Raw genomic sequence first — 72,089 nt, 5'->3', positions numbered from 1 at the left:
TAGAGCTCTCAGATTCTAATGGGAGATCAAACGTATACGTGTGGAAATGAAAGTATTGGAGTCAGATCTTAAATACAGAGCTAGAGAGGGAAGAAGCATATCAGTCATGTCAATTGTATAAGGAAAGGGCTACAAGGAGGCTATCTGGAGCGAGACTATAACTGTGAGCTTGTCCTTGCTATGGATAGAGTCAAAATATGACATATGACAAATAACAGTGTAGAAAGCTCTGGATACTGTTGTGTATCACTTTTTTTTAGGGAGTTGGGAGTAAAAGTAGAAGTGACACTATCCCTAGATTTAGTGACATTGTAAGAGCTTAATAACCAGTAAATCGAAAAAGCTATAGTTACAAACAGATACATTCAGAAATATTATTGAGATCTCTTCTCTGCTTGTAGCACTAATAGCTCTATCTCCAATTGAGAATCATGGAGATTTATATCTATACTTGATAAATGGTGTTCACTGAGTTACTTTCATCTGCCAGAATTAAGATGGAAAAATTACTCTGTAATATTATAGACCATGAGTCTGGATTTTTGTCAAAAGTTTTCTTTTGGCTACTGTGTCAGAGAAAACTGAGTACTGTGGAAAATGAAAAAGTCTTCAATTAATGAAAAGAAGGGTATTTTAGCTGCTGAAACTATGTGCACTAATGAAGGGAGCTATGAGAATATACTCATATCATTAATTTTGTATAAAAATTTGAATTTTTAATAAGCCACGCTTATGTTACAATTTCCATATTTATGTAGCAGTATATTTCTCATATATGTGTGTACTTATATATGCATATGTGTGTATGTGTATATATCTATATATATTAAAGCAACTAAGAAGAAATAATCTTTTAAACTGAAAAGTTTTTAATTCTAAAATTGAGAAAAATCCTACACACATCATTAACAAACAAAAACTGATTCAAACCCTGCCTCAGGATGAGTCTACGTCATTGATATAGTCACAAAAAGAAACGCTCATTTCCTCTTAAACTAACAATTTGGAGAACTAATAATGAATATGTCACCACGTTTAACATGACATATTCAACTCCTTTGTTTGATTGGGATTTTGATCTAATATATGTGTCTAGAAGTAAAGTTAGTAATCATATTTCATATATCTAGATTCTCCCTAAGAAGCTATACAAAACAAGGATGCTACTAGAAAATCTGCCATCTCATTCACTCAATCCTAAATTTCATCCAAAACATATGCTAAACACATAAATGAGCCAGATTTTAGTCTAGGACTCTAGGTAGTCAAAAACTCAAAATTAATAATGCAATGGCTGTGTCCTCAAGAAATCAACTGTATATTAAAGGAAATGGCTATATTCAAATTAATTATTATGCAAATATAGTTGCTACAAATATTTTGAGGGTGAAATTATTAATTTCCTGTGAGAAAATGGGAAATTCTTTACAAAGTGATATTTACTGAGTGTCATGAAGGTTTGGTGAGACATCAAAAGTCAGGAAAAAAGGAAAAAGTTTTTTAATTCTACTCATTAACTTGACCATAGATTGAAAGCTGTGGGTAGTCATGGCATATGTAGAAAATGGCAAAATTCTGATGTTTCCAGAGGGAATGATGTGTTAAACAAAGTAATGGGAGATGAGGAGGAGAAATCCAATTTATGTTGAAAATGGATGAATGGGTTTGGGGATAAAAATCCTATGAATAAGCAACTATATAAAATGCTGTTTCAATGGCTGAAGCAAGACATCATGAGGACCTACTTTACTGAAAGGGCTTCAACAGAGCATGGAGGAGAGAAATTGGAGACAATGAGTGTAAATATAGTTTCTTGAGGAGTATTGCTGTAAAGTAAAAGAGATAAACAGTTATAGCTGGAGGGTAAATGGGTTCAAAATAATTTTTTTTGCCATTTGATTGTTGTGAGAAATAAGAATATGTTTGTGGCTGATGGGGATGATGCAATAAAGAGGGAAATATTGATGATGTCCTTGAGTATGTGATAAAGAATCAGGAGCATAGGGAGTAAGTATATCCTCAGTAACAGGACACAAATCACAGTACATGAGCCCCAGCGGATATTGTTAGGTAGATTATAGTAGGAAGAGCTAGTGGAAGTGAAAATTCTCTAACATACCAATTTTCTTTGTGAAATAAAATGAAATAGTATCGGCTCATACTGAGGATGGGAAAGGAGATTGCAGCTTTTAGTGGTGAAAAGAAAATATGAAATCCTATTTCATATTTCACAGAAAAGACAATGGGCTAAGCATCAAAATTCTCTTTTGGTGATTAGTTATTAATTTAAATTGAGACTAGTAACATAATTGCACATTCTTTGGGGAAGAAGTTGAAATGGAACAAATCATTAGATTTAACTAGATTGCATGGCATGAACAAATACTGTGAAAGGATAGAGAAGCAGGAGAGCTAAGGCTGTGTGCAGGAAAGAGCTTAAAATGATTGACAATTAAATAAAGTTGGCTGAAAAGGGAATAAAGTTCACGGGGGATGGGGATGAGAGGTGGATAAAAGGCATCCCCCCCCCACCAGGAGATAACAATGAAAGGAGATAAAAGACTTTTGTGTCAATGGGTTTAAATTTCCATTTAAAGAGTTGCTGTCAATATAGTAATAGAGAATTTGATTTGGAAAATATTAATATGATAATAGAGTAACTGAGTTAGTATGTGGAGGGCAAGATCATTGAAGGAATTTAGTTCATGTAACTGAAATTTTAAGGTGAAGGACAATTTACATGGATATTAAAATCACCAAGAGTTGTAACAGGAGCATTATTAGAGACAGGTATAGTTATCCAGGTGCATAAAATATTCAAGAATGGAGGAGAAGATAGATGGGTTATAGATGGCTACAACAAGAAGAGGATAGTTACTGGATAGTAGAAAGCTTATGACATGAGACTGGAACTGGAGCAAGAAGGTGAAGAAAACAATAGCATTCAAAGAAGAGTTTACAGATTAAGGAGGTATTTATTATTGACCTTGAGTTTAACATAACACAATGGAACTTCAGGAAATGGAAAGAAGTGGCAGATGTGGGCAGCAAGGGTTTATATAGCATCAAATGGGTATTACAATCAAGGGAATAAAATATGATCTATGATCCTGGGCTTCCTGTTGCATTTAGAAGAAAGAAGAATGAATAAATCCTGAGGTCTCACAGCTGTAGACTTTGAGGGAAGGCAGGGTTTCTGGGGCTCTTATCTAATATTGTTGGATTGAGTTTCAGATTCCAATATAGAGATATTCTTATAATAAAGAAAATATCTAATTTAAATTTTTTAGAACTTCTCTGAAAAATAATACAGTAGATAGAATATTATTTTAAATTATTTCCCTCATCATAATTTAGAACCATTAATCAATTTTTAAAAATATTTGTTCTCACAAAAATAATAGTAATAAATATTTTTGTTCAATTTTTCTACTGACTATGTAAAAATTCAAAAACATAGGAATTCCTAAAATAATTTTTTGGCAAAAACAACCAAAAAAAAAAAAAAAGAAAGGGAAAAAATTTCAACCACCCACTATACAATTAATTGAACTTTTCCCGTATGGAGAATGCACACACACACACACACACACAAGTACACAAAGTGCATTTGTACAATTTTCTCTTTTTATCATATTTATGTGGAAATTTTTTTCTTTAACTAGATTTTTGAGATAATTAATTATAAAATAGACTTTTTCTTTATGAAATAAAAGAATATAAATATAAAAAGTATTTATCAACATGTATGCTGATAAACCTTAATTATAAATATTTGACTGTATTTTATGACATTTGAGAAAAATAAGCTATAAAACTAAAAAATCAAATTTCATTATAATTTAAGAAATTGTTTATGAAAAGCCATGTTGTGACTGAAAAAGTTTACATTCTTTCCAGTCTGAAGCAAGCTTAACTTCATTTAGTAGTAGTATATGATGTTCTTTTTACCTATGTTCTGTGTTGAATATTTCTAACAAACCATTTGGCTATGTTGTTTCTTAGTGCCCATTGTGAAGAATAGTTTATCCTTTTAATTGAATTTATTCATCATTCCAATCAAACAGTATGTCGATTCACTAAAGAGATAAGTCAATACAGGACTCATGTAGAAGAGTATTGGCAAGGGACCGAAAATCATTACTCAGTCCTTTAAAGAGGGAGTCTCAAGGACTTACAGAATGTGAATGTTAACTGATTGGGTTAACTGATGAGTTCACTAAATATTATTGAACTACATGTTTATCTAAAATTAGTGTTGAACTTCTGTTAGAATAGTCAAAATTGAAATTTTGAGTTTAATTTTGTCAAAGAATTTTTATGTAATGAAAGAGATTTATTAGGTATATTATATCTGATTCATTTTATTCCAGGAGTTCTAACAAAGAAATAAATGTGTTTATGATGTAGATTGTAAAATTCTAGAAAAATATATTTATATCCTTTTATATTTCATTGAAAACAATATATGTCCAATATCTATTATTAAATTATCTTTTTACATACAAATATGTTCTCTGGTATTTGGAAAATTAGTAAAAATCTACTTTTTTTTAACTAGGCTGAACTCAATTCTATTTTCATAGAAAATAAATCATGTTCCTTTCCTAAGAGCTTTAATTTTCTCTACCTATGTTGTTGCCCTCATATCTCTGTTTCTCATTTTTTAGTTCTTCTTGGAACTAGATACAGCTAAATAAAGATCTAATGATGTTTTCATTACAATTAAAATAAGAATTAAAACTCATATAAATTGAGTTTAACTTCATTAAACTCAGCGATTAATGAAGATTAGGATCATAAATGATTGGGAATTTACTGTCACTCGTTTCTTCTATTGGTCAATTCCTCAGTGCCTTACATGGTCATCCTCTAGTGGTTCAGAGTCCCTGATCTTGCAAATTAACACAATATTGAATGAGGATAAATTGATGACCTCACTTGATTTCACAGTTGGACTGATACACAAAAGGAAATCAAGCTGCATCCCCATAGTTGAGTTATTAACCTTGCTCAGTTGTTTTGTCTACCAGGAGGCAGCTGTCTTGATGACTGATAATAAGACAGATGCTGGTTCATAAAACTAGGTGCTCATGTTCACAATTCACTTCTTTGGTAAACCAGATAGCCAAGAGAATTATCAATGTATACAAGTTGGAGGAGAAAGTCAATTAATAAATGGAACAGCTCAGATGTTAGAGGAGTCAATATAACTCTTTGCAGCAATTTACATGTCATTTATATGCTATTAATCATGTACCACATGACTATTTATATCTTAGCAAGGGACTGACTTTTTCCAAATTCGTGATATTACAAATACAGTCGTGCATTGCTTAACAATGCAGATACATCCTGAGAAATGCATTGTTAGGAGATTTCAACATTGTGCAAACATCATGGAGTTACTTACAGAAATGTAGGTGATACAGCCTATTACACACCTAGGCCATATGCTATAGCGTATTACTTCTAGGCTACAAACCTGCACAGCATGTTACTGTGCTGAATACTGTAGGCAATTATAACACAATGGAAAGTATTTATGTATCTAAATATATCTAAACATAGAAAAGGTACAGTAAAATATAGTAGTATAATCTTACAGGACCACCATAGTAAATGCAGTGTATTGCATTATGCAGTTCATGACTACACTTAAATTTGCAAAATGAAAATTGGTACAGAATACCACTCAATCTGTTTGCAAAATGAGAAAATATCAATGTAATAATAAGAAGAGTGCCTGGCAATAACTCATACTTTAGCTTACCTTAACTTGACTGAATACAAAGAATAATAAAAATGTCAATTGCAGTAATTAAAACAATACAGCAACAGCAGCAGCAAAAATAACAACAACAACAACAAAATGCCCTGAATCTAAAGTTAAAGGTGTTGATAAATGATTTAAAATAGCTTGTAAAACTTGAAAATATTTTGAGAGATGATGTGTGAAATGTACAATGTTATTCTTATTCCCTTTTAGAAACCTGAATGATTTCATATCTTCAGGGCTGGACTAACTCTATAATTCAGGCCAAGTGGATTTCACTAATGCCAAGTCAGTAAACAGTGTTTCCAAGGGCAACACACTACTCTTTCTGTCCAAAGGGCATAAAATATGGATTAACTTGGATGTTACCAAATACTGTGTTTCCCCCAAAATAAGACAGGATCTTATACTTGTTTTTCCTTAAGAGGACACCCTAGGGCTTATTTTCAGGGTATGTGTTATTTTCCTCTCAAAGCCTCAGCTTGCAGCACGCACAGGATGGCCAGGACCTGACGGGGGAGCTGACCTTGTTGATGGGGCTGCCTGCACCTTTCCAGTCCCCTCCGGGATAGCAGCTGTCATGATGGGGCAGATGAGAAGGGCTGCTCATCTTCTTTACTGCTTCACCAGGAAATGCATGGGTTGTGCAGATAAGTTGCGTAGCCACGCCCATCACTACGTCTTATTTTCGAGGTAGGGCTTATATTGCGCACATGCTTAGAAACCCTTTTAGGGCTTATTTTATGGGTAGGTCTTATTTTCAGGGAAACACGGTAATATCTAATGGTCCTCCTAGTAGAATATTGAAAACATCCTCCAAATGTAAAAATTACTGTTTTCATGAATTACATTTTCTAAAAATTTATATTATTTCTTTATTCCTCCTGAGGTTAATACCCACATAAAAGCTGTATTAAGATCCAAAGAACAGTGTAATGGGCCAAAAGAGTTATAGATACCATTCAAAGTTTTGTTCCAACCATAGATATCAAACCAGTGAACAGAATTAATTATAGAGAAGTATTTAGAAGGGACCTCAAAATATGTTCATGATAATCACTTTACTAAGAAGTTAGTTGTAAATATATTCATGTTTTTTTTTCATTTTTAACTCTAATAAAGCACTGATAATTTTAAGATAGTACAGCTTATAAAAAATATATAAGTAAAAAAGGACAAGAAAATTTACCTAAACATGCTATAAGATTGACTAGTTTTACTCTCAAGTTTGTGGGAAGAGACATATTTGTATATTAGACAGTAAGTTAAGTGAACCCCATTCTATTTAAAGACCTGTTAAATAAAAGCCATATATATATTCATAATAAAAATATACAGTCTAATATTTGTGAGTGCATTAGAAAGAATTGAGAACAGGGAGAACACACTTGTTGCAAGCTCTGTTCCTAAACTTGCAGTGATGAGAGCCCAAGGAAGTTTTTGTTTCTTAAGTATTCTGTTGCTTGAAACCAGTAACATTCTAAGTGACTTGTAATAATTATGAATAGAATTCTTTATAAAATTTGATAACTAATAACACTTAATCTACTCTTACAATGGCTCTAATAGTACAGTTAATTTCTATAAAATAACCTGCTTTTTGGTTAAAATACTTGACAGAAAGTTGTAGTTGGAATGATTGTCATAATACTAGAAGAGTATAGAAATGCACTTTAAAAGAGATCACTTCATGTATGTGTGGAAACAAGGTTACAAGAACAGATGTGTGTCTGTTGCACATATTAAAAATTAGTTTCTTGAACTGTTAAAAATTAAAATGAAAAAATTTTAAAAAGTACTGCTGGGGATAGGTAGATCATATCATGTATATGTTTCAAATGGAAACCCTACACATTGACATAAGACCAACCTTTTCCCAAACTCCATATATTGATCAGAACACTCTTTGGGCAAACAGTAAGACTACTGATTCACTCAGGACAATTATACTGCACTAATACAATTCCAAAACCTCAGAGACTTAACAACAACGATTAATATCTTACCAATACTACATGCCCATCATGGGTAGCTGTCACTCAGCTTAATATCATCTTTTTTTAGGGAACAAGCTGATTGAGCAGACTACCAGGGAAATAGCTATATTGTAGCAAAAGCAAAATGACCCAGTAAGCCAAGGGTGACTCAAAGATTATGTTAAGAAGTGATAGACATTATTTCTGTTCACCTTTCATTTGCCAAAGAAAGACACATGATCACTCCTGAGCTATGCCAGTGGGAATGTCAAATCTTTCTGTAAGGAGTGTGTATTTGTGTGCATGTGGGTGAAGTGACATAAGTCACATGGCCAAGCCTAACATCAAAGTCACAGGTCCACTTGCAAGTGTATGATTCTCTTGCAAGAAGCAGAATTGAATAAATATGATCAAATACAGTCTACCACAACCACACCCCTCTTACCCCACTTTTCATGCTCAGCCTTACCACCTACATCAGCCCTAAGGACATTAGCACTAGTCGTTTTATGCCCACTATCTCCATTTGGCCCAGATACCCCAAATCACCCATCCTCCTGTGAACTCTAACTTCCACATGGCTCTATGAGTTCTAAGAGTTCCCTTTTTCAGTCCTGTTTATCAACTCCTGACACTTCCTCTGATCCCTCTAGAACTTGCAAGCTTTCAAAATATATTTTCTTCTTCAAACTATTCTCTGATTGTTTCATTCTCTTTCTAGTTCTCCTTGGGACCTGACTCTCTTTTAAGGACACTGTTTCCCTGCTGCGCTTCCAATTAGTCGATTTTTCCTCTCCCACATCCATTTTACCATTAGACATTCAGATACAGTATGTTTCCTCCTTGTTCTTTATTGCTATAGTCAGGTAAGTTTATCCACTTTTATAAACACCTTCCCACCCCCAGCTTTAAAGCGAATACCATCAGCTTATGTGTTCTACTATTTTTCCAGGTTTCAGCCCCTTCCTGCTTCTAAATTTTAGTTCTTTCTTCACTCTCAGTGTCTTCTGAAATTACTCTGTTAATTTTGTTTTAAATTTTAATATTCAATTTTATTCTTTTCCATACTCTGTTCCCTCAGTTCCCTAGCCTCCTGTCTTCTACTTATCTTGTCCTTCACCCTACTTTGCCTTTGTATTTCCATGGGCATGGCTGAGGCTTTGCCATTACAAATAACTGCAACTTGCTCATTATTTCAGTTTCAGAAATCTCTCAACATTTTATCTTTCCAACTCATTCATTCTGTTACTTAAACTGTTAGGTCATTGGTCTCATCAATGTTTACCAAGTATTGATCCTATAATCTTTATCAGTGCCTTACCCTTCTCACATCCTTACTTCCCTACAGAACCAGCTCAAATCAATCATTGTAGCCACTGCTATGCACACATTCTCAACTCACAAACAGCACTCTGGCTTCATCATATTTACTTGCCTAAACTCAAAACTGGTTAAATTTAACTAAGTCTCCTTCTGTTCCTGACTAGGAAGGTGAATACAACTGGAGAACAAAAATAATCATCTTGACTAGATTCACTTTAAATTCATAATTATTAGCTTCCAGAGACTCCAAATGTGGCCCAGCATTAATACTGCATTTCCCTCATCCAATCACGTTTTCACTTTCCTAGTCACTTCTTCATGACTTTTTACCTTTCCTGAGCTTTCCTTGCCTTTCCTTTCATCCTGTCTTTCACTTGATGACCTTGCTTTGTATTTCACAAACACAATAAAGTAATCAAAGAGAAATTTCGCCAGTGCCCACCATCTTTTTACCCACCTCTCCATAGGTCCACTTTCTCCACTATAACTTTGTCTAAACTGCCTATTCTTTTAGCGAAAGTCCAACTTTCCACTTCTTTCCATCTAGTTTTTATGAGAAAATAGAGCTCATCTATTTTCATCACTTTGACAACATACTCTGAAAATATTCCTCCCATTCTCTTCTCTGTATCATCATTCTCAATAGTATAAAAATACAATGTAATTTCTCCCATCTTAAAAATTAAAACTAAAAATTAGAAATCTCTTGTACTCCACTTTCCTATCTAGCTACCAACCTGCTTATTTTCTTCACAGTGCTAATACCATGCACCAAAATTGTGCATATCAAGTACAGCATTTCCTCTGCAATGAAAAACCCAATGGTTAATTCTTACGCTTCGTTTTTCTTGATACAAGAGCATTTGACAAAGTTAATAATCCTCTTGTTCTTTCTTTGCTTGGTTGCCAGAATACAACATAACTTCTGTCTTTGTTCTACCTTTCTGACCGCTTATTGTCAATCTATTCTACTAGATCTTCCTCATTTTATTAAGCCTTTAATTTTGTAACATCAAAGGGCTCAGTCCTTTGGCTGCCAAAACATCTACTTGCCACCTCTGGATGAGTTAAGATTTCGGTAGGCATGCTCAGTGTCCATTGAAGAGAATTTAAAGAAGGGACCATTTAGAGGCAGGGTTAAGGTAATTACTTCCGTGTTTCTCCAAAAACAAAACCTACCCATAAAATAAGCCCTAGGAGCATTTCTAAGCATTTGTGTAATATAAGCCCTACCCTGAAAATAAGACCTAGTGATGGACGTGGCTATGCAGCAAATCTGCACAACCAATGCATTTCCTCACGGAGTGGTAAAGAAGATGAGCAGCCCTTCTCATCTGCCCCATGAGAGCTCTATTGCTGGACATGAGAGATTGGGGCCAGTGGTTCTAAAGGAAATAGAGTCACAAGAAATTCAGGATGGAATTTGGGGTTTGGAGAGTTATGATAATGTTCCAGAAGATGACTTAACTATATTTGAATAAATGTAGATTCTTGTACTGTACTTAAAAAAAATAACACATCCCCTGAAAATAAGCCCTATGGCGCCTTCTTAAGGAAAAATAAATATAAGACCCTGTCTTATTTTCAGGGAAACACAGTAACAGATGATAGAGCATGCAGGTATTAGCACTAGGAGGCTGGCCTTCCAGGTCTGAAGGGGCGTGGCATGAATTTGTGTTAAAAGATTCCATAAATTGCTGGAGCTATGGAAATGGTCAGTTATGTACTTAAGCTAGGTCATATGGCTGACAAGAGCTAATGGTTAAAATTCCAGAAATTTTGCAAGCTTGCAGCTAAACACAGCATTATTAAAAGCTAAATTATATAAACTTTCAGTCAAAGGAATTATGGCAAAAACAAAGAAAGAAATATTAGTACTTCAGAATTATTTTATGACAATTTACTATTATCTGTGTTGTGATGGTAATTTCTGTCTGTATGTGTGAAATAATAAAATCAAATATTGTCCTACTCTTCCTGCCTTCGCAACTTGGCCAGGGTGGTAATATTTGTACCAGAGAAAGTAGAAAAGGCTATGAAGTTGGCTTTTTTTTTCTTATAGCCCCTTGTTCATCATTTTTCAGCATGCCACTCACCTATGGTCACATGACAGGAACAGTGGCACAGAAAAACACAGCCATAATCAGAGCCACAGTGAGGTAGGCTAGATGGTAAGAGGATTAGCCCCCTAAACTTTTTCTCCTCAGGTGTCTTTTGTCCTGCCAATTCTTCTTAATGGACAAATTCAGTTGAAAGCCCCAACTCTGGTCCATAGACTTTGGAGCACAAAGCATAGGGGAGAAGGATATGTAATGTATCTGAAGGGACAGAGTCCATAGTGGGCGAGATCATCTTCTCTAGCTTCAAATACTATCTACTTTAGAGAATCTCAAATTTATTTTTTGGGTATACCAGTCACCTGAACTTCAGACACTTAGATGTCTAATAGATGTCATGAACTTATCATATTCACAACTGAGCTCTTGAATGTCCAGCCCCAGCCTACTCCTCCACAGCCCTCTCCCCCACCCACTCCCAGTTAATGACATGTTTTGCTCATGCCCCAAATCCTTGGTGTCTTCATTAACAATTGCCTTTCTCTTACACTAGAGATCTGACCAAACAAATCTTTTTATCCTTTCTATTTTCAAAAATATATTAAGAATCTGACATTTGTAACCAAATAAATTGTTCCACCTTGTTCTAAACTACCACCGTCCTTCTCCTAGACGATTGCAATAGCTTCTTCTTTCTTCTCTCTGTTTCTTCACTATCCCTCTTTCAGAGTAGTCTTAATTTGGCAGTCAGAGTTAAAATGTAAGTGAAATAATGTCACTCTAACTTTGGTAGGCAGAATTTTAAGATGGCCCTCAACATTCCTAGCTCTTAGTGTACACAGCTCTTCTCCTAGGTATTCAATCAAATACTAATCTAGGTGATTTTTAAAGGGATTTTGAAGATGTGATTAAGATTCCCAGTCAGTCAAAATTAAATGATTATCATGGGTGGACCTAAATTAATTAGGTCAGTGCTTAAAGGGCCTGGGTTCTTCTAATTAAAAGAAATTTGAAGAACGAGAAATATTTGATGTGAAGGATAGCGTACATTTCCTGCTTAAAAAATGAGGGAGGCCACATGGCAAGGAATGCAGATAGCCCATATGAGCTGAGAGCGGAGCTCAACTGAAAACCAACAAGAATACTGAACCTCACTCCTATAATCACAGGGACTAAAGTTTGCCAATACCCTGCATGAGTTTATGGGTAAATTCATCCCTAGAACCTGACCAATGCCATAATATCTGTCTGGTGAAATCCTGAGCAGAGACCCAGATATACTATGCTTGAACTTCTGACCTACAGACCTGTGAATCAATAAATGGATGTTTCAAACTATTAAGTCTGTGGTCATTTGTTAAGTAGCAATGGAATACTAAAATACTAACCATTTAACGTCTTCTCATAAGTAAATGGGTAAAACACAGTCTTCCTAAAAGCCTACAAGTTCCTTCACATCATGTCCCCTATCCTTAAAGCTCTTATAGCTCGTCACCTCACCACTATCTCCCTACCCCAAGTGCTTCCAGCCAAAATTGACTTCTTGTTATTCATTGAAGTTTTAGGGACATGCAAGCATGTTCTAAACTCAGACCTTTTAATTTGCTGTCCTCACATCCCAGAATGTTCTTCCTAAAGAACTTACATGATTTATTTCTTTACCAACAGTGGGCTTTTTCTCAAATGTAACCTTTCCATGGGGCTTTCAGTAGCCTTTCATAGGAAATTACAGCTTCTTTCCCACCTGTACTCTGTATTTCCCTTCATTGCTCTGTTTTTCATAACAGTTATTAGCTACATTATGGTGATCATTCATTTACGTAGTTATTGTTTGTCTTTATGTACTGGAAAAATATTTTCCTACTTCATCAGTGAAGGGATATTTTTCCCATATGAAATGATTTATCTCTAATTCCTAGAAAAGTATGTAGCAGATAGAAGACATTCAGTGCATATTTGTAATAAAAATGAAGACATATCTTCTTTCATTCTTTTGGAAATCTTAATAATCTTGGAGAGAGTAGAAAGTTAAAGAAATGTGGCGGCCGGGCGCTGTGGCTCACGCCTGTAATCCTAGCTCTTGGGAGGCCGAGGTGGGCGGATTGCTCAAGGTCAGGAGTTCAAAACCAGCCTGAGCAAGAGCGAGACCCCGTCTCTACTATAAATAGAAAGAAATTAATTGGCCAACTGATATATATATAAAAAAAAATTAGCCGGGCATGGTGGCGCATGCCTGTAGTCCCAGCTACTCGGGAGGCTGAGGCAGAAGGATCACTCAAGCCCAGGAGTTTGAGGTTGCTGTGAGCTAGGCTGACGCCACGGCACTCACTCTAGCCTGGACAACAAAGTGAGACTCTGTCGCAAAAAAAAAAAAAAAAGAGAGAAAAAAAAAAAAAAGAAATGTGGCAGTGATAGCTGGATTTAGAGATCTACTTTTTAGAATTTCAAATTTCAGTGTCAAATTACAGATCCCATTCTATTGTTTGAGGATCTTCAGAGAATCTTTAAAAATAAAGCTTGTAAATTATAATTATTGCTAATAAATACTAACATTGATAAATATGTAGATAAACAAGTTTCAGAATTAAGGAGATTAAATTGTTTCTGTGAATACCACTATGAGTTTTCCCCTATACTTAAAATATGTTAGCTCTAAGCAAAGAGCAACTGAAGTTTAACAGTTTCAAAACACCGAGATTCAAACGTAATATGAAGGCCAGGTGCAGTGGCTCACGCCTGTAATCCTAGCACTCTGGGAGGCTGAGGCAGGCGGATTGCTTGAAGTCTGGAGTTCGAAATCAGCCTGAGCAAGAGTGAGACCCCATCTCTACTATAAAATAGAAATAAATTAATTGGCCAACTAATATATATAGAAAAAATTAGCCGGGCATGGTGGCACATGCCTATAATCCCAGCTACTCAGGAGCTGAGGCAGGAGGATCACTTGAGCCCAGGAGTTTGAGGTTGCTGTGAGCTAGGCTGACACCACGGCATTCACTCTAGCCTGGGCAACAAAGTGAGACTCTGTCTCAAAAAAAAAAATCCCCACAAATATAATATGAAACTTGAAATTCATCACAACAAAAGATCATCTATGGCACAAGTTCTATCACTTCTGCACGTACTTTACTACCTAGCTACCTAGCTTTATAGTAGTTTAAAAAATATACAGAGAATCCTTAGATGCAGTTGTTGGTCACTTGTTCAATTGTTTTCCACTTTTCCAACTTCTTACATTTTTGTTTATAGTAAATTTAAATATATATATATATATATATATGCATGTGTTTTCCTAAAAAAATAATTATTTCCTCCTTACACATAAACTGCCCTCTTCAATTCGAATTCTTCCACAATACTGTTTACATCAGCCTTTCCTCTATATTACCATTTAACAAAACTTTAAGAAAAATGCAAACTCCTGAAATAAAATATATATGTAAAATTTAGACTTTAGATAAAAAATTCATGTAGTAAATACATATAAGGTAATGTAATTTTTTTTTTCTTTTTTGAGACAAAATCTCACTCTATTGCCCAGGTTAGAGTGCCATGGTGTCAGCCTCGATCACAGCAAGCTCAACCTCAAGCCATCCTCCTGCTTCAGCCTCCCAAATAGCTGGGACTACAGGAGCTCACTACCATACGCAGCTAAGTTTTTGTTTCTATTTTTAGTTGGCCAGCCTATTTTTTTCTATTTTTAGTAGAGATGAGGTCTTACTCTTGCTCAGGCTGGTCTCAAATTCCTGACTTCAAGTGATCCTCCCACCTCGGCCTCGCAGAGTTCTAGGATTATATACGTGAGCCACCACTCCTGGCCAGTAATGTGATTTTATTACTGTGATTTTTTAAATAGTATTCACAGCTAGCCAAAATATCTTTAAAAATGACCTTCTATTGAATTAGTATTTGATAACTTCTCCCACGTTAGTCTAACATGTTAAACAGGCTAAATTGTCATATATTGTTCTTTCAACTTGTCCATGCTTTTAGAGCTCCTTGGATATGACAGATCAATATTAATATATGCCTGATTGATCTTTTACATATAACTGTGATTCCATTTTCTCAAGCCATGTCTCAAAATTGTTTTTTCTATAACTTGTAATACACACCATGAGAAGGCACCTAGAAATGAAGATGCCTCTGCATTCATCAACCACATTTCTTTCTGCGAGTCCTAGAGATTTTCAACTTGCTGGTAGAATGAAGTGCTGATCACTTCATCACGTAGAATGTACTACACAAACCTGTCCCGGTTAGCTGAAAACACACACTGACAAGGTGTTCTATGACTCAGTTGGCTACGTTGTAATGGAGATAAAAAGAAAGATTAGTTGACACTTAAAGAACAATGAATTGAAAACCAGGGTCTCTCTGATTCTATTTCTGGTTTTCTCACTAATTCTTTCATTTTCTCTCTCTGTCTGAGAAACGTGTCAAATATCTCTGTGAAATAGGAGAATGGACTATCAGATATTTTAAATTGGCAACATATATTCATGATTTTTTAGTCCCAAATTGAGAATTTGTTTAGAGTCTAGATTTCTAACTTCCTTTTAAAAGAAATGGCAGGTGGCCAGAGCCCATGTTCCTTGTCATGCCACATAAGGCAAGAGTGTTTGCTCTCAGAGTGGGCTACTCTACACAGTTTCCACTATCCTAATTCTCCTGACCCGAGAAACATGATGCCCACTTTGCTCATTTTTGTTACTTGCTTGCCTCTCTATATATTTGTATTTGCAACACATAGTCTTTTCCTGTTGTAAAGGGTTATGACTTTTGTGATGATGTATTTTTGTGATCCTAGAATGGCCTCCTACTTTAGCAAATCACACAGCTTATGTATATCGCTCCCCAGGTTGAACCCTTTGTACCTGCTACTGGGAATTTCCTTAGGCAGAAGCAACTGTGTTAAGGGGATTTTAATATATTTTATTGTGACTAGGCAAGAGATAGTTTGGTGTCAGTAATGAAGGGGGAATGAAATGAGGTCCCGAATTAATAGACACAGGTGCTGATGGGGCCAGAGGATCAAGGAGAGCGTCATTATCTACACCCTAACATTCAGCCTACACAAGGTCTGAATGTAGAGAGCAAGGTAATGGCAGCATTCAAGCAAGGGCAGGGGCATTCCAGCTCCTCAGCTGGCTGCCTCAAGCCAGGCTGGCATCTGATAGGAATGGTAATGAGTCATAGGGTTAAACTGTTATGTGTTGCTTGATTGAAAACTTAGTGTTAATGTTGGCTTTTAAAATGCTAATAAAAACTGCAATTTAGCTCCAGAGATTTATGTAAAATTGCTGGCACTTTCAGTTTGTGAAGAGGCCAGAATTGAGATTATCTAATTCAATATTTGATCTTTGTTTAGGGTCATAGAGATGAGGAAATTCCAAAAATGATAAAAATATGAATTGAAATAGTGCTTCATAATTTATATCATTCTTTCTCCCTTCAGTTAAAGCATGCATTTGACTACAAAGGCAGAAAAAAGTGGAGTAGTCCAGTTTCAAAGTATTCTTTTGGTTGTAAATTCAAATGTTTTTTTTTACCAAATCTTTAGGATGATGCAGCTAATGGTGTCCACCAACCATTTCCCACATAACTACCCATTTGACACATTTAATTCAGATTGTATCATTCCTGTGTATAAAATCTTATTGTCAAAGTATTGAGAACCATATCTAAAGCTCATTATCATAAATAGAAACCCCATTGGTGTTTTTCAATAGGGAAGGAGTTGATGGTGGTTGTATGGTCATTGAAAATAGAAGAGTTCTACATTGAGGGATGGTTCTGTAGGACAGCATCACTGGTCCCTGGGTATTAATTGTCACCAGATGCCCATTTCCATGCAATGATATATTTCCAAATGTCCCCAAAGTAGCATGGTACTTTACTCCCCTGGTTGTAAACTACTGGAGAGTAGGTGAGAACTGATCCTTATTGACCCTTTCCCTCTTATTTCCTGCCTTGCTTACTGATTCTAACATTTTTTCCCCTACTCTTCAAATCCTAATGTATTTCATGTGATGCATGTTTTGCATTGCTTTTCACATGGTAGGCTCATTTTCATCCTCCAAGGCCAAGCTAAAATTGCATTTCCTCAGAAGGGCCTTCACTGATGATCCTTTCTAAGTTTAGTCCACTCATCCTCAGCCCTTTCTGTGACATCACTCTGTTGATTTCTTCCACTGCTTTTAACACAATCAAAAAGCAACATGTAATTTATTTGTTTGCACGCTTAGTGTCTGTCTCTCCACTAGGATTCATGAAAGCTGAATATGAGCAGGGACTTTTTCTATTTCTATAATGTATCACCTAGAATGCAATAATTTTTTTCTCTCTCTTTCCTTCTCCTCTCTCTCTCTCTCTTTCTCTACACTCATGCTTTGTATATTATCTATTTCTTATCTCTATTTAAAACAAAAGCTGGGTCATCAGTATAGAAAAATTTTTCTGAATGCCCAACCCCCATTTTATAGGTGCAGTGTATTTTTACAGCATACTTGATAAATAAACAGATCCTTAAAATTGCACTTTGGGTTTGCTATGGTTGGAGTGTGTTCCCTCTTAAAATCTTGTTGGAATTTGATTCCCAATATGGCAGTGTTGGGAGGTGGAGCCTAGTGAGAAGTATTTGAATCATGGAGGCACTGCCCTCATGAGTAGATGAATGCCATCTCACGGAAATAAGTGAATTCTCACTCTTGCAGGAATAGTTTCCATGAAAGTGTGTTGCTATACAGTAAGCCCACCCTCTCATGTATGTCTCTTTGCACACACCCACATGCCTGTCTCCCCCTGTGCCATTTTCTGATACAGCATGTGACCCTCACCAGAAGCCAAACAGATACTGGTGGCATGCTCTTGAATTATCCAGCCACCAGAATCATAAGGCAAATAAACCCCCTTTCTTTATAAATTACTGAGCCTCAGGTATTCTGTTATAACAAATTAAATAGACTAAGACAGAAAACTGGTGCTGAGGAGTGGGGTGTTGTTGTACAGATAACATGAAAATGTGGTAGCAGCTTTAAAAATGGATAATGGGTAGTGGCTGGAAAAATTTAGAGGAGCAGGCTAGAAAAAGCCTGTATTGCTGTGAATGGAGCTTTAAGGGCAATTCTCTTTGGGGCTCAGAGGATGAGAAGAATAGGGAAGGTCTGGAACTTCATAGAGATTGGTTAAGTGGCCATGAGCAAAATGCTGATAGACATACAGACAGTAACAGTCATTCCCATGAGGTCTCAGATGGAAATGAGGAATTCTACTGGGGATTAGAGTGAAGGCCGTCCTTGTTATATAGCAAGAAGGAATTTTGTTGAACTGTCTCCATGCCCTGGGACTTTGTGAAAGGCTGAATTTAAGAGTAACGGAACAGGCTGTCTGGTGGAAGAAATTTCTAAGCAGCAAAGCACTCAGGTTGCACTCAGTAACTAGTGGTTACTTCTAACTACTTACAGTGAGCTACTAGAGAAGAGAAAAGTAGAGCAGAAAGATTTGAAAAATACACAGCCAAGCTATGTTGTAGAGAATGAACCGCATGTTTGGTAGAGGAAACCAAAACTATGCCCCAGAGACTGTTTGGTAGGATTAATATGGCTGAAAGGGAACTAGGCTCTAATTATCAGGGCAATGGGAAAAAAAGCCTCCTTGATACCCTTTGAGGTGGGTTGATAATCTTTGAGATCCTTTAGATGGTGGGACTATAAGTTATTTCTACTTTGCTAATATAGACCCTAGATAATACCCCCATAAAAATCCTTCATTACCAGAAATATAAAATTTACATCAATAATACCAAAATTATCTTTATTATTAATAATTATATTGTTAAAATAGGTGTATTTTCAAATAGTGTTACCAGCCCATGATTCTCTGCTTTCACACACCTTGCTTATGAATGTTTTAAAATTTTGATAGGATTATGTAGCTTAAAGAGCATTTTCCAAAATAGCATCTCATTTAATTCTCAAAACTCTAAATGTAGGTATTATTAAAGGCGTTTTCTCCATAATTCTTATAAGAGCAGGATCAGAATCAGCCCAGGGGCTACTTCTTTAATCTCAAGTTGTTTTTGCTCCAACTCACCCTGACAGATAATCCTTTTAATATAATTATATCTAAATGTTTAATACAGGCCTATTATTGCCAAAATCCCTCATCTTTCCTAAGAGATAAAAAAGATAGGTACAATATTAAGGTGATCATTTGTGTCAATTTTTGTCCTCCTCTTCTGGAATTCTGATTATATTTTCTCTGCTCCACCCTCTTCCCTTCTCAAATGTATTCTGGCTTGGACCATAATCTATGTGACACTTAATATTATACAATGAAATACTTGCTGAGAAAAAATGGAAAAGAGGGCATTTATGAAAAGCAAATGATACAAGATCGAGTATAAGTAAATTGTAGAAGAAATTAAGACTATTTACAGATCCTGTCCAAGAAAGTTCAAGCTAAGCCATACTTGGAAAATCCTCATTTACACAACCAGTACATGTCTGGCAGATAATCCATTGAGGTGGTGATTGGAGCAGCAATGTAAGTCGGTGTTTACTCAAGGCTGTACTGCTCTCATTCAATGTATTAGAAAGCCTGCTCCCTTCAGCTCCAACTCTTCTCTTTTCCCAGTCATCTGTTCAAAACAGACTTGTCAGAAAATTGAAGTCAAAGCCATCAGGGTCAGGTGAAGGGGATTTTACCACTGCTCAGAACTTCAGTGAGAATTCCAAAGACTGGGCTGGACTCCAGAAATCTGTTGTGGGATGATCACAGAATGGGCTGTCAGATCATCTTTGTTCCTTGCTCCTAAAGCAGAACTGATGGCAGTGCTTTGCAGTTGCTTTTCAAGGATGAAAAGAAGGTATGGGATAGGAAATGAGGTAAAGACCATATGGAGATTTACTCCAATTGTATAAGGAGCCTAGGGGTGCCCATTCTCTATTTAGAGCATTCACACTGCCACTGAGAATTAAGTGACAGTTTTCCAGCCATGATGCCCGACCCCTACCTTCATTCGCTGAAGTGAACTAAAGGAGGCATATTCCACACTGGCATATTGTTCCTTGCCAGAAGATATAAATGAGCTAATTAAAATGGACAACTCTCAATAACTTCAGACTCTGAGGAAATGATGTACAATAGCCCATTGATACTGAAGACTTGAGGATAGCATGAGTCATAGAAAAGAATGCTTATAAACCAGTATCACAGCAACTTGAGGCTTCACAACCTTTAGATATTAAAAAACAAAAAAGGATTTAAAATAAAACTTCTGTACATATGAAAGCAAAACTCAGGGAAAGTCTTAGGTAAAATGAGAATGCAGTTGAAATTGTTCGCCCCTTTTCCCCACATTTTTCTTCCAGAATCTAGTCCTCTTTTTCCTTCAGGTACTCCCTACATTTTTCCTGAGATAAGTTTATATCACTTGACTGGTATAATATATCTCATCATTTATGCCACATCTAATAGCCATCAGCACTATTTTCCAAATGTAATACCCTCTAAATCAAAATAATTCATAAGCAATGAAATCGAATTGTCAAGAAACTGTTCTACCATTTTTTTTTGAGTACACACTACATCCCTGACTGAGTGCTTTGTCTTTCATGACAGTTATATTGTTTGATCTCAAAACTACCTATGTTTAAGTATCATATTCCCAATTTATAGATGAACTAACATTATCAAGGAGGTTTATTAACTTATTAAGGTCATGCAATAATTGACTCAGCACTGTCATTTATGTTTATCTTTCCTATTCCCTTCATCACAAAAAATTATCATTCTCTAGCTTTTTATTTAGATCACTGTAAAGAATGAAACAAATCTAAAATTATAATTTGTTTCAAGTCAGAAATATCTATTTAACTTAATTTGCTCTCTATATTGTTAATAGTTAACTCCTGAAGAAAAAAATACCCTCAAGGAAAATAAAATTTAATAAAGTTCAGTCATTATATCAAAATAATAGGAGGCATTTGGGGAGGTAGGAATACTTGGGGTTTCTAAAAATTCCTTGAAGTTTTCTTCTCTGTTTAATTATATTAAAAGTACAGTTTTTGAAGTATTTTTAATGATAATGATATATTATGAAATTTATCTTTCCAAAAAGCGGGGTGTTCAGCCTGATTCTGTTTCAATTTAAAAGTTGCAAATATTCAAGTTAAATTCTTGACTATAAAGCAATACACTCTCTGAAATAGAAGGAAATTAATTCTTTTGTATGAGACAGTGAACTAAGATATCACGAAATAATTTTTTGGACCTATTGTTTTAAAATGCAAAACTTCAAAGACTCTTTACCATGAAATGCTTCACATCTTGACTCACAGTCTGATTTCTGAGAAAAGACTACTCCCACTGGAGAAGACATTTCTGCTGCGCTTCTTTCTTTAATGCTGTCACGGATGATCAGAGATAATAAAAAAGTATTTACCACATTATATGCTCTCCATTTTGATAGAATTTTTCTGTTTGAAAAGTATTGAGCATCTGAATTTACCTGCAGTCCAGAAACTACTGTACTTTTCAAAACCATCTTTGTTACATGGTTGGAAAGGGTATATTCCTTGTTGTCTGCTTTTCATGTAACACTTGCACACTATCTTTGAATTTTACTCTGAGAATTGATTTTTTTTCACCAAACCATTTATATCTCTGAGATAACACTGAGACTATATATATATATATATATATATTTTTTTTTTTTTTTTACCAAAGCAAAGCTAATAAATGTGAAATCCTCTCTCCACACTCAAGATATCAAGGTAAGGAGGATACGTTTGAAAAATTGCTCTAATACATCAGAAAATATAAAAATCAATAAGCTATAAAAGCTAAAAAGCTTCTTCAATTTTGTCCCCTTATTGCTCAGTGTAGGTGGCCAGGGCCCGGAGAACAATCCAAGGTTGCAAAAAAGCCATTATACATCTAGTTGTGTATTGCAGACAATATGTGCAGCTCCGCCAGGAGGGGACAAGTGTGCATCTGACAAAGAATAGGGAGCTCTGAATGGCCTCTACGTTTCTGCTTGTTTGATTGAGAGCTGGAAAGTATACTTGAGAAATCAGGCAGTGGTGACTGTGTTTTTTGTCATTTTTGTGTGAAAATAAAACAGGCCCAAAGAGCATTTCCCTCTTCCTTTTCTTCCTCTTCTATTTTTCAGGCATAGGACGTGTAGGGCGTTTTATATTCATGCATGATTACTATTAGACTCTGGGAAGGCAAACAAAATGCAGTGTCCAATGTAAAATAAAGCTTATACCCCAACCATACACAGAAAAATATACTTGCCTGAAAAAATTTTAAGTCATACTTTTTCTAGAACAGGTATAGCGCTAGGATTACCAGAATAATTCAGTGATGGATATGGCTAAATGAAGTTGGTTTTGACCAGTGGTCTCCGGATATTTTTCATCATGCATTACTATTAACACAATATTTTGAGCAAGTATCATTAATATCTATTTTTAAATAAATGCATACTATGTACTAATAAATTATGTATGTTGTGCATCATATTTAACAAATGTAAATGTAAAAGATTAGATAAAACCTGAATATACATCACCACAAATCATCTTAAACACTACCTGGAATGCTAAAAACATACTGCAGTGGCCTTCATTCCTGCATAGTCTGGATTACTGTAAGGAGTCAGCCTTTTTACACTGAAGCAGTAAAGAAAGGAAAGTTCCATCACCTCCCTGTCTTCTCTTTTTCCAAAAATGGAAGTTTAAGCACAGTACATAATTAAGTACAGTGGAAGATCCTTGGCATGCAAGAGGAATAATCCTAAGATCTTAATAAAATCTTCAAATTCCAAATACAATTAAAATATTTTGGCAGAATATGTTCAATTAACTCTCAGCATCCATTTCTACCTTTTTCTAGTGTGCTTTCCTGTATTTCAGGGCTTGGAAATCTATATTCCCAAGAGTTCTGAATGCAAACTAGGTTTTAACAATTAGGTATATGTCACAAGAATCAATGCCAATAGATAAGGCAGATGCTATCTCACTGATGATTTGGGCTATTTCCTAGCAATTATGGTTTGTATATGTGAATTTTTTTCTGCAACAGATTCCCAGCATCCAGTCATGGGCTTCTGGGGCTGTGGACGTAGGGGCAGCTGCCTGCATTGTAATTATGGTGGTGTGTTCTTGAACTTAATTGTTCTTGTGGTGTTTTCTAACTTTCTTGCCTTTGTAACGGTGACAAAATTAGTAACTCCCTGGGTGGGTCAGTTCTGGGGGTTCTGAGAGTTCCTCCTGGGACTTACAATAAAGCTCACTCCGTTGTCCTAATATGTTTATATGCTTTAATTAACTCTATTAAATCACTTTCTACTGAAAGTGGTATAATTTCTGTTTCTTGTGCTCAACCCTAACAAAAACAAGCATAAAATATGCATATGACAAGCGAAGAAGAACAAAGCAGCCTTGAGATAAATTTTCTAGCTAGACCATCAACATTTTTGTCAATGAAAGCTTCAAGAGTGATTCAAATTAGGACTTTAGTAAAATTACTGATTACTATTTGTCACATTACTATAAGGTTGATTATGAATATCTGAAACCTCATGTTAAATGCCTGGATACAAGAGACTACTGCACTTATTTAGATGTAAATTTGAAAGCCATCACAATCTCAATAAAGGAAACACAATGTAAACATATAAGCAGTAAGACAACCATACTCACATAAAACATTTAGTTGCTATTTTATCTTGTTAAATTATATGCCAAAACATAATAAAATTTAATAGTGGAAAAGTCACTTGGCCTGAAAATACATGAGTATGCCAGGTAAGGAAATTAGGTGCTAAGTTGATCTATCACCAAGGCTTACTTATTTTCATTTATTTTATATTTCAACCAGGCACTCTAATCTTCATTGTGAAAAATAATAGTGTATATCTTTATAGAATACATTTCCAGATATAGATTTTAGAATCATATAGAGTCAAATGTGAAGTACTTCTATAAATCTGGATAATTCAAAGTCTTTAAGGAATTCAACTATGTTAAATCAGTGATTTTAAAACAAATGTAGAATCTACTCAATGGTAAAAGATGTATAGTTAAATTTACCTATCTAATTTAGGTAATTAAGCAGCCATACATATATTTTCCTCTTTTTTAACATGAAAACACAACATTTTTATTTTCCATAACTTTAAATATAAGTTTGTTTATGCTAAAGTGTTTTAAAAAGGTCTTTAGACACTTAAAAGATAACCATACAAATATTTTATACAACATAATTAGTAAATAATATGTTAGAAAATTCTCTAAGAATTTATAAAAGGTTTTACACAATAATAAGTATTAAATTCTTTTGAAATTATGTTTCATATTTATGTTATTTCCAATTAAAGAAAGATAGAAATAAAAAATATAAGCCTGAAATATAATAAGTGTAATAAGTATTCAATAATACCCATAGTTAAAAATCTACTGAAATCAATTTTTCATTTCCTAACACAATACTATTAACTTTAATCAGAGAACACAAAAGTAAAAAGAATGATGAGTATAGACTTACATGTCAATAAATGGAAGAGTTAGAAATAAGCACATATTAGAATCTGATATATTTATAAATATTTGCATAAACACAAATACATATCATGATTTCTGTTCATTTTTACGTCTAATAAAGTGTCTTCTTTGATTGTGTCTTTATAATTTAACTATCACATCATTGGGGATTTGTCTAGTCATATTTTGCATTATTCTTTAGATGCTAATATTAGTGTAACTGCAAATATACAAAATACATGCTAGTATTGTAGTGCACACACACACACACACACACACACACAGAAACCCCTATAGTCCAAATCCTTGAAAAGTAGGGTCACGTTTTACTATAATCATTACAGGCTAGAAAGTATGTCACACGAATAACTGTAAGATTTCTCAAAAAATTATCTTTCCATGTACATTATTTTTAAAAGTTCCACTCCTTTCAGAATTTCCTCATCTATTTTACCCAAAGTCTTGCTAACTCCTGATTTACTGCTTTTTTTTTTTTTTATCACATTACTCAATTTTCTTTAGGGCTTGTTATATTCTTCCCACATTTTGCATAACTTAGCCTTTTCTTGACTTCTCCAGTTCTTTAATTCAGTGTATCACTCAAATCAAAGTCATCTCACCCCTTAAAAGGCAGAACAGAGGTGACTGTAAATACTAATGACTTTCAATTATTTCCTTGCTACACATAGTAGATGCTCAATAATCACATAGAATTAATTTGTTTTTTTATTAACAGCAATTCAAGTAGTTGAAATGCTATTGAATTCATTGGAGGTAGAAACAAAATAGTGCTTAAAGTTAGTATGTAATGTTTACAACCATTTGATTTTTTTCATCTTTGCAATAGATATTTCCTCCAGGGCATAATGCAGCATTATATATCACCATAGTATGCACAACTGCTAACAGAGGGTTCTGATTTAGGACATTGGAAACCACATGGAAAAATAATCAAATGCTTAAATAAGTACAGAATTAGTCTTGAGAGACGTACTTTTTAGTTCATCAAAGAAAAATGTAGTGCAAGGGGTAGTGGTATTATGAGTCAGTTATTTTTAAAAAGTGATTAGGTACATGGAATCAGTAGCATAAAGAATAAACTTCAAGGAAAAATAAAACAAAAACATTAATTAGGAATCCTTGTTTTAAGGTTGAAGAATCCTGCTGTGACATCTATTCTCCTACCAGTGAGAATAGATGGTCACCAGTGATATCCATTTTTACTATATTTCACCTTTATAAAATTGAATGAATGACAGGGAGACGATGCAAAGGACAGTGACATTTATTTCCAGGGCCTGAGTTCTCAGCACAATATCTACCAGGTCATTAAGTTTTTAACTCAAAAAGAAATTCTTATGTCACAGCATAAATATATAAGTAAATATTTCATATTAGCCACCAAAATTTACCTAAAAAACTTAACACAAGTTATTATTTTGACCAGGATTTAAAGAAATTTAAAGAGCTAGTCTAAAAAGACTTGTATCCATTTATATGAGGCCTTTTAAAGCTATGGTTCCCCCAAACTCTAACTAGCAATTCATTTTTCCTCTTTTCATCATTTAGAAGAAAATATTATGCAATGACTTAGTACTAAACAATGATAAAATAAATGCCTCTAATCAAGTCTAGAAATGTAGGCCAACAATTGGGTCAGGGAAGTCAAAGGGTGTACGAATTCTGAGAAGAATGGTTTGAAAGTTTGGTGAGGAAAATAAGAGATTCCCAAAGTTATTAAAATAGCTTCTTAATGGAAAAGGGGTACAAATACATTTTTAAAAAGTGACTGGCAAGTACTGTAGAATGTTGAATTAGAACTGAAAATAATGATATTGGAATTGTATTTATCTGATGTCCCCCAAATTTTTCCAGATTTTTCCAAAAGTATTTGCTTTCTTAGTGCAGGAATATAGGGAACAAATTGCAATGTTTAACCAAAAGTAGGTGCTGGATACTAGGTGCAGTAGAAGGAAACAAGGGCTGTGACTTTGAGACCATCAATGAGCTCACAGGCCAACTCATTACCAGTCTGAGTAGGGACTTAGATTAAGGTGACCCTGTTTCCCTGGAGAAAATGGTAGAGAAAAGCATAGCATATCTTAGTAGATTGTAAACTAAACAAAAGAGAGAGAGTAAGATTTATTAATATTGAAGGCTTTCGTCAGAAAGTATCATATTAGAGAATAAAATATTCAAATGAAATACTTTTGGTAACAATAAAGCCCAAGATGTAGCTATACATCAGGATTATGATGTGTGGCAGGACAGACTGATCCTGTCTAATAATTGCATTCTAACATTACTACCTTACCAGATCTTTACTCGTCTTTTCCATGAACATTCCATTGTCTAATTTTCAGATCTGTCCATATAAGTGTGATATCATTTTACATAAATGTTGGCTCTTTCAAGGTTAGCATAATTACCTATGTTTTCCTCCTCCTCAAATATATGTTTTATCAACCAACATTCAGTATCACTGTGTGATAGTCATAGGCAGAAGAAAGACGAATATATAGAACCATCATCCTTCAATGAGTTAGTGACCAAGTACAGAATGGATCTGATTCTGGTTACTGATCTCTCTGGGTCTCAGTTATGTCATTTGTAAAAAAAAAACATCATAGGATTATTATAAGGATTAAATGAGCTGATCAATATAAAGCACTTGGCACAGTGCTTGGCACATTAGAGAATATAATAATAAAGTTAATATCCTGGCATGAGACTGGCAAGGGCCAATGTGCAGAAGCAGCTGAGTAGGTGGTATGTTCAGAAAATGGGGGAAAAAAGCCTCATGTGGCTACCATATAAAGCAAACCTACTATGGAACTCATCTTAATATCAATCCAACAAAGTTAACTGGTAAAATAACCATGCTCTGAAAAACATTATTAAGCATTCCAAAGCCAAACCAAAATTATTTTTTACTTTTATTAGTCATGACTCCCTTCCAATAGTTCAGGTAAATGAGCGCTGAGTCTGTGCATGTATGTTTATGTGTGTATGGGGGGCGGGGGGAAGAGAGACATTGAGAGATTTAGAAAATAAATAAATTTCAGGGAAGAAATAATAGGTATTTGAAGACAATATCTCTTTCTTGTTTGGTAAACAGGTAAGCTTATTTTTAGAGATCTCTTTCCACCTGCTGATCCAGAAGTCAGTTTCCCCAAACACAGCCCCCTAAAACAGTCCATCACCGTCACCTCTCTGCTCAGATGAGGAATACTTATTCTCAATAGGAAAAGATTCAACTTTTAAAACTGATTGTTCTATCTATTCTTAATCTGGATGCAATTTACCTATCACCACAGCTTACTTATCTCCTTTCCTGGAAGACTCACATGGCCAATTAAAACCTGATTTCTTGGATTTGCTTCTACTGTGCTATACTTTCTGGAACATTTGCCATGCTTCTCTTTTTAATCCATCAATTTCTTTCATTTTTCCTTAAAAACCCAACTTAACTCAAATTGTACATAATCCTTTTCTTGAACCTTCAAGACCACTCTACTCTCTTTCTAACAATAAGTTAAATAATGTAACGTTTATCTTTGCAACAGTCATACTGTCCATGAGTTTCTACCATTTAATATATTTGTGAATGTATTATATCCCCAATCAAGATAATAGATTCTTCTAAATCAGAAGTTCTGCATTATACTGCTTATACTCTCTACATATCTAGTACCTGATAGACACTCAATAACTATTTAGTAAATGTAAAGGTCATTTTTAAGCTAAACAGTTGAGAGCACATATAATTTTGTGTACAATTTTGTCCCATCTGTGACAAAAAAATAGCTGAGAAACGTAATTTTGACTCTGTCCTTTCTCTGAATCTTCATACAGTTTATAGAGGATGTGGGAACACATCATGACACAAGTTATAAAAACAGATCACAATTTACAGCTACGGACTGCCTTATTCCTGTAACTGGCGTTAGAAGAATATGAACATTGTCAGTAAATGACTGAGAAAACTTGATTAAGACAGTTATATAATTTAAATGACTATGGTACATCCTGGCAATATTTTTGAAAGAGCTGGGGCTTTCACAGGGCATCATTATTGAACTTTAAATTGCTTTCCTTCATTTATGGAAGCGGAGTAAGTACAAAAGCAGATTTTTTGAAATTCTAAAGTAGCCTCTTAATATGAGCACTAAAATCTTCATGATGATTCAAATTGCTAGTTCACCAGTACTATAAGCCACATTTCTCCCTTTAATATATATGCTCCATACATTAACAGTAATTTATTTGCTAGAAAGCTGAAGTAAATCTCATCTTTTCCTATTGGCATATTGTGGTACTGCAAGCACAAAATAAGATTTATTTTGTCTTACCTCAGACATATGCCATGCCATGTATACAGAGCCAATAATTTTTAAAGAAAAATTTATATTATATTATTTTATTAGTTAATACTTTTGTTTAACAAGAATAATAAAAATGATTAAGTATAATTTGTCTGTAATAAGTTTTACATATATGCTCACAGGACTAATTCTGAATTATCTACAATAATGGAAGATATTGTATGTCTGAATGACTAAAACACTTCTGTTGGGCTTTTGAATATACTCTAGCAGAGAAGATTTTATTTACTAATTGTGATGTGTTAACATTAATATTAAAATGAACTTATATTCCATATGTACACATCCACAGAATGTATTATATTTGTTGTATGCAATAATAAATAATTCATATTGTGAATAAAAGGTTAGTGACAATATATTTTTTCATTTGTTTCACATTTATATCTGCATGTGCATAAAAATTAATGTATGCTCAGAACATTTAACAAATGCACAAAACTTAATTTCTTATCTAATTATATAATAATGATAATGTTAATTTGGGGAGGGGATAGACTATAAATAAGTAACTTAAGCTTTGATGAAAGCTTATCTAATATGTTCCAGGAAAGGGCCCTTATATCAGCCACCAAATGCAGCAGGAGACAAGAAACAAAAGACTGAGGCAGACAAATCCAGTTTGTCAGTACAGGTTGATTTATTAGGGAATTTATAGACAGAACTGTAGCCTTGGGCCACCACAAGACAGGTAGATCTCTGTACTATTAATCCCCAGATCCAGGGCTTATATACTGCGGGGAAATGGTATATGTATTCTGTACAAGACAATTAAAGGGAAGCCTCCAGAAGTCAAGAATGCTGTATGCATCAAAGTCTGTAATTGCAATGATAGCATCAAGGTTGCTTTGATCCAAAGACAGGATTTACAGTGAGTACATGTCCTTACACTAAGTACACATAAATAAAATAGGAATCAGGAGGCATTCCTGGGACTAGCGTTAATAAGAAATTAATATGGGTAGATTAGCATATCAGATAGAATCGCTTTTGTCTCCACATGGCAAAACTAGCAAATAAATAAGATACTAATTAAGTGGCCAACTAATACTGGGTAAAATACTTTGCAATTCTAAGGAAAAATGAGCATATATTAATTTATAGGTTTTATGCCTTTTTTGAAATAGATTCAGAGATTGTTTTTCCTCCTATTTTGATTGTAAAGGGATAATGAACTTATCTGTTTCTCCTAATATTGAATGCAAAAAAATTGAAATAATTTTCATCAGGTAAAGCTAGAAATTCTGCAAGATAGATTATTCTCTAAATATACTTTTCTTTTCCAGTATTTGCAGCTGACAGCTATAATCTAGTAGTGACCCTGGCAAAAGTACCTTAGGAGATTTATAATTATTTAATGAGGCAGGAGCAGCATACCTGTTTGTTCTAACAATTTTTGTCCTTCTCACATTACTGATTGGGAGAGCCATAAGTTTTCTTACTTGAGCAAAATCTATAGCTACAATATTAATAGGATTGATATTTTTTTCAATGAGAAATCATTTTTAAAGCTGTTTCCATATGTACTGCTTTTCCAATATCAAATATAATGGCCCTACGGCATTTCTTTGTGATCATATGGTTGCTAATATCCAAAGCAAATTATCACCAGTTAAAAGGGGTTACATAGTTAATTTGAAAATAAACATTAGTTTTCTGTTTAAAAGATCATGACTCCCCCCAAGTTAAATAACAACTTAAATATTCAATTACCTTTTTAAAATTATATGTCATTCAATTAAGCAGTGTAACTGAAATTGTCACTTTACTTAAACAGTTACTTTTTATATCATGTAGATATATCTCTGAGTTCTAGCCCGGAATGATGGGCAATGAGCCAGATTTGAATTGAATCATTTTGATGTAAATGATGCTCAGGGTGACCTGGAGGCACAATGCAGAGCTAAGCAGTCAAATGCCTGCTCATATCCAAATTTTCATATACCTGATTGCAATTTCAGGGTCTCAATAGCATATTGAAAATAGAAATTTAGAAGCGAAATGCCTTTCTAAACAAAGAAACCTTGCCATTAGAAACTCTTTACAATCTTTCCTGTTTGTTTCCCATTTGCATGTAAAAATCTGGTGAGTAAAACAGAATAAACAGTTTATTTCACTTAAGTTTGTCACGAAACGGAAGTGTAATATTTGATGACAAAGCTCGTAGTATTATCTTCAACAACAAAGAAGTTAGATTTGATTAGAAAAGTTAATTATATGCATAAAGAGAGCTGAGACACTAACAGCTAATTACTCACAAAGGGAAATTAAATCAAATTTTCTAACTGACAGTTGCTATCTGGCAATATTTTTATTAAACAAAACAAATTCCAATTTACCATATAGGAACTTTAAAAATTTTAAAGGGGCAATCAGATGTATATAAATTAGGTTAAAAGTCAATGAGCACAGAGAGCGGCAACAGGTCAGCACAATTTTCAATGAATATTTTTGTTTCTGTTGTCATTGTTAACTATTAGCAGCTAAACTAAATCATAATGAAGCATTGCAAACCCTTAGGAACTGACCCTCTTTGCTGACTTGCCATTTGTTTTCCTGGATTCTTATTCAGAACGAAAGTGAGAAATTTGCCGAGGAGATTGAAACCTTGCACACAATTAAAGCTGCTTCATACTGATGATCTTATCAGTTTCTGCATTCAGTCCTCACTATTGACCCAGAACTTACTCATTCCTTTCATAATGAAGCACAGCCTTTAAAAATGTTCTGAAAAATACTCTCCTAATTAGGAAAATACTATTGCATTTCTGGGCAAGGATAGAACAAAGAGAGAACTAACAATAAGAACAAAAAATGAAAAAGAATATATCTTTTTAAGGATTCCCCGACTGTTTAAAAATACATGGATATAAAGGTTGAATTAAACAGCTCCACTCCGTCTCAGTGAAGGCATAACCTCCATGCAAGAGACATTAATAGTCAAGATGGCAGAAAGATTACATTGTGAGTCTGAAAGAGCATACTTTGTAGTATAGGAACACTGGCATATTTAAAAAGAATTGTTCTATCATTGAAATATTGGTGTTGAACACATTTATTTGAAGATAGTTTCCTTTCTTTTTGTTTATGGTAAGTAAGTTCATTTCCAGCTATCCAATAGCCCAAAGACTGGCCATTGTGTTTGTTGTAATCACACGGTTGCAGGTGGCCTCTTCAAAGTCCCTAATTCATTTTTGGCATAAGACAATGAGCCACAGGTGGGAGTAGTTACCAATTTAGAAGTATTTCACCATGATCTTCACATATACTCATGTAAACAAATGTATCTTTGCCCTGTGTCACCCCATGGCAAAAGGCAGAAGATGAAGAGAGCACTAGAGAGCAAGACAGGGTTAAACTCACTTTTTGTAAAAACTCATTCTCATGTAAGCAACACACTCCCATGATAACTGCATTAGTCCATTCATAATAATAGAGCCATCATGGGCTAATCACTGCTTAAGGATCCCACTTCTTACTACCATCACAATGGTAAGTAAATTTCAACATGAGTTTAAGAGGAGTCATTCAGAACATAGCAAGTCTCCTATTAATGGATTCTCTCGGTTTTGTTTATTTGGAATATCTTTAGCTAGCTTTCATTTTTTATACATAGCTTTGCTAGACATAGGATTCTTGGTTGAATTTCTCTATTTCTTTCTTTCAGCACTTTATATATCATTCCACTGCTTTCTGGCCTCCATTGTTTCAGATGAAAAATTAGTTGTTAATTTTACTGTGGTTCTCTTGTACATGTATTTTCCTCTTGCTGCCATTAAAATTTTCTTTTTTCTTTGTCTCTTAACATTTTGCCTATGATATGTCTGGGTGGGGATCTTTTTGTGCTTATCCTTCTTGAGTTTCATTGAGTTTCTCAGATGTGTACATTGCTGTTTTTCATTAAATTTGGGGTATTTTTAACTTATTATTTTTTCAAACATTTTATTCTTCTGCTTTTTCTCCTTTCTCTCCTGATATTCTCACTATATGTCTGTTGGTATGTTTAGGAGTGTCCTGCATGACTCTGAGGCTGATCATTTTTATTCCTCCTTCTTTTTGTTTCTGTTGCTTAAAATGTATCATCTCTATTAATCTTTCTAATCAATTCTACTGTTCTGAAACTCACATACCCTTCTGATTTATTTTAGTCAACTTTTTATTTTGATCATTATAGTTTTTACCTCCAGAATCTCTGGTTTTTTTAAAAAAAATATTCTATTCCTGTATTTGTAGTCCTTATGAGCTATTATTATTTCACCTTTCTTTAATTTTTTTAAACATGGTTTCTTTTAGGTCTTTAAGCATATTTTTTTGGCTGCTTTGAAGTTTTTGTCTACCAGGACCAAGTGAAGCTTTATTTCTTTATGTTTGGATCACATTTTCCTATTTCTTTGTATATGTTGTAATATTTTTTGAAACTTGAACATTTTAGATAATATAGCATCTCTGGATACTGATCTCTCTCTTTACCTTGACACTGTGGGGTTTATTTGATCTTTGTTTATATATTTACTCAGTTAGACAATTTTTCTGAAGTCTATTTCCCCTACAGTGCACAATGTCTTATAGCTCTACTCGGATTTTTTTTCCTTTGTTCTTATCCTGTAGCTTTGCTTCCCTGAGTCCATATAAATCACTTATTAGTCAAAGACTGCATTCAAGCCACCTTAGGCAGTTGTATTTTTATCTTTTACTGTAGAATTTGTGTGTGGCTTACAGACTGTTTTCACAGTTTATAAAGTTTAGGACTGGTAGCTTAAAGGTTTCTCCAGTCATTCCTGAAGGTGTGCAAGTCTTGGGCATGTGAACAATCTTCTGGACCACCAGTAAATAGTGTGATTTTATTTTTAATCCTTGATTCTAGTATTGTCCCTGAGTCAGAGAAAGTTATTGTTCAGCCAGCATTTGGTGAAGGGATGGCAAGCACCTACGACCCCTTCATCCAGTAAGAATTCTATTTTTCACTATTAGATTTGTGTGTGACTTGGGAAATACTTTTCAGTCTTCCTCATGTGGGAGCTCTGAGTGCTCCTGAGTAGGTGCAGCCCAACACATAAGTACAACCTTTCAGACCCCCAAGAAATAGTGTAATACAAAAAAGGCTATTACTGGCTGTCTTTTTTCCTGTTTTTTCTCTAGCTGCTCACGCATTTTGCTTGTTGCTATAAGCACTACCAGTCCCTTCTTAATTGCTCACCAAGATATTCTTTTTTTTAAACATCACCATTAAGCATGAATTTATTCAGGTTCTATTCCAAATTAGGTAAATTATTTTAGATAGAACCATAGATCACTATATCTTTGTGGCCTGCCTCTTCTCTGGGAAGAACTTCTACTCCAATGCACCAAATCCATTGAGGGTGAGGCTGTGGTCCATTTTTCTTGGAGTGACACTGCTTCTTTGACAATGGGAACAGAGGTGGGTGATAGGGGGTCTTAGCTTCTGGTCCCCTTGGATTTCTCCTTCTTGTGTAAAACCTAAATGCTCCAAGCCAGCTAGGTTGATGGTGATTGGTGTCATACTGTTCTGGGGTCCTTATTCCTGGAACAGAGCTCTTATTACAGGAATGGGAACTAAGTGGGGAAGGAAGTCCCTGTCTTCTCAGTTATGCCATCCCATAACAGTATGCTTATGATACAGGCCTGGAAATGACAAAACCATTGGTGGTTTAGCTCTCCTGGGGTGCAGTCATAGCCCTAGGCTAGTAGCTGGTAAGAGAGAGATCCTCTATCTTGGTCACTCCTGCCAGAGTAGAGCACCTAGAATTAAATTTCTGTCACATGTTTGGGGAGAGGAAATGTGGGAGCTGGTCAAGGCTCAAATACTTGAGACTATAGCCATTCTTAATGAAATTTAGTAAACATTCTTGAATAAATATTTTTTAATTTACTATATCCCCTTATAATAATTTCCAGAGACTTATTTTTGCCAGTTAAATGGTTGTTTTTCTAGGAAGAGCATCCATTGATCCCCTTACCTGGCCATTCTAGAAACCACAGCAAGCAATACTTATTATAGACATTTGAGTTTGCTGCTGTTATTATCCCATTTTTTTAGTTGAAGAAACTAAGTTGAAAGAGAATACATAATTTGTTTATCACTGTGTTTCCTTAACTTAGTATAGTTCCTTAGCCTACCAATACTGAATTCAATAAATATTTAGGGTAAAAAATGCATGAATGAATAAATGTATTTTTTTGGAATTATAGCTTTAAGTTCAGCAGTTAGAATCAAATATTTGTAAGTGTTTTATTGAAAAATTAGAGCAAATATATGCCAGTGTTTGAGTTGGGTCACAGTACCCAAATTACAAACCAGAGATTAGTGAGCAGTTTTGTTGATCTTCTCTTTTAGAATACAGTTTTTCACTGAAGACATTGGGAGTGAATCTTGATTGAGTTTATTGAAATTATAGCTACAATATCCTTGTGAAAACTTCTCTGTGTGAAACGAAACTAGGAGTGACACATATGAGAGATACTTGCATTGTCCATTAAGCTTTTATATGGCATACATCATTCATGTATGACTACACTGAATGACTTGGGGTTTGAGTGGAGTTCAGTGCCCGTCACCCCTCTTGTCTCTAATTTCTGCCAGATGACCTCTTATTTGGGTATGAGGCTAAGTGCTGACTGAGGCTCTGTCTGCCAAAACCACTGCTACTGATCAATGAATGGCAGCTCTCTGCAGGATACATAATATCAGTCATGTTGCTTCTGTGGGATCATTCAGGAAGGCACTCATGTTGTGTGGGAAAATCAAATGTGTATAGAAATTAAGTTCATTGAAATGAATTCTATTAATGTCAGGCCTCATATACTTAAAATTTAATAAAAAGAATGACTTTATAATGCACTTTAAGAGGGAACTGCCTACTGAAAAGGAAATGGGTTTTGCTTGGCTTTTTACAGTTCAGATTTTCAAACTTTCTGATAAAAATACACAACATACTTCCTCTCTCTTTACTTTTGGCTTTAAAAGAAATTATGCTTTGAAGAACAAAAGTAATAACATTGGAAACATTTAGTTGGTATGTTTGGTAATCTTAAGACTGCTATAGGCCAATGTATCATCCTTTTTACTGTTTGTCAGTTTTAATGAATGCGATGAGCGACTCCCTCATTATGGACTGTTGTAAAGAGTATCAGGCACCTAGCTTTGCACTTTGCAACTTAAAAGATCTATGACTTTGAATACCTGTTTTATCATCTCTGATTAGCAGGTATTTTTCCTTAAAATGTGTAAAGTAATGTCTACATGATTTTTGCAAACATTGACTAATATGACTACTAAAAAATATAATTTTTTCATAGTAGCATTAAATAAATACAGCACACACACATACATACTCCCAAATATTTCCTGTCAGTCTTTATATATAATGGGGCAGATATTTGATTAAGTGAATATACTAAGTTGCTGATTCTTAACCCTTTGCACTCAGATGTTGAGTGTGACTCCACACGGTTAGCATCGGTAGCAGCTCATATGTTGAGCCACACTTGACACGTAGTTTCACCGCAAGGGGAAGGGGGATTTTTGTCTATATTTCTAGTATCTTTTCTTGTTTTCATTAGCATGAAAGGACAAGTAAAATGTAAATGCAAAGATGGTACACTAACTTCCAGGGGTAGATTATTATCCACTAACTTAGAGCAACGTTTAGATGGAAAGCTCCATATAATCACACCTCACCCTAACAAAAACCACAAAGATTGTGTTGTTTGTTCTAATAGAAAAATCAAAGGAGGAAGAAGAGAGACGATTATATTTGTGAAACATGTGAATGTAAACCAGATCTTCATGCGGGTGAATGTTTCAAAAAATATCACACCATGAAAAATTATAGAGATTAAAATTACTCTTGGAATGTATCAATAATTTGAAATATAAGAAAATCCAAATAAATAAGTTTGTATGAAAAGAAACTCCAGTTATTTATTCTACTGCTACACTTTGTAAAATCTGGGGCATTTAAAAAATTAAATCCCGAGTAGAATAAAGGCATCAAGAAAAAAGCAACCGAGTGCAAAGGGTTAAATGAAATCATATATGTATATATATTACATATATAATTTTCCAGTGTGTTATGTATATGTGTGTATATGTATATAATGCTTTATATGTGCATATAAATATATATTCTGCATATATACTTGTGTGTCAATTTTGTAAGACAAATCATTAGAGAAAGCATTATTTTGTTGTATCAGTGTTTCTGGGGTCATGAATATCCATATATAAAAAAATAAACAAAAAATTTTCTATACCACACCTCATATACAAAAATGAACTCAAAGTTCTTTATAATTCTAACTGTATAATTTCTAGATGAAAACATAGGAGAGGAAACTTTTAATCTTATATTAGGCATCAATTTCTTAGATATTACACCAAAAACACAATCCATAAAAGAACTTGATGTCTTTGTCTTCATCAAAACTAAAATATATGAGATAACAGGGAAGGGGAGGAAAAAAAAGAAGGAAAAAACCCTGAAATGTACCCTCTTCAAAAAATAGAATAAAATAAAGACATGGAGAAAATATTTGCAAATTCTAAATATGATAAAGAATTTTTATTAAGAATACATAAATAATTCTCAAAACTCTCAAAAGTATACTGAAAACTTAATAATAAGAAAAAAATAATTATTGACAAAATATTTCAGCACTTTACCAAAGAAGATATAAGGATGGAAAGCAAGTACATGGAAAGATGTCAAATATTCTTAGTCATTTGGAAGATACAAATTAAAACCACAATGAGACATTACTCTACACCTATTAGGATGGATAAAATTTAAGCCATACCAAGTATTGAAAAGGAAATAACAAATGTCTTTAATATTTCTGAGAAGAATGTGCAAGGAAATGACCACTTTGGAAAAATGTCAATTTCTTTAAAAAAAAAAAAATGAACTGTGCACTTGCCATGAGATCCAACCACTTCAGTTCTAGGTATTTATCCAAGAAAAATGAAAACCCATACAAATGTTCAAATAAGAATTTCTACATTTCTACACAAGTGTTTATTGGAACTTTATTTGTTACAAGAAAGAAACTAAATTCCTATCAACATGTGAATAGACAAACTGTAGCAAATCCATATCCTGGAGTGCTGCTCATCAAAGAAAAAAAACTACCGGATTATTGATACGTCCTATAATATGAAAGAATATCAAAGTAATGTTGACAGAAAGAAGATCCACAAAGAGAATGTATCATATGTTTTAATTTATATAGAATATTAAGTTATATGAACTAACGTATAATAATAGGAAGCAGACTACCAGCAATTATCTAGAGAACAGGCTGAACGGGAGGGAATGATCACAAAGTGGCACAAGCGAACTTCAGGAATAATGTTTATTGTCTTGATAGTGGTGATGGTTTCATGTATATACACATATGTCAAACTTACCAGATTATACACTTTAAATATGCATAATTACCTTTATGTCAATTATACCTCAATAAAACTGTTTTTTAAAAATGTTCACTGTCATTTTGAATCCTATATACCATACATATGTATTTTCCAGTTTATTGATTCTGGTTTATTGGTAAAAAGTTATAAAATCAGAATTTTGAAAGATGAAAAATCATGTTGAGAGTATCACAAGTTACATGTGACTCTCCATAATAAAACTGGAAAATATGGCACATAGATATCTGATATTCAAGAATAAAACTTTGGTATTCCTTAGCCCTGGCTTACATTGCAATGACAATATTCTGGCTTAACCAAATAAGAGTTTCACTCAGAGAAAATGTTCCACAAGTGTTTGGATTTTCTTGTTTGCTAAAAAATTTCAAGCCTTGAAAAACACCTCAACAATGTTACCATATGAGGGATTGCATTTGGACAGTATTCCAATATTTTACGTATATTGTGTTTAGCTATAAAGAGTTCAAGTATAGATTTAAATTATGAATGTAAGTTGGTTCTATTTCATTGTTGTCTTAAAAACTTTGGGTTTCTGAATTATATATGTGTATTCAAATATGACAAAACTTCACATATTTCAAAATAGCATTGCAGAATGCAACTTTTATTTTTCATCTGGGAAAGTATGCAATATAACTTAATATAATTTACCTTTGGGGTAAATATTGCATTTTTCACCCCACTATGGAAGAATAAATCTGTATCTGGCTTTTATGAGTTTCTTGGAGTATAAAGAAAACGTATTATCCCCCCCTTCCTTTTTTTTTATATCTTCTTTATGAAGTAATGTGACAACTCAATTTTGAGATATGGAAGGTATCTCTACTACTCTCCAAGAAAATAGGTGAGTGATGGAATTAGAAGCTTGTTAGAGAGGCTATGCAGAAGTCAGAAAATGTTCTCTGTATTTCCAAGGTCTAGGTTTCATAGAGGTAGTTGAACTCCAGAACTGATAAAGTGAATGAGTGCGACCCTTGCAAGTCAGAAGTTTAAAAGTGGAGCTATATTCTTGATGTAAAAAAAGCTGAACCCAGGAGAATGCCAGTTGTGCAGACTAACAGTGACCCTGGAGGATGAAAATCCAATGAATTGGGAAAAGGATTACTTTAGGAAATCTCTCAAACAGAGCTTGCCAGAAAGGATCTATCTCTGTAGAGCATTTGAAGATTAGCCAGCAAGGTAGGTGGATTATCAGTGCTTCTGTGCTAATTCTCCAGTCATAGCATAAGATAGTTCATCTGCATTTTTAAAAAGCTGTCTTCCAATTAATAGATGATATACAAAAACAATGCCCTATGCACTCTTAAACCCAAGATACCCCGAGAAACTAATAGAAAACAAAAAAGAACAGGAATATTGGCTAAAAGTTAAAAGTTACTTTCACCAGCAAAAAGAGCTTAAGTACCAATACTATTGGGATAGTCTAGAGCAAATTAATGTTGCTTGCTGTAAAAAGAGCAGAGGGATCCCTTTGTTAAACACAAGTTAAATTTCAAAGATAATATACTTCAAAAGAAAGAGAAAGCAATGAAAGCATACTCAAGTTAAAACAAGATGTTTTTATTTGAAGGAGAAGAAAAAGAAATTCACACCGGTTCAGTTTACCAAGAAACACAATTATTATCCCTGGTCTTTTGCCTTTGAGATTATCATGAATGGAAAAGAATAGGGACACATGCAATCGGGGGCGTGGATTTGGCAATAATGACAGAGTTGGAAGAACAAAACCAATATTTGTTTTTGGACATGTCCACATACTCCTCACAGATGTGCTCATGAAAATGGTTTCTGTTCACCGCTATTTTTCAGGGCTTCTCCTAAGTGAGGCTTTAGTGTGGGAGAATTGCAATTGCAACGAATGCCAATGTATTTCTTCAACCCATTGTGAATCCGGACTAAGTTATTTTGTATGAGTTAGTTGTAAGTAATGCAACCCCTCCCCTATCATGTACCCAAACATAAGATTGCAGGGGAGCGCTGATGTAACAGAAGTAAATAACAGGGGAATCTAGTCCAACTCTTTATGTAATTTATTTTGTTAGGACTCAGATCCAAATATATTACTTTTATATTATAATTGATTAAAACTATATCACTTGACCTATGATCAAGTATCTTCAGTAACAGCTAGGTCACTATGGAAAATGTCAATCATGTAATGACATGTGACAGTCATTTGGTATTCTATGATCAGGAGCTGATTCTCTTCTAAAGCTCAAGGCTTAACAGCATGCCAGGAGCACCCCCTCCCCATGAAAAACAGTTTGCAGCTATGAAGGCATTTGTTCTCCACAAAGAGTTTTGTCTGGAAGTTGGAGCATTTTTATCAATCAGGTATACTGCCAGCATCTTTGGTGTGTTGGGTCCAATGAGCCAAGCAGTATGCTCTGTAGCAGGAACCCATTTCAAATTTCTGAAGTATGAGTTGTATTCCCAAGTTTTGTACATGCTACATGCAAAGTCCAAAAAGCCTACCAAGCACTGTGCCTCTAGCTTTGTTGTATGAGATGCAAGGTTGAACAACTTGTTCTTTACTTTAGAGAAGTTATCCTTCTTGGAGTTTATTTTTGGCCTATATCCTCTGACAAGACATGTGGCTTTATACATATATACCCACACATATATTAATACGTATGTATATAATTGTAATTGACTGACAGTTTATATGTTCAAGGTGTATAGTATGATGATTTAATATGCGTATACACTGTGTAATGATTACCACAAGTTAATTACCATATAATCCTTTAATCAAATTTTGTGTATATATTCGAAGGAAATGAAATCACTATCTCAAAGAGTTATCTGCACCCTCATATTTATTACAGCATTATTCACAATAGCCACAACATAGAAACAACCTAAGTGTCCACTGATGGATGAATGGTTAAAGAAAATTTTACACATCTATATGCTATATATATGTGTGTGCCTGCATCTATATACACACACATATATATACACACAAATATATACACATGCATATATATACATACACACACATATATATGTACATATATGATTTAGTCATAAAAAGAAGGAAATCCATCCATTTGCAACAATATAGATGAATCTGGAAGACATTTTGTTAAGTGAAATAAGCCAGACACAGAAAGACAGATGCTGTATGATCTCACCTCTGTGTGAAATTTTAAAAAGGCAAATTCACAGAGGCAGAGAGAGTAGAATGGTGACTACCAGGGAGAGACGGGGAGGAAATGGGAAGATATTGATCAAAGGGTAAAAAATTTCAATTATAATATGATTAAGTGGTAGAAGTCTAATGTACAACATGGTGACTACATTTACTAACACGGTATTATTTACTTTAAATTTGTTAAGAAAGCAAATTTTAAGTGTCTTCACCAGTCATGGTTTTTTAAGGCAGCTAGAGTACTTGCCACTCTGCTACATTTACTTAATTCTTCTAGTTTAATGGTTGAATCTTTAAAATATTCTTCAAACTTATTTTTTATTAATATATCATTAGTATAATGTTAGCTGTAAATGTTTTGTTAATGGATTTTATTGAAAAAAGGAAATTATTACCATTTTGCTAGGAGGTTTTATCACAGTGCTTATTTGGATTTCACTAATGCATTTTGTGTCATCTACTTAAATAATCATGTGTTTTTCTCCTGTGATATTTAAATATGGTGGTTTACATTTATTGAATTTCTAATTTTAATAAACTCTTGCTTCCTAGAACAAACCAAACTTAATCCTGGATGAGTATTCTTAAATTGCCATTTACTAATATTTTGTGTGGGGTTTTTTTGATCTAGGTTCATGAGAAAGTTTGGCCACTATTTCTTTTTTTAACATAGAAAGAGATTTTTAATTCTTGGTATCCAACAGGGAAGCCATGTTTAACTTTTTAAAAAATTTTGGAATATTAGGGGGTACAAATATTTTGGTTACATGAATTGGTTTTGTACAGTTTGAGTCAAAGTTATAAGTGTGTCTATTACCTGTATAATGAGCATTGTACATGTTAGGTGTGAATTTACTCATCCCTTCCTTCCCTCACCCACCTGCTTGATGTCCATTTAATTTAACTACCATATGTGAACATTAGTATTAATCTATAAGTTTAAATTTAGTAGTGAGTGCATATGGTTTTTGTTCTTCCATTCTGGGGATACTTCACCTAAAAGGACAGTCTCCAGTTCCATCCAGATTTTTACAAAAGGTATTAGTTCACCATTTTTTATGGCTTAGTAATACTCCATGGTATGCAGAAACCACAAATGCCACATTTTATTGATCCACTCATGCATTGATTGGCACTTGGGTAGTTTCCACATCTTTGCCATTGTGAATTGTGCTGCTATAAATATTCAAGTTCAAGTATCTTTTTTATAAAATGTCATTTTTTCTTTGGGTACATATCCAGTAGTGGGATTGTTGGATCAAATGGTAGGTCTACTTTCAGTTCTTTGTGGTAACTCCATACTACTTTCCATAAAAGTTGTACTACTTTTCAGTCTCAACAACAGTGTATAAGCATTCCTTTCTCTCCATATCCACATCAGCATCTGCTATGTGTGCCTAATCTTCAGGGAAATGCAAATCAAAACCATAATGAGATGTCACCTAACTCCAGTGAGAATGGCTTTTAATTTTTTTCTATGAATAACATGCTGGCTTCATAAAATCAATTGGAAATTTTTAAAGATATATTTTTGTAATATCTGAAGGAATGTTTATAACATTAATTATCTTCTTTAATATTGGGAGTTACAGATTTTTTGTGGGAATTTTTTTAATGACATAAATGATTTCTTGATCAGACATACAATTATTTTGACTTTAATATCCATTATTTTGGATATAGCTAATTTTTAGTGAGTTTGTTTTTCTAAGAATTGACCTGTTTATTCCCAATTTTGAAGTTATTGTTATAAAGTTATTCAAAGATTATCCAGTTTTTTAATGCCTGGCACATTTATAATAGTGTTATTTATTTATAATTCCTTTTCTATTCTTATTTTTTTATTTCAGGAAATTATGAGAGTACAAACATTTTGGTAACATTTTATATCTTTGCCTCTCCCTAGCAAGGGTTTGAGGCATGCCCTTCTCCTCTACAATGCTCACTGCATCCCTCAGTTTTTAATCTACCCCCCAAAAAAAAACCCTAATCCCTGGAGAATATTACTACCATGTGAGCACCATAGTGTTAATCAGTCAGTACCAATTTGATGGTGAGTACAAGTGGAGCCCATTCTTCCGATCTTGTGACACCTCAGTTTGGATAATGGGCCCAAGCTCAATCCAGGAAAATATAAGTGGTGCTAGATCCCTGTCGTTTCTTATAATTGAGTAATATTCCATTATAAACATACACCAAATTTTAATAATCCACTCATGAATTGATGGGCACTTGGTTTGTTTCCACATTCTTGCAATACTGAATTGTGTTGCCATCAACATTCAGATGCAGATGTCTTTATTATATAATTCCTGATATTGGTTGAGTGTAACCTTTTATTTTTCTTTTTAAATAATGTTTATCTATGTGTTTGTATTCTACTTGTTTTTATTCTAATTTTCATTATATCATATCTTTAATTTTTCATCTTAGCTTTTAATACATTTTCTTTTCTGATTTCTTGAGGGGGGCAAAAGTTGTAGATTTGACTTCTTTTCCAATATGTACTATACATTTTAATATATTTTAATATAAAGTTATACATTTTTCTCGATATACTGGTTTAAATGCATTCCATTAATTTTGATATGTCATTTTAACTAACATTTAGTACAAAATATTTTGTAATTTCCATTGTGATTTTCTTCTATTCTCACGAGTAATTTGAAAGTATACTATTTAATTTCCACTTGTGTGGGTTCTCATTTCTTTTTACAGATCTTTTCCTTAAATTCCAATGTTGTTAGAATATAATCTGAATAATTTAAATATTTTTAAGTTTTTTGAGACTTGATTTATTATACCAGATATAATTAATTTTGGTAAAAATTTAATGTGCCTTGACAAAGAATGTATCTATTATTTCGAGGTACAATGTGATCTGAATGTCAATTATAACAAATATTTGAATCATTTTGTTCAGAATTTCTCTTATACTTGCTAGAATATTTGCTTTACTCTTTCCATTGGTTTATTGAAAGGGCTTTCATTAAACATCTTGTTATATTTATATATATATATATATATATATATATATATATATATATATATATAAACATCTTGTTTCATTAAACATCTTATTATATTTATAGATTTATAAATTCTTTTTTATAATTTATTTTATTTTATTTTAGTGTATTATGGGGGTACAAGTGTTAAGGTTACGTATATTGCTCATGCCCCCCCCTCCATCCTCGAGTCACAGCCTCAAGCATGTCCAAACATTGCACATCTCACTCATTGTGTTTGCATATACCCATCCTCTCCTCTCCCCTCCCATCTGCCCGACACTCCATAAATGTTATTCCTATATGTCCACTTAGGTGTTGATCTGTTAGTACCAATTTGCTGGTGAGTACATGTGGTGCTTGTTTTTCCATTCTTCAGATACTTCACTTAGTAAGAATGGGTTCCAGCTCTATCCAGGAAAATACAAGATGCTATACAAATACAAATACAATGGTGCTATATCACCATTGTTTCTTAAAGCTGAATAGTACTCCATGGTATATATATACCACATTTTTTTAATCCACTCATGAATTGATGAGCACTTTGGTTGTTGTCACAGCTTTGCAATTGTGAATTGTGCTGCTATAAACATTCAAGTGCAGGTGTCTTTTTCATAAAGTGACTTTTGATCTTTTGGGTAGATGCCCAGTAGTGGAATTGCTGGATCAAATGGTACATCTACTTGTATCACTTTAGGATATCTCCATATTGCTTTCCACAGAGGTTGAACTAGTTTGCAGTCCCATCAGCAGTGTAGGAGTGTTCCTATCTCTCTGCATCCACATCAACATTTATTGTTTGGGGACTTTTTGATAAAAGCCATTCTCACTGGAGTTAAGTGATATCTCATTGTGGTTTTGATTTGCATTTCCCTGATGATTAGATATGTTGAGCATTTTTTCATATGTTTGTTGGCCATTATTCTGTCTTCTTTTGAGAAGTTTCTGTTCATGTCCTTTGCCCATTTTTAGGAGGTATCAATTTACCAGACTTCAAACTATACTACAAGGTTATAGTAATTAAAACAGCTTTTCACTAGCACAAGAACAGGGACATTGACCAGTGGAACAGAACAGAGAACCCAGATATAAAACCATCCTCATATAGCCAACTAATCATCGACAAAGCAGAAAAAACATACACTGGGGAAAAGAATACTTATTCAATAAATGGTGCTGGGAAAACTGGATAGCCACATGTAGAAGACTGAAACAAGACCCACACCTTTCACCTCTCACAAAAATCAACTCATGCTGGGTAACAGAATGGAATCTTAGGTGTGAAACTACTAGAATTCTAGAGGAAAACTTTGGAAATACTCTTCTAGACATTGGCCTAGGCAAAGAATTTATGAAGAAGACCCCAAAGGCAATCACAGCAGCAACAAAAATAAATAAATGGGACCTGATCAAATTAAAAAGCTTCTGCACAGCCAAAGAAACTGTCAAGAGAGCAAACAGACAACCCAAAGAATGGGAGAAAATTTTCGCAAGCTACACATCCGGTAAAAGGCTGATAACTAGAATCTATTTGGAACTCAGGAAAATCAGCTAGATTTATGAATTCTAATTTATGTTTTATCCATTTTCCTTTTACATATTTTGAAATAATGATTATTAGGTACATATACATTTAGTTTTATTATATCTTCTAGATGGGTCGATCTTTTCATTATAATGAAAAATCCCTTCTTATCATTAGTAGTTTTTCTAATCTTAATGTTAACTTTGTTGATATCAGTGTAACTATAGTGTAGAAGCTTTCTTTTGTTTAATGTTTTCTTGCAATACCTTTTATATCCTTTATTATCTTTCTATTCAGGTTGCTTTTGAAACAAAGTCTATAATAATAATATTTACCTCTTACTTAGATCATCATACAACTACCATTATGGCAAGAATTCGGCCTATCTTTTTTACTCTTCTGTCTCCAAGTCAAGAGCAGAGTGTGTACACGTAAGAATAGTAAAAGCTGTGACACTATAGATGAAGGAGACATACAGAATCTAATTGATTACTGAAATAACTATGAGTTATATCTAATCAATGGGGAGAATAAGAAAATAATTCAGAATGAATTAGTAAATAGATTAATTAAATCAAATAGAATATTGAAGCAAATTGAGGAGGGTAGGGAGGCTTTGCAAATAGAAATGAGATCTAAAAATCAAGTAATGGTTAACTTCAATGTATAGATGTGGGCTGAGAGACCAACATCATCATTAAATATATGTCTAGTACCCATTTCAATGACTCTAGATGTGTCCCACATAATCCCCACTCAAATTCCTTCTATCCAGTCCAAATCTCTGGTTGCCATGCAACTCATCCAGGGAAAACTGTAGCAACACTTTTTGGAGGATATTATTATTCTTTTTTGTTTGTATCTCTTTAGTTATTAAGAAAGGTTTAGAATTAAACAGAGTGATGAAATAAATCAAATGCATAAGCTTCTGTTATTCATATCTGTATTTTAGGTTGATCAACACATTTTGTATATTTATTATATTTTGGCTTAATTGTTTAATATAGAAAATCATGATTTCATTTTAGTATAGGTAATTGAGCAATTGCTTTAGTCTTTAGAGTTGAAGGTGTAAATTAAAGATAATTTTACTCTAAATTTTCAAAAATAATTACAGGTAACTATTTTTAAGCTTAATTTATTAGACTCTATAAATTACTTAAGTGCTTGACAGAGTTCAATTGGTTAGTCAGACAATTAAATGACTTAAAAGAACATAAATTATTAAAATAATAAACACTGATAATATTATATAAACATATAAATCATAAATTATAAAAGCATTCTTAATGATAATTAAACTGTCTTAAATTATTAAAGATATCAGTAAGATTTGTGGGTTGAATTTAAATGTTCAATCTACTTATTTCATATGTTCATCTAACAAATTAAATAAGCATTTAAAAATCAAGTTTTTAGAAATGAGTTGTTCTGTTTACAATGACCATCACCTATACCATGAAACTTACTTTAAAAGCACATGCTAATTTCTCAGAAAACATTTGTTGAATAAATCAATGAATGAATAATTTGTATTTTAGTTCTTTTAGGTCAGTGACCTTTACTTAATCAATCTGCAATATTATCTATGGTGTTTGTTTAACAAGACAGACTGCAAAAGTTCCTTTACTGGGGCTACTCATTGAGTAGTTTTGGGCATTTATTTTAGTCCCCAAATCTCTACTTTTCACTAATATCTCATTTGAGTCTGACAATTAGAAAATTTTAAATACACTGCCCTAAGGCATGTTCCTGTCCCTGATTTACTTCCCATCCCATCTGGGTCTGAAGTCTTTTTACTAAAGCCCAGGTCTCATGCCACCAACCTTCCAAACACAAATCGTTCCCCTAAATGGACATGCAGCAATGCTAGCTGATGCTCTTTCTTGCTAGCTGAGATTTCCTAGTTGTCTCCAGATCAGCCCTCAGCTCTGATTATCTGTCCTAGACTAAGAACCCTGGATAATGTTTTCATATCTGTCAGTGGGCTGCTTATTAAGCTCATTTCATTATAATTCTTTTCAATTTATGACAGTCAATTGGTGTCAGAAATAAGCATGAAAATAACAAATGTGGATGGCAACTCATAGTAGAATGTGACTTCTTTTGTGTCTCTCTCAGAGAAGCAACTTAGCTAGTGTGAATGTTTATTTGAATGTGTTCAGATTACACTGAGGGTCTTGAGTGAATTTCTTTCTTTGCACTTTCCTAAAACTGATTCAGTTTTTGCTATTTGTAATAAAATCAAACACCTCATTCAATTGGAAATGCAGGAATTAACTTTCCAGCTTGGTGATCTGGTCCTAGAATGTGCTATTTGAACATTAATAATTCCTTTTATAATTTATGGATCCTCATTTTACTACAAAATGATACCTTTTCCTGTGTAAAATCACAGATAAACATGCTTATTCAACAACTACCAGCCAAAGAGTTTACTCAGACAATGGAAGATTGGTTCCTAAAGTTATTGAAATCTATGCCATTTTCTAGTGACACTTTATATTCAAAATACTTCATCTGAATCAGAACTGTGATTATTGAGGACCATCTCTAATATCCTATTGTCTGTCATCAGAATTGCTAGGGCTGAGTTGAATTTTTAAAATCTAGTGTCTTTTTTCTCAAAAAGTAAAATGCATAAAAATATCATCTAAGATTAATGAGTTATCTAGTACCCAGTGGATTTAAAAAGTCTGTTACTCATGAAATCTTATATCAAAAAAGGAATGTCAACATTCTATGTCCCAAATAACCCCAAATTAAATTCACCTTCATATTTACCCTTATTTTTACTTTTTTCATAAATTGAAAGCACAATTCAGTTATTTTTATACTAGAAATAAAAATCTATTGTTAGTCATGTAATCTCCTAATTGAGGACAGAAAGATCAAAAAAGCAGTGTCTTATAAGACCATTGGCGCTGCAAATTTGCAGCACAGTAATTTCCCAGCGTGTGCTAACAAACTGTTCAGCTCATCCATGCACACTCAGCTAGTAAGGAAGTAAAGAGGAGAAGCATAATCAATGGTAATCATATGTCTATTTTTTTTCCCTTTCCTTCAAATGTCATTGTCATCTCATTTATGGGAGAAAAACAAAAAGTAATTTAGAAAGTTATCAAAATAAAAAGGAGAAAAGTGCAATTTAGAAACAGGAAATATGCAAGTTGAAAGGAAGGTTTAATTTCTTCAACAGTGAATGAGTTCACTTTTACAAAAAGAAAGGATAACAATATGCTGTTGTAGAGAGAGTGGCTGTTACAATGCAAATCCAAAAGTATTGCAAGATGAATTGAAATAGACTATGTATATCAGCAGGAGATAAGCAGACAAACTAGACTGGAGATTATAGAAAAGCACAATTAGTGTGGTCCACAGTATATTAGATTTTAAATATAACCATGAGTACTCTAGTGTTCTGAATATGTGCTTAACTATTAAAGGTTCTTGTACTAAATAAAGCTGACCATAACACTCATTATCTATCTAGTGTACTTTTTTAATGAACAAATTTGGAAGTGTCTGTTTATAGCAAGGTTAAACTAAGGTCAAAGCCTCCATTATTCCACATCATTCCATATTCATTTGAATATACTTGTATATACTTGTATATTTTCAGGCATGAGCTTAGTTTCAATAACGATATGCATGAGCTTAGTTTCAATAAAGATATGCATTCAAATACATCTAAAAGTTGACATTGTAATACCTCTAACATATATTCAAATTAAAAAATTTGATTTTATGTCCTTATATCACCAGAGCATAACAAGGCAAATTCTAATGGATACATTTAGGTACTTGGATTTCTTTTTCCTTTGGCATGTTTTAAAGTCCTTTTTTTATTATTAATTTCAAAATATTAAGGGAGTATAAAACTTTTTCTTACATGGATAGTTTCTGTAATGCTTGATTCAGGGCTATAAGAGTACCCATCATCTGGACAGTGTTCATTATACCCATTAAGTGGGATTTTATCCCGCTCCCCACTGCTTGATTTCCAATTACTTTTACTTATCTCTGTGCTCCTGTGTGCCCTTATTTCAACTTATCTGAAAGTACATGTAGTATTTGTTTTTCCATTCTTGAGATACTTCACTTAGGGTAATAGTCTCCAATTCCATCCAAATTTCTGTAAAAGGCAATAATTCATCCTTTTTATGACTAAGTAGTACTTCATGATATACATACACCATATTTTGTTAATCCACTCATGGATTGATAGGCACTTGGGTTGATCCCACATCTTTGTAATCGTGAATTTTGCTGCGGTAAACATTCAAGTAGAGGTCTCTTTTTGATAAAATGAATTCTTTTCCTTTGGTTGGATACACAGTAGTGGGATTGCTGGATCTAATGGTAGGTCTACTTTCAGTTCTTTGAGAAATCTTCACATTATTTTCCACAGAGGTTGTATTAATTTTCAGTCCCATCTACAGTGTATAAGCGTTCCTTTCTCTCTGCAACCACATCAGTATCAACTGTTTTTGGACTTATTAATAAAAGCCATTCTAACAGGGGCAAGGTGATGAGTCATTATAGTTTGAATTTGCATTTTCCTGATGATTAGTGATGTTGACCATTGTTTCCATTTGTGTTTGTTGACTGTTTGTCTATCTTCTATTGAAAAATTTCTGTTCATGTCTTTTGCTGACATTTTAATGGGGTTGTTTGGTTTTTCCTTGCTGATTTGTTTCAGTTCTTTGTAGATTATAAATATTAGCACTTTATCAGATGTATACTTTGTGGATATTTTCTCCCATTCTGTGGGTTATTTGCTCTGTTGATTATTTCCTTATCTGTGCAGAAGCTTTTTGATTTAATCTAGTTCCATTTATTTATTTTTGTTGGTGGTGTAACTGACTTTGGAGTCTTAGTCATACATTCTTTGCCTACGCCAACATCTAGAAGAGTTTTTCTTATATTTTCTTCTACAATTCTTATGGTTTCATGCCTTACATTTAAGTCTTTTATCCATGATGAATTAATTATTGTGAGTGGTGAGAAATAGGAGTCTTGTTTTATTTTCTGCATGTTGCTATTCAATTTTCCCAGCACTATCTATTGAATAGGGCTTATTTTCCCCAGTGGATGTTTTTGTTTGCTTTGTTGAAGATCAGTTGGCTGTATATAGATAGATTTATATAGTTGGGTTCTCTGCTCTGTTCCATTGGTTTATGTCTCTATTTTTGTGCCAGTACCATGTTGTTTGGGTTACTATAGCCTTCTACAACAGTTTGAAGTCTGCTAATGTGATGCCTCCAGATTTTTTCTTTTTCAGTAAGATTGCTTTGGCTATTTAGGCTCATTTTGGTTCCAAAGGATAGAATTATTTTTTCTAGATCTGTGACATCTGCCATTGGTATTTTCATGGAAATTGCATGAGTCTGTAAATCACTTTGGTTATTTTGGCCATTTTAATATGTTTGATTCCACTTATCCATGAGCATGATATTGTTTTTCTATTTGTTTGTCTCATCTGTGATTTCTTTCATCAGTGTTTTATAATTCTGTTTGTAGAGATTATTCACCTCCTTGGTTAAGTATATTCCTAGATATCTTATTTTTAGCTACTGTGAATGGTATTGAGAGTTTTATTTGACTCTCAGCTTGCCTATTATTGGTGTATAGAAATGCTACTGATTTGTGTACATTGATTTTGTAACCTGAGACTTTGCAGAATTAATATATCTATCCAGGTGTCTTTTGTGGAGTCTTTGGGATTTTCTATATATAAGATCATGTTGTAAGCAAAAAGTAATGGTTTGACTTCCTCTTTCCCAATTTGGATACGCTTCATTTATTTCTCTTGCCTAATCACTCTGGTTGGGACTTTCAGCTCTATGTTCCAGCTCTATGACAATAGGGTGACAGTGGGGCACTCTTGCCTTGTTCTGGTTCTTAATGAGAATGCTTTTAACTTTTCTCCATTCAGCAAGATGTTGGCTGTGGGTGTGTCATATATGGCTTTTATAATTTTGAGATTTTTTTCCTTCTATGCACTGTTTGTTGAAGGTTTTTATCATGGAAAGTTGCTGCATTTTCTTCATTGCTTTTTCTGTATCTATTGATATGATCATAAGGCCTTTGTCTTCTGTTTATGTGGTGAATCACATTTATTGAGCCATCCTTGCATCCCTGGGATGAAGACCACGTGGCCATGGTGGATTTTTTTTTTTTTTTTTTGATGTGCTGCTCAGTTCAGTTTGCTAGTATTTTAATGGGGATTTTTAAATCTATATTCATAAGTAATATTGGTCTATAGTTTTCTTTTTTGGTTGTGTTCTTTCCTGGCTTTGGTAAAAAGGTGATATTGGCTTTGTAGAATGAGTTGGGGAAGATTTTGTTCTTCTTAATATTATGGAATAATTTCTGCATTATGGGTGCCAACCTTCTTTGTAAGTCTGGTAGAATTCACCTGTCAATCTATCTGGCCTGGTGCTTTTTTTGTTTCTAAGTTCCAAGTGTATTAACCTGGTTTATTTAATATTATTTACCTGTCAAAGTATCTTATATTTTAGAATCTCAGAATGCTTCCTCTTTACTTATAAAAATTTATTTATAGTATTGCTTTGGATAGGCAAGAATAGCAATGAAAAATAATTAAGTTCTTTAGCAAATCTGAACTCAAAGAAATTTCAATAGGAATTAAGAATAGGAAACCTCAAACTTATGTGTTCAATATTGCTAATGAAAATCTCAACCTGATATTATAAGAAAAGGACAAAGCTCACTGAAAAAATATTCCAACCTGACTTTTATTGTGTATTCAGCACTTAACTTTTGATAAATTCCTTCAGGTCCTAATTGTCTTTTAAAAATGTTATGATAAAATTTTAATTATAGAAGTCATATAACCCTAAGTGATTGTTTATATATGCTTTTATCTCAAAATATTATAATTTAATTTTCCTATAAAAAGAAAAATTATAATGATAAAATAATATTAATAGGTAATATTTACTGACACAATCCTAAAACAGGCACTGTATTACATCCTTCATGTGTACAATCTCAATGACAATTTGAAGATAATGTCTGGATAGTTGCTCAAAATCACAGCAAGCAAGAGGTAACAGCAATATTGAAACCCTATACTACTTCTAAAGTGTGTATACTTAACCCCTATTATGCTATCTTGAATTTGGATATGATTAAATTTTCTTTTAAATTTTTGTGGTTATGGATAAAGTAAACAAAATACATTATATAAATCACAGAATAATTGTACCAATATATAGCTTGTTACATCTAGAAAGGTAAAATTGCTATAATATGAGAAAACAGTCTTTTAGCTTACTGCTGAAAAATATAGTTTAGATAATAGTTGGACAAAATAGAATCTGTTGTTCCAGGTAGGGTTAAATAACATGCCATTTAGGTTGAAAAATAAATTACAGATATTTTATCCATAGTATATTTACTAAGATATATCAGGATCTTTAGATTTGGCTGAACCTGTGGAGGACATCAGTTACCACCCTATAACACCCATTTAAAAGCCCCTTGTGGAAATTAGATTCTCAAAAGATTGAAATAATGCTTCTAATATCACATAATAATTCTCATTTTAATAACTAGTTTTTAGCACATAATATATTTTCGATATTAAATTTTTACTATAATTTGAATAATAAATCCAGGAAAGTATCAAGGCATTACATAAGTGAACTTGCTATAGACAATAATAGCAATGGGCTCATCCTCAACTGTACAACAGAGCTGTAGAACTTGAAGCTTCTCTCAGTTTATGTTCAACTGTGGATACAGGAGCATGTGCATAAAATTTACCATAGAAAAGAGAATGTATACTAACATGGAATAAAATGTTCAACATTTTTCCACAAGTGAGGATAAAGCAAGCTGTATTTTTAAATAGCTCTCATATATAATCTCAAATCTGATTTCTTCCTTTACCTGTAACTGATTTCAAAAGCAATAGTGATTGTTATGTTATGTGACAAAACAAGTTTTGCAGATATGACTAAGGATCCTAATCACTTGATTTAATTAAAGGAAAGATTATCCTGGAAGAGCTTGACCTAATCAACTGAACCCTTTTAAAGGACTGGGACCCTCATGGAGGTTAAGTATGCTCTCCTGATGACCGTTAAACCTAAAATGCCATTTGAAAGTGTCTCTGGAAGCAGTCAAATGGCATGGACCGGAGGGAGAATCCTAGGAGCTCAGCATAGTCTCCAGTTAGCAAGAAAACAGATCCTCAATCATACAGCCACAAGGAACTGAACTGTGCCAACATGTAAGCTTGGAAGAGAACCCTGATCACCAGAAAGTAATGTACCATGGCAACCACGAGGTCAAGGTAAGTTGCTCAATTTTTACCTTTGCATTTGAGGTTAACCTTACCTTTTAGGGTTAGTGTAAGAAATATAAGATCAGTGTACACAACAAGCCTACCACACTGTATGAATTGACCTTGAGGTCAGATCTAATAAAGAGTAGAGATTCTGGAGCCACTATTATTTCTCAGTTCAAATGCCTGTCCATCAGGCTATGTCTATCCTAACAACTAAATATATTGGTTTCTCCTCCTTGACTTTCTCAAAGAGCACCCTACATGTCAATGCCTCTAAGCACTCAATTTTGAAGCCACACTTAATAAAGAGAAAAATCTAAATGGAGAACAATAAAAAAGTATGTTTTTCCCCTTGTGAGCTTCCATTCTGAAGCTATTACAAAGCTCCATGTTCATATGAAGCCCTGCTTAGAGTTTTTATTCTTCTGAAACTAGGAAATCTTTTTTTTCTAGTTTTATTTTATTTTTAATTGACACATAATCATTGCACATATTTATGAGGCACAATGTGATGTTTTGATACATGTACACATTGTGTAATGGTTAAATCAGGGTAATTAGCAAATCCATCATCTCAAACATTCATTGTTTCTTTGTGGTGAGAAAATTTTTATCTTCTGAATCAAGATTGTGGTTTGAAACGAAAAGCAATTTGGGGACTGCTTATGACATATCACGCAAAGTAAAATAATTAGCCTGTTAGAATTTGCATCCGGGTCAGAGAAGTTTATACTCAATGAATAAAATCTGAGGTGGCAGAGGAATCTGACAAATTGTGTTTCCGTAAACCAAGGTTTAAAAATTTTTCTTACCTATGTCTATTTGCTTTTCAGGCCATTCTATAATCTTGTTCAAATAGATTTATCCTCTATATTTAACTGTTTTGGTGACAGAAAAATCAATGCTAACTGGTTTAAGCAACAAGGGGATATATTGACTCGTGTGAGCACAAACCCAAATGATGGCCCTAGTTCCTGGTTTCTTTTCACTTCCTTCAGTGTGTTGACTTAATTCTGCAGCCATGCAGAATGGCAAGGTATGTGGATACCTATTAATAGATACTCCCTTGTTAAAGTCCAGCAGAATGGAAGTCTTAAGGGAGTCTGAAAAAGCCTTGAGAGTTACATTCGATCAGATTACTTCAGATTGTGTTCACCCCTAAAGGAATCAGGTGGCCAGGAAATGTTATTTTGGGACTGTTTAGGGCTTGGTTACAACAGGCCTACCACATTATATACACTAAATTCAGGCCACAAAGGCTGAGAATAGGGGAAGGATGCAACATCAAATGAAAAACAAGACCTGTCGCAGGAAGGAAGAGAAATGGATACTGGGCAAGCAATTGACAACTGTCCACCAAGAATGCTTTTTGTGAAAGTTCTATTCCAGCAGGATTTATTTATTTCTGGAAATTCCAAGCATTATTCCAAACTTTAAAAACCAGATTCATTTCATTGAAGCCATTTTGCTGTATAACTACAGTCTTCAAACTTCCTCTTTCTGTATTAGTTTTTTATATCTTTTGCTACTATCCACCATATGCAGGTGTTTAGCCCTGGGTTACAGTCAGCACTGTGCAGAGACTGTGTTCCAGCAGCTTGAAGGCAGCCTTTCTCCCTTGCCCCATTGTCAAAGGTAGATTCCGGTATTGCTCATAAATATTTCAAGTACTTGGATGAAATGTCTAAACCAGCCAAATGAATAGTTAAATGTGATTTTTTTTAGTCTGTGTAGATTTTACTTGATGCTACATTACTAAGATTTTCTCATAAAGACTCCAGAACCACAATTTTTTTCTGGAATTTCTTTGTTAGAACCCTCACTGAGTCTGAAAAGCTGAACTACAATGATGAAGCCATATTATGGCCTTCAATTCCATACCCATTTGCTTCCACTTGTGCATTTAAATTTGTAGCAGAAATCCAAATGTTTAGCTTAATTGCCCTACTATGAAATACAGAGATTTATGAAAAGACGCTAACAGCCTGTCCCTGTGCCATCATTGAAAAGGCTCACTGGGTATTCAGTAATAAGAAGGGAAAAAGCGTAAGTATAAAGAGGCAAAAATTACATTTCAATCAACATGGCAAAAGGTTTCCATGGTACAAAGAAAAATTAAATCAAACAGTGGGGTTCTTTTCAAACCAGGCCTTTAAGAAAATGGGCAAGATGCAATGTTCTTTATTTGTCAGACAAGTGACACAGTTAATCAGTGCTAATTGCCCAGGATTGGCCTCTCAGTTATGTCAGGCAATTAAAGCACATTCTAATATATACTGACCAAACCCCCCTATGTGGTGGATGGGCAGAAAATGAAAGGCATATACAGTGGGTCCCTCTCTTACTTGGAAAAAGAAATCAATACTGATTTAGTTGTAGCAGAATTGAGCTATTTTGTCTGCAGTCTTTTTATCTGCAAGGCCCCCTGGCCATCAGTGTGGGAAAACATTCATGGAACGAATGCATTTAGCAAGAGTAATCATCATCATCGTGAAGTGCTTATCAGAAATGAAGACAAAATGCAATTAGGCTAGATTTACAGTTGGACCAATAATTACCACTCAGATGTTTCAGCTGAATGGAAAATACATGATTCCAAACCATGACATTTGTGTTCGATTGCTTTCTCCTCCTTTCTCTTGTGATCGCTAACCCTCCTCCATTTTCTTTTCTTTTTTTTTTTTTCATTTATAAAATATGTCAGTCATGATGTAGCACAGCTGAATAATTGTCATAGAGTCAAATGCTTGCAGATGGTTAATGGAAACAGAAAATTAAATGAACAGCAGTAAAGAAACTCATACAAAATTAAAGAACTCTATTGCAAATTTAAAGGGTCATTTGGTTTCATCAAAAATCAAATAATATGAATATGTTATCCTCTGCATGAAAGAGACTATGTTAAATTGTTTTGAGAGCTGAAAAATGAGCAATCAATGGTGTGCTAATGAAATTTGTGAAAAAATCATGCACTATTGAAATATGCCATAAATTGTCATTTAGTCCCTGCAGAAGAAGGCTTATTTTGAGGGATCAATTTTTTGCTTCTTTTGGTTTTTTACTTTAGCTTATTGTTTACTTAAATTATTGAACTGATAATAGGACTTGAAAGAAGTTAAGACTGTTACAAAAAAGAAATGAGAGTAGGATTAAACTAAGCAGACTTCTCTCTAAGCTGTAAACAATAAGCTAGTTAGTCTTTCAAAAGTATCTTTTCTGAAACATTTTCCTTATATGACAGAAACCTAACAATTCATAATACATTCATGATATGTCCAAAGAACAGAATCAGTAGCCCTGTAGACCTACAAGGATTTAAGATGAATTACGCTAACTAATGTCTCATCTGCTTGGCATTTTTGAAATATATAATTGATCAAACTTTTGTGAAAAGACAAGCTGCCTTTCTGGGGAGGCGTTAGCTATGATGTTGTATGTTATCATTCAGAAGTGGATTTCAGTTACAGATTCTTTAAAAATAGATCAAGATTTTAAAGCCTCACATTCTCTATTCACCCCTTTTTGTTTTTCATTATCCTCTTCATTCTTTGGGAAACCCAGAAGTCAATATGAAATGTCTTTTGCCCATCATGGAAATGATTTTCATCTTTGATAGTTCCTCATATCAAAGGGAAAGAAAAATAAAGATATATAATTGAGTCTTTATTGAAAATAACACAAGCATTTGTGACATTGCCATGAATGACGATATAATAGCTGTATAATATTTTTAATGACTAGCAAAATCTTAGAGGGTGTTTGAAAGTGAGTCTGTTTTTCACATTAAAAAATAAGGCTGTGTAATAAATATTCCTAAAAGAATAGCTTTAGAAAGGTTAAAATAAAACATTTTTGACAAATCCCTTAAGATGAATTATAGTCTTTTCAAATGCAAAATAAAATGTAGCTTATCTTGCATTAAAAAGAAGAAAAAATACTATAAATATACATTTTTTCAATGATCCTTGATTATCTAAACCATTAAATGAATCTCTTATTTTTTCCCTCACAAACTCTGAGTTTGCATATAAAATTGGATTGTTTATAAAATTGATACAGGGGTAAAAATTGAACTCTTCATTTAACAAAGTACAAAATCCTTTGTTTTAAATCATATCCAGCAAAGGTGAAGTTTAGTTGTTTGTTATTCCATGTTCAACCTAGATAGGAACAAAAATAGCTCTATAATTTTGAATAGTTTGTGTGAATAAGCTTTAAGAAAAGCACAATTTTATTGAATTAATGTAGTTTTCTTCCATATTTTTCAAAAGTTCCTCCAATTTTTAAGATTTTTTTGCACTTTTCCCAACTGAAGCTCTCTAATACACCCAATTTATATATACCAATAATATAGTTACCATTTGAAATGCAGTCATTCTAATATCAAATGTAATAGCATTATCTACACACTATCCCACGAAAGTGCTCTTTGCAGATTCACTAAAAGTAATTGTTTATAGATGAAATTTGTGGCAGAGACAATGTCATTAGCCACACTTAATATCATTACTCTTCAGATTTTTTAATACATTCAAATTATTTTCTTTTTACTTTTCAAATAGAGTGAGGGATATTTGTGGCAGAAACAAATGACATTATATTGATGTGTTCAACTGCAATTTCTACAAATATCTCAGCCCTACTGATGTCCTATATTTAATTGCTCACAGTACAGTGCATGGGTGTGCCTGAAACATTATATATCTTCATAAATACATTCCCCTTTTTGATACGTATCTTCCCTTAAATTAATAACCTATTACAGCTGCAAGTTTGAGATGAAAATCTAATACATTTGTCCTAGCATTTAGAGCACACTTTTGGGTTCAGGCTGGCACTGGATGCTAAGCAAGATGTCTCTTTAGCAGTTTGAGATTCTGTGGTTGAGACAAATCTAAGAAACAGTAAATACGTACCAAGCCAATTATTGTATTTTCAAGAGCTGTCAAGGTTTTAAAAAGATGCAAGAAAACTATAGTGTGTTACCCTCTCCACGTCCACCTTCAGGACTAAACATTCATTACCCCAGCAGCCAGGAGTGTTTGCCAACGACAGCTCACAGCTGAGTCCCTCTCCTGGAATTGCTCTTCACCTAAAGGAGCTCCCTAAAAGGGAACCCTGTTTGCCCTTACCTCAGTCTGTATCTGGTGAGTAAGGTGGATATGAAGAATCAGCACCCTTGCCTCACTTCCAGACATCTCTAAAAAACTGTCCCAGTTTCAATGCTTCCCATGGGATCAAATGAAGCCATTATTATTATCTTCTTAATTTTCCCACTACTGTTTCACTTATTTCCTCATGGGGGTTGCTTCTGAGAGCATACAGAACTTCTTGCATACAAATCTTAGTCTCAAAGTCTGGTTCCCAGGAACCCAAGAGAATTTAATTTGAACTTGGATGATCAGTAGCATTTGGATGAGTAGAAAGAAGGAAGAATCATGGGCTGGTATGGCACAGATCAACACAAATAGAGGTGAAAAAATGGAAATGACTTGTGTTTGTCATATGGTAAAGAGACTCTGGTCTGACAATCTGAGGGATTTTCAGGGAATTATTTGAAATGAAAATAAAGAAGATGGGTGGCAGTAGAATATGAAAGGCATTAAAAGGCATGTAAAGGACTTAAATTTTATTGAATAGATGCTTGTGAATCATTCTAAGACTTGAATAAAAATGCAGTGTTTAAGAAAGCTTTGCATGGCAGTGATATGCGATATGGAATAGAATCAGAAATGAAACCACAAATTCATGCCTTAGAGATGAAGATCTGCCTAGGTGGTAACAGAAAGAGTGAACAAATTTCTTTCTTTCTTTTCTCCCTCTACCCCCACTGTGTGTGTATGTGTGTGTGTGTGTGTGTGTGTGTGTGTGTACATACACACATGTGTGTTGTGGGCTATGGAAAAGGAGAAAAAAATGTTGTCTCTGCTTTCTCAGGACACATTGGGAAAGTATAAACAGGTCTTTGGATGACTTCTCTGTTATGAATTATTTTGTTGTATCTGCCATCAAAGAGATAAATGACTTGATATACTTTTCTTTCCATCACATAGTTCATATTTCTATCTTGTGGGAAAAATTAATGAAAAATTAAAAAAAAATGGGAACAAAGCTAGAGGAAGAAGGATGATAATCAAAGGGCCTGGATAATGGTACATAAACTGAATGGTTGGCTTCTGCCATAACAGAGAGTTAATTATTTTACTTTAGCTCAGTCTGCACTCTTCGTTCACATCATCTCCCCAGGACACAAGGTGACTGAGAAAATACCCAACTGAAATAGTGAATTTTCTGTAACTGAATTACCTCTTCACCATACCTCAAATAAGGCCCTAGGTATTCACCACACACCTTATTCCCCAGAAACTATTTCAATATTGTTCTTTCCCACCAGTAGCAGTTTGAGGTTGTCATTGATGTGGCAGAATCCATTAACCTTCAGTGAATTAGCAAATGCATCAGCAGGTCATCATTAATATCCAAATAAAAATTCCAGAAACAAATCCTGACAGTCTCATCCTTACCCTCAAGTACAACCGATAGTTTTATTATTTATTTATAATTTCTTCATAATTAAGAGGATGTCCAATTCCAATTATCTTACAAATATATCTTCATGAACAGATTATAAAATAACTAAAAAGGTGAATATAATTTAAATTTCAAATAATATTTTGTTCTTTATAATAAAACTGAGGCCACACGAATAGAGTTCAGATGGTACTTTGATGGCTATCATTTAAAATGAAAAGTATTATGTTGCTATTGGACCGTCTAAATTTTGGTCTTCCTAAGAAAATTGTCATCTAAACTCCTTTGTTTAAAGATTTCAGTCTAGCCGGGCGTGGTGGCTCACGCCTGTAATCCTAGCACTTTGGGAGGCCGAGGCGGGCGGATTGCTCAAGGTCAGGAGTTCAAAACCAGCCTGAGCGAGACCCCGTCTCTACCAAAAATAGAAATAAATTAATTGACCAACTAAAAATATATATACAAAAAATTAGCCGGGCATGGTGGTGCATGCCTGTAGTCCCAGCTACTCGGGAGGCTGAGGCAGTAGGATCGCTGAGCCCCGGAGATTGAGGTTGCTGTGAGCCAGGCTGACGCCACGGCACTCACTCTAGCCTGGGCAACAAAGTGAGACTCTGTCTCAAAAAAAAAAAAAAAAAAAAAAGATTTCAGTCTAATGGCATTTAAATTTCAACGGTTCCTCTTCATTTTGAGTTTATCATCTTGCATAACCCAATATAGACCCAACATCTAATGATGAGGAAACGAAGGCAGGATAAAATACTTACTTTAAACTTCTACAGAGATTAAATTTCAACCTACTTACTCATTCTAAAAGTAAGCCTGGGTATCCTATTTTACAGAAGTTCTGCTTTGCATGATTATGGAATGCTTGGGCATTCCATAACAGACCTTAACAAGCCTTATTCAAAAAATTAAAAAGGACGCAATTCTTTTCTTTTTCACAAATCATTGACTCTTATAAACATTATCAAATAGCACTGATGTTTCCCTATGCTTAGCATAGGTAGGCATTTAATATTGAACATTAATGTGCTCTGTTACTCTTTCCCCTAGTTTTCTAGGATTGTTTTGACTTTATTTTGTGATGAAGCAGAGAAAATCGTATCTATGTTTTTCTCCCCATGTCTATTTTCTTATCATAAGTGTATGAAGTTTCTTATACAGAGTGACAGCAAAACATCTTATAAAGATGAAAATCATTCAGAGAATTCTGATACTGCCCTGGGGCATGTTCACCACACTGGTGCTATAACTCTACTCTGGCCATTGCCTTGTTCTTTAGAGATTCGAGTTTGATTATTACTAACAGAACTCAAGTCAGGCAATCAGTGCTGAAAATCCCTATAATTCTCCAGAACTCCTTTTATATCAACTCCTCTCTTACAAAGGGGCTACTGCAGGTAGGATGGGCAGAGAAAGGAGCAGGATTACAGACCCTTTTAAAGCCACTTGCCACCAAGGTGAGGGAAAAGGATTCCTAAATCAAAGGAGATAAAGGAGTCAAGGAGATAAAGTTTATCAGATCAAATAGGTGACAATGTTTTTCTCCAATCTAGGTCATTTTGATTATGCTGCTAAAATTTCTTCTCTAAGCACAGAGAGCTTATCAAAAAACAGTACTAAAATTGACAGTATATTTTTGTTTGACATAATTAAGAACTTCTACTCAAAGAGGAATTAAATAATGGAACAAGGTTATATGGAGCTGTGGATATTTAATAATATAATGAAGGTCTAGGAGCCCAAATTGTCTACTTACTTAGGTAATTACAGCAGATAATTTACTTTGAGAATCAATCAGTGTTTAAAAATTATTTTTAGGTGTTTAAAAATTATTCCAATCAGGGTCAACTGCTTAATTTTGAAAAGAAATTTTTTATCTTTGCTATACTGTTTGTGATTGGACTAAAATTTTCAAGGCAACTAAAATTTAGGTGGATAATCTCATGGAGGCGAATTTCTATTTGATAATTTAAGATGCAAATAAAACATAATAAGATATGTGTCCAATCATTGCTTGGGGCCATTGTAGGGTAAGGCAATTTAATGATGAGTATAAATAATAATAGCAATGAAAATTATCGTTCACAGAGCATATTCTATGTTTAAGACACAGTGTGAAGCATGTTTCTTATATCAAGTCATTCACCTCATTTAATATAATCCCAAATAACTTTCTATCTCTTGGAACTTTCTTATCCTTGCCTCAAACTCCCTGCTTGAGTCATTTCTTTGAGTTGTGCAACATAGGTAGGAAAGCATTCCCAGAGCCAACATTAAAATTCCCTAATAAATTTGATCAGTGACTCTGTGGAAGAGACTTTGTACTTGACATGTGTCAAAATAGAAAGTCATGTCTTTGGCTGTTTATGATTCTACTGGTAAGTAACTTCTGGAGTTATGGAAAATTATAGAACATTTATAGACCTTGAAAATAAGTTTAGCACTAAGAGAGATTGCTGTATAGAAGTCTTTATGTGTTCTAGACATTGGAAAGCACATGGCCTTCAATTATTATTAATAGCTCTGAGAAGATGTAATACAAGACAGGTTAGTTTCCTTGGGCTTTTAGGAAAGGGATTCCAGAAGATAGCAGAGATCGTGGGAAGAGAGTGATGCCTTAATGTCAGAAAACACACGCTATCGGTTTGAAAGAGGAAGCAAAGGACAGTTATATGAGAATGAGTGCCAGAGAAAAACATCAAATCACTTCTGCCAATTTTGTGTAAGGACAAAATGGTAGGCATCTGATAAACACACCTGCTCTAAGGGGCAGAGTAACGCAACTGATATAAGGAACCCCTGGTCACTAAGTGCAACTTTTCTACCATCTCAAAACAACGCTCGCTTCACTCTCCTATCTCAATGCCAGCCTAAGGGATGAATGGCTGGCTACCAGACGCAGAAAGTGTTTCTAAGGCAACCCCATCTTAGGGGGTTAGCAGCCATCAAAGTATGACAGGGTTTGGATTTATATAGTTTAAAACTACAACAGAGCACAATTTCACCAGTCTCAAAAGTAGTACTTGCTTTATTTCCCGAGAGAGAGAAATGTCCTAAAATATATCCCTTAGATATATTCAATTTGATTTACTCACAAATTCTTAAAAACTATCCCTTTATAAACGATGCAGACTATTATGAATCATGAAACTATACTATCTTCACAAAAAATACAGATGCAAAAGTGTCAGGGCTTGGTTGGGCATGGTGGCTCACGCCTATAATCCTAGCACTCTGGGAGACTGAGGCAGGCGGATTGTTTGAGCTCAGGAGTTCGAGACCAACCTGAGCAAGAGCGAGACCCACCTCTACTAAAAATAGAAATTAGTTAAACAATGAAAAAAAAAAATATATATATATATATAATTAGCTGGGCATGGTGGTGCATGCCTTTAGTCCCAGCTACCCAGAAGGCTGAGACAGTAGGATCATCTGAGCCCAGGAGTTTGAGGTTGCTGTGAGCTAGACTGATGCCACGGCACTCTGGTCCAGGCAACAGAGTGGACTCTGTCTCAGAAAAAAAAAAGTGTCAGGGCTTAAGTCACTGTGTGGCACTTTCTCTAATTCAAATTGAGAGATTTTTAGATAGGAGCTGGTTTTTGAAATGACTGCTCAGCATAAAGCATTCATCACATTATTTCTTTTCTGAAGATTTCTTTTTTTTTTTTAAGTCTGTTAATTTTTTATTGCCACATAACAAATTACCACAAACTGAGCTTCTTAAAACAATTCCCATTGTGTCACAATCTGTAGGTCACATCTGAGTATGGACACAGTGCAGCTGGGGTCTCTGCTGAGGTTTTTTTTTTTTTTATTTATTTATATTTTTTATTTTAGCGTACTATAGGGGTACAAGTGTTAAGGTTACATATATTTCCCATGCCCTCCTCCCCACTCAAGTAAGAGCTTCAAGCATGTCCATCCCCCATACATTGCACATCTTACTCATTATGGTTGTAGGTACCCATCCCCTCCTCCCCCCTCCCACCCTCCTGACACCTGATAAATGTTACTCCTATATGTCCACTTAGGTGTTGATCCATTAATACCAATTTGCTGGTGAGTTCATGTGGTGCTTGCTTTTCCCTTCTTGAGACTTTGACTAGTCTTATTTATTTAATCATGCTAACAAGTTATAAGAAAATCTGTGAATCAGTTTTTCAATAAGAAGTTAACTAAAGCTTCAGATTTAGATTTCTTTACACACTGGTGTTGTAATAGGTTTACAAAATGAACCTTGAAAATGCTTGAACAGTACATAAATATTGTTTACTCAGAGTATAGGAGGTGATAGAAATAAACTTGCTTAACTAACAACCAGCAGGCTAAATCCCAGAAAAATCCTATATTCACTCCCCATCATTAAAGAATTGAATCAGCTGAATAATAATCTAATACTCCTTTAGAAGGGCTACATACTGAAGATATGCAGTAGGGGATATTAAACACAATATTTAAAAACTAGGCAAAAATAAATTTCTTTGGTATTGGACTTTTATATGGACTTGGAGTAAAGATTTACAAGTCTTTCTCCAATTTATGTTCTTTATAATTTCCCACGAGTAAGAAACTGACCAGTATTCATTTGAAACAGAGGAGGAAATCACTTTTAATCTTGAATTAACTGCTTGGGAAAGTGAAAATCAGTACAGTATATTTGCTACTTAGGCTCAAGGGATGCAAAAATGTTTTTAATTATTTTATGACAAAGACATATGGTCAACACTGTTGTACATAGTAGAGGAAAATGATACATTGAAAAGATTTATCTTAATCCTTTAAATCAGTATCTGACTGCCTGAAATTGATCATGCATGTGTCATTTTTAAAGAGTCAAAGGAACTTATTTATAAATTATATGGAAATATAAAACTAAACTTTTTTTAAAAACTAACCTACATTGTAACATTAATCTACATTTATGCAAAATTCTCTAGATTGGTAGCTATACAATCCAACCTAAAACTATAAATTTGTTTCTCCACGGGATGGAAAACATAACAACTAGTAGATAGTGCCATAACTAATTATAATGAAATAATATATAGGTATCTATGATTTATTACTGCTCAGCAAATTATTATCTTTTGATATGATTTCCCTGTGGAGAAATAACCCTCTTGTCTATCAGCAATTCTCCTTAGGTGAGGTGACCCTACCTGCTCACTCTATGAATGGACATGAGTATAACATGCTGTTGGCCACAAACATAGTTTCAGCAATGGGCAAGTAACATCCAATAGTCATCCCTCAGCCCAGTGTGACCAGTGTCATGGAACTCTTCTCCTTTGATTTCCTCTAGTAGCTTGATAGTTTTGGATCTTACATTGATTTGTTAATGTGAGAGATAAGGGTCTAATTTCATTCTTCTGCAAATGGATGTCCAGTTAATCCCACACCATTTATTGAACAGACTATCTTTCCCTATTATGCGTTCTTGGCACCTTTGTTGAAAATCAGTTGGCTATAAATGTGTGAATTTATTCTTGGCCTCTCTATTGTGTTCTGTTGGTCTGTGTCTGTTTTTATACCAGTCCCAGATTGTTCTGGTTACTATATCTTTGTGGTATATTTTGAAGGCAGGTAGTGTGATGCCTTTCTCAAGATTGTTTTAGCTATTCAGAGATGATGGGTACAAAGAGATGTTAGAGAACCTATGTATGTTTTGAGTATGTGAATTTATGGGCATAGCTACTTGAATGGGAATTACCCAGAATTAAGGATAGTATTTGATCTGTTTGATAGTATTTGATCCAATGTGTGTTGCCATAATATACTTCCTGATTAGAGGGTACGTGTGGTGTTTGTTTTCCCATTCTTGAGATACTTTACTTAGAATAATGGTCTACAGTTCCATCCAAATTATGCAAAACTATTATTTCATTTTTTGTTATGGCTGAGTAGTACTCCTTGGGGTGAGTAGTTATGGCTGAGTAGTACTCCTTGGGGTGTGTGTGTGTGTGTGTGTGTGTGTGTATACATATATATATAACATTTTGTTAATCCACTCACATAATTGATGGTCACTTGTGTTAATTCCACATCTTTGCAATTGTGAATTGTGCTGCAATTAACATTAGAGTATAGGTATCTTTTTGATAAAATGACTTCTTTTCCTTTGAGTGATACCCAGTAGTGGGATTGCTGAATTGAATGGTAGATCTACTTCTATTTTGTTGAGAAATCTCCATAATGTTATAAACAAAGGTTGTACTAATTTGCAGTCCCATCAACAGTGTTTAAGCATTGCTTTCTTTCTGCATCCATGCCAGCATCTATTGCTTTTGGACTTCTTAATAAAAGCCATTCTAACAGGGGTAAGGTGATATCTCATTGTGGTTTTAATTTGCATTTTCCTGATCACTAGCGATGTTGAGCATTTTTTCATATGTTTATTGGCTATTTGTCTATCTTCTATTGAAAAATTTTCTGTTCATGTCTTTTGCCCACATTTTAATGGGGTAGTTTGTGTTTTCCTTGCTGATTTATAAGAGTTCTTTGTAGATTCTGGGTATTAGCCCATTATCAGATATATAGTTAATATTTTCTTCCATTCTGTAGGTTGTCTATTTGCTATGTTGATTATTTCCTTATCTGTTCAGAAGCTTGTTGTTGTAATTTAATCTAGCCCCATTTTATTTTGGTTGTTGTTGTAATTGCCTTTAGGGTGTCAGTCATAAATTCTTTGCCTAGGCTAATATCTGGAAAAGGTTTTCCTACATTTTCTTTTAGAATTCTTATGGTTTCATGCCTTACATTTAAGTCTTTTGTCCATCTTTAATTAATGTTTTGAGTGGTGAGAGATAAATGTCCTATGTCATTCTTCTGCATGTGGCTATCCAATATTTCCAACACCATTTATTGAATATGGCTTCTTTTCACCAGTGTATGTTGTTGTCTGTTTGGATGAAGATCAGCTGGTTGTAGGTAGATGGTTTTACATCTGAGTTCACCGTTCTGTTCCATTAGTCTATGTCTTAGTTTTGTGCCAAAATCATGCTGCTTTGGTAGCTGTTGCCTTGTTGTATAGTTTGAAGTCTGGTAATGTGATGCCTCTAGATTTCTTTGTTTTGCTTAAGATTGCTTTTGCTATCCAGGATCTTTTGGGGTTCCAAATGAAGCATATAGAGTTATTTTTTCTAGATCTGTGAAATATGACATTGGCATTTTGATAGGGATTACATTGAATCTGTAAATCACTTTGGACAGTATAGACATTTTAACAATGTTGATTCTACTGATTCATGAGCATGGTATGTTTCACCAATTGTTTGTATTATCTGTGATTTCTTTCCTCAGTGTTTCATAGTTCTCCTTGTAGACATCTTTCACTTTCTTGGTTAAGTATATTCCTAAGTGTTTTATTTTCTTTGTAGCTATTGTGAATGGTATTGGGCCTTTGATTTGACTGTCAGCTTGACTGTTATTGGTATATAGAAATGCTACTGATTTGTGAATATTGACTTTGTAACCTGAGACTTTGCTGAATTTATTTAGCAATTCCAAGAGTCTCTTGGTAAACTCTTTGGGATTTTCTAGATAAAAGATCATATTGAGGACACTTGATTTAACCTGGAATTAAAATATTAAAGGAAGGTGTATGTAAAGTTTAAGAGATAAAAGATAAAAGGTGTCATTCACAATATTGTGGATAAATTTGAAAAGGTGTTACTGATAAGCAAGAGAGAAAGTGAAGAAATGAAGTTAATGTTAACTCAGCAGAACACCAGCAGATTTTGAGTAAGTCCTTAAGTAAATTTAACAGAATATGTAAATATGTAGGCAACTGCATACAGCATGCAGGCCTTGGTGCTTAAGGTTTTGTAGATGAAAAATAAATTTCAGGCTGTTGCCACAGCTGTGACTTGCTGAAGTGAAGCAAAGTGACAGGCATGGTGGTACAGAATGTCCAGGCTGTGAAGAGTTCTGCTCTCTGAGGGGGCATCAAAAAAGAATTTGAATCTAAATATAATGAGCTATCATATATTGTATCCTAGAACAGAAAAAAGGCATTAGTGGAAAAACTAGCATTCAGAGTAAATCTGAATAAAATCTGTAGTGTAGTTCACAGTATTAGACCAATTTTAATTGCCCAGGTTTCATAAATGTGACATACTCACGTAAGATGTTAGCACTATAAGAGGTTGAATGAGAACATTTGGGAAAGGAAAAATACAAACTTTTCAGGAACTACTTGGCACTGCCTCTGAACTGATATTAAGTTTTTGAGACCAGAAACACTACTCTGGTCCACTAGTAAGAGTATGAGCTATTGGTAGTGAGGTGATAAGTGGGAACATTCTGTACTATATTTGGAACTTCTCTTGAAATCCAAAATTATTTCAAAATATAAAGTTTTGAAAAAGAAGTTGAAGAATTCCTTGATTAGTATAATTTGAGGGAAATATAAATGCACATAACATCATAAAAATATCACATTTTCCATGGCTTAAGATATCTTTATTGATAATCTTAGCATTATGACTATGTTTTTAAAAAGTTAGCAATAATAAATAAACCTAAATTTCTTTTAAAAGCAAATTCCATTCCTAACTTGCCAATTTCTCAGTAAAATTCTAGTTTCTTATGAAAGAAGAGGACATTATATTTTAATTTTTAAAGTATGCATTCCCAACTTACCAAAAGTATATTAATTTGATCTTATTAGATAATTATGGAATTTGATGAATGATGTACCTTTTTTCATTTATGTTTACACTTATATGCAAATGTAAAAAGTGCAACCAACATTGCAAAAAATTACAAAGCAGTATTAAGACTTTCCTTATTCTTTCATTCTGTGCATTAATTCTATCATATTTATTGTGCTATTCATGCATTAGAGGCATAACTAGAAATACAAAAATAACAACACAAAGGCAATATACCCCAAACATTTAAATATAAGGATTTTATTTCACTTTGTAAAAGTTCTATTATTAAAAATAGATAACAAATTATTCAGAAAATACAATAAAAAGTCACTGAGGTATTTAACGATTTAATGAGAATGCTGATTATGAGAGAATTGTGGATGAACACACCCAGTTCATTTTCAGGTTGAAAATGTCACTGGTATCACATTTACTGCTTTTATGAAGGCTTTATTTAACTCAGCTATTCTAGGAGCTTTGAGAAGTTTAGCTAATAACTAAGCTAAATTTAGATTGGTTACTCTGTGGTGATATAGACATCAGAGGATATTCAGGCCATAGGAAATAAAACTTTCTCTGGAAAATGGTCCTTAAATCAGAGGTATCAGTGGGAGTTTCTGTGTGTTTTGGAAACATAGAAGTAAGTGGTTGCAATCTGCCATATTCTATGAAAGAAGTGCCCTTTAAAAGAGTTGACAAATCATCAAGTATTATTAAAACAATAAATCATCAACTATAGTTTTGAACATTTATTTTAACTCAACTCAGGCCATTCTCTTTCTTATAACTTTCTTGGCTATTTATCTTCATGGTACACCAAAGACCCATGTGTGAATCTTGGAAGTATTGCCATGTAATGAGTGTACCCACCAAATATGTCACCATCAATTGCAATATTCTCAATGGAAAATTGAGTTTGGCCTTTTTGTTGACTAAAAGAAAACTTGCACTATAACAAATACATTTAGATAGATTTAAAGAAAATAAAAACAATGGAAAATAAATGCATTGTCTGACAGAGAATATTACCTGTAATTCATTAAGACACTTCAATATTTACAAAACATAATCTTAACATAAAGTACATATTTTATCACAAAAGTGTGCCTTGTTTTCTTGTGCCTATTAATTTCCTTTTCAACAAGATTTTTAAAACTAAATGCTTCATGTGTCCCAAATCCTTATTTTAACCCAAATCATTGCTGGTTCTAGGTTTGTACAAAATTTAAGGTACAAGGTCTTGTTCTTTTTTTGTCTTCAGAAGTCCATTTGATAAAGCCAGTTTTCTTTGTCATGAACCTCTGTTGCTCTTCTGTCAATTTCAAGTTTTTATTTATTTTTTTTCCTGAGCTTCCTCTGCTGTCATGGGAACTACATTGTGCACAGTTATTCTTCAAAATAGACAGGGTCAGCCATTGTTTCATGTGTTATCATGAGTTATAATTGCTGATAGCTGACTTCTCTCATTGTTATCACCAAGGGCCTAGATGCCTAAGAAAATCTGAATGCCACAATAGACTGTGAAGGTCTTCTAGCTCCAAACTCATTGCCACACTTGTAGAAGTGAATGTTTTAATAAGGATGAATTCTCAAGTATGAATTTTTGTATATTTGAGCCATAAAGCCAATATCAAATTCACAGAAAGAAATATGTGTGGCTTAGTTGCAACATTTCTGAAACATACTTATGTGTTTTATGTGATAGTATGTTCAAGAAACTGTCTGAAGTGGTTTCCAAGATATAAGTCATTAAGAAAATACATATAAATATTTAGAACTATCTATGTACTTAGAACTATATCTAAAGGGAGGCAAGGGCCACTTAAGCAATAACCTTAAAATACTGTCATAATTACAAAGCATAGCACTCAGCCTTCCCCAAGGAAACCTGAAACAATTTGCCTGGGTGAATTTGCTTTGGGAAAAGGAAAAATACAAACTTTTCAGGGACTACTTGGCACTGCCCTTGAGCTGATATTAATTTTTTTAGATGAGAAACACTACTCTGGTCCACTAGTAAGTAAGAGCTATTGGTGGTGAGGTGATAAATGGAGGTTTTTGTCCCAGTGCATCTCACAGGGTGCATGTTACTTCTCATCACTTACTGTATGGTTTTTCTACAGTTCTTAGATGTGCAAATATTAACAGCTAAACTCTACAACTGTCAGAGTCCTTCCATTAGTTTATGATGAATGAAGTGAGGACTATCAAGACAGTTAAGGCCAAACACAATTTCCTGGAACTCCCTCTCCCTATTCAAAGAGTAAACCAAAAGTAATACCACATCATGGGAGATCTGAAGACATTTGTGTCACTATCAAAGACCTGACAGATACAAGGATGGAGATTACATTCATATTCTTACTC

The sequence above is a fragment of the Microcebus murinus genome, chromosome 11 (genome assembly GCF_040939455.1).
Source record: "Microcebus murinus isolate Inina chromosome 11, M.murinus_Inina_mat1.0, whole genome shotgun sequence".
In the NCBI taxonomy this organism is placed as follows: Eukaryota; Metazoa; Chordata; class Mammalia; order Primates; family Cheirogaleidae; genus Microcebus; species Microcebus murinus.
The sequence above is the reverse complement of the archived record's forward strand: the minus strand, read 5'-3'. Positions refer to the sequence as shown.